The sequence below is a fragment of the Bidens hawaiensis genome, unplaced genomic scaffold (assembly GCF_021521415.1).
Source record: "Bidens hawaiensis isolate Kalapana, Puna unplaced genomic scaffold, B.hawaiensis_p1.1 tig00019321_1, whole genome shotgun sequence".
NCBI classification, from domain to species: domain Eukaryota; kingdom Viridiplantae; phylum Streptophyta; class Magnoliopsida; order Asterales; family Asteraceae; genus Bidens; species Bidens hawaiensis.
Genome location: NW_027492929.1, coordinates 52949 through 125037, shown reverse-complemented (window position 1 = coordinate 125037; position 72089 = coordinate 52949). Strand labels below are relative to the sequence as shown.

Genomic DNA, 72089 nt, shown 5'->3' with positions numbered 1-72089 from the left:
TGGATTAATGTTGTTTGGCTGTCTATAATTAGTAGAATTCATCGTTGTAGACTCCCTTTTACGCTCCACTGGTATTTGTGAAGATCGGTTGCCAGGAGTTAGTGGTGTGTGTGAAACGCCCGTGTTCTTTGGTGGAAGAGACGATTGAGTTCCAAGCGGGACTCGAAGGTCATGGGGTAGAACTCCGTCTGCATATAATAAAACATGCACTTAGTAAAATATTTTAAAACTATTAATTAGTAGGGTCTGAAGAAGATAAGATTAGAGTAAATATTTCTTCTACAGGTTCAATTTTAATGATACGTAAAATTAAGATTGCATGTATGAAAACGTATACTTACTTGAGGATAAGATGATTAAGAGGAATGAAATCAAGATCAAAACAACTACGTCCATTTTCTTTCTTATATCCCTCGATCTTGGAGCTCAAATGACTCAGATAGAATAAGGATACAATGAATATATAGTCCTAAGATATTATATTATTTTGTTTTATTTGAGTCTTTGCATAATTATAATCATCATCAGTCAAGGTCCATCACACCAGTCGTGGAGTAACAAGTACTCTGCAAGGGAATAGACGAGACTGGATTATTAATATGTACAAGCTAGAGTTGCACATCTTGGACTCATTAGACTACCCTCTTTTTAAATTTGTTTCTTTGTCCATATTAACACCATTTTAAAGCACAAAGATAATACATATTACATTACTTGACTCTTATAAAACCATGCTGGCGAGTTCACATTAAAATTCATGATAATACTAGTACATATTGTTAGGAACAAAGCGGCGATTCGGAAGCGGAACAACACACAAACGAGCACAAACGATATAAACATGCAGTACGGAAATATAAAAAAGTCACAAGAATTTTAACGTGGTTCGGCCCCAGTGGGGGCCCTACATCAACGGGCTGCAACTAGGGTTTCTCTTTATTAGCTCAGAACCAAAGATTACAATTACATGACATGATTATATATAGAGATGGACCTAGGGTTTTCTATCTTGGTGACTAAATAAACTAAATGGAACATTAATTAACTTAATAACCGGCCCACCATTAATCTTCTAACCAAAAGCCCAATGGCCAAGGACTTCACACCCAACAATCTCCCACTTGAAGGCCTTGTGATAAACTCCAGCCCGCCATTCAAGCAAATAATTAACCCAGTCATCCAGTAACTCGAGTAATCTTCAATAACAGAAGTCTTTCAAGCCTCTAGTTCCAATAACAAGCTAAAACCTCAACAACAAATATTCTCCAAGCCTCCAGTTTCCTAGGAACAAGCTAAGATTTCAACCAATCCACCTACTTGCAGCGGCCCTTGCATCAGTTTCCTTTCCTGAAAGGCCCATTGAAACTCCCAGGATCTTCAGTCCGGTCATAACAGGCCAAGTCATGACAAAACCTACCAATGAATCATCCTTAATCTCAACCGGCTCCCACTAATTCGCACCACCGGCTTCAAAGACTTCTAGAGGAAACATATCACTCTCCAAATTCAACAAGTACGCAGGAGAGATTTTACCATTTGGAATTCCGGTTTTCAAAACCCAACAGTGATTTGAAACTGTACCCAAAGCACGTCACGTGCTCCCGCTGTAACCAAACCCCTAACCTAGCTTAAACCTCTGAATACGCTCAGCTGACATCCTCGTGGCTCCATGGTTCACACTTGCAAAATGAATCCACTTAGCTCTACCTTATTCAGCGAGTGAAGACTTAACTACTCAAAAGTTGGTTCACTTCTTCTAGCAATACATATACATGTACCTACCCAAAGTCTTCAACAAATTCAACAACACTTCACTACAGTCGGTAACATGAAACGAGGCATACCTGAATCTTGAACCCAAGAGTTTCACTGCCTTTCACTAAGTTCCAATGCATCAAACCCCGACACATTCTCAGAAACAGAATTTCCTATTTTTGGACATCGACTCAAAAGAATGTCTAGACCTCCATGCAGTCCCACCAAGTCAACTATGCCCAAGCTCCCACTGTCCATGTTATCTCAAACCATGCCAAACCAACATTCATGAGGCGAACCCCCAATTGTACTTAATCGACAAATGTCTTCACCCAACACAAAGTCTCAAATCCCCTAAAAAATGTTGAACCACTGATTACCCCCGAATAAGTAATAACTTCAGATTTCCGTACGAACACGAAGTGACAATCACTATTCCAGATCAACTACCAAGAAAACGACTTTAACAACAATAGAGCTTTCATAGAAAGCAAGCGGTACCTAGGGTTATATGACCGCACACGCGATTAGTTAACGCAAACGCTAACCGAAAGATCATTCAAACGAGCAATAGTTAACATGACTTGCCAGAGAGCTCTTTTTTTCACTTATGTCATCATCAACACACAACATGAATACTTTAACTCCAGATGCATCCTCATACATGCTTGACAGAGCCTATCATACCACTAACCATGGCCTCCATGATACCGAAAGCAACGCTCCTCGTCAAACAAGAGTAATCACCTCCTTGCTTTCATTACCAAAATATTCCAACCCGCTGGTTCCATTTTCACATGTTTATCCCACATCAGTACCACGTCCAAGTTCTCTTGACAAACCAACCAACCGAAATCTAAATCGTTGAACACTCAGATCACAACCATCCTGTCTCCAGTTTTAACAATAACAAACAGGAAACATAGATCGAAGACAATGACAGAAACCTAAGTAGCACGAGAACGGGTACATGACTAGGATACGGGGACGTTACTTGTACGGGAAACGACAAAAATCAAAAATTCAAGATACGGGTACGGCTAGGGCACAACAAAAATAATATAAAAAAATACAAATATATTAAACAAAGTTCAAAATAGATTTATATTGATATAAAGTGCAAACTCCAAAAAAGACTATATCAACCATAGATAATTAATTATCAATAACAAATAAACAATTATATAAATTTTATCTATATATAATGTCAATTTTAAACATTTTATGTATAAAATTATAAGTTGAAGACCAAATGTATTTAAGTGTAGACAGAGAGGTTAAATGTTAAAATGCATAACCTAATTTAACATTTTTATGTAAAACTTAACAAGTTTGAAGGACTAAATACACAAAAGGAAAAGATCAAGGGGTTAAATGTTAAAAATAAACTTATTTAACCCTAACAAAAACTAACACAATATCAGCCGTCACTTCTTCTTCTTTCTTCTTCATGGGTTTTCCGGCGCCAAAATTCTTCACCGGAATATGCTATGTGGCCACTCCGCCATGCTATTGGCTGTAGAAACGTCTTGGAATCGTCTGTTGACCGTCCCCATTTAACGAGTTCGTTTAGGAAACGTTTCCGACGCGAAACCGTCCCCGGGACCGGTACCCTAACCTCCAAGCCGCCCCGTGCATCATAAATAGACACAACAATTGCACGAGCCTGAAATTAGCGGTTATTATACTGAACACTGTCAAAATAACTGATATGTTCCTATAATAACCGATAACTCAGAAACTGTACTATAAACAATTACCTCTAACTGATCTTCTGCAGACAAATATGATCCAACATGGTTGTTCTTCACAAAACACGGTTGATAAAAATAGTCTAAACCCGAACTCAGATAACAAAACCCTACTTAGCCCGCAACTCAAACTCGATCAATGGCGGCGAAGAAACACAGGACTTGGTGGCTAAAACGTAAAACCCCAACCCTAACATATGGCCACCCAATCAAATATTAACGGCACCACAAGGATTAATAAATCGATACTTACCTTCGATCAATCAAAACCCCAAACCCCGATCCAACAGCTAGACAATTGATCAAACACATTGTCCCAAAAATCTCGATCAAATAAAACAAAAAAGAAATAATGATTTGTGCTTACCTTCAAGCGTGAAACTCTAAATGCAAAATCCCTTTGCTGTATTATGACGCAAGCAACAAAGAAAAAAGAATTTTGCTTTCTTTCACGCACCAACCCCAAAGACAAAATCAGTTCCATAGATAATTTTTTTACAAGAGAGAAGAAAATCGGACGAGATAAACCAAACTGCAAACCGTTTATTAATGCAACAATCGTGTGTTCAACGAGGCTAAGCTCTTATACCACGTTTTAGGAATAAAGCGGCGAAGCGGAATAACACACAAACGAGCACAAACGGTATAAACGCAGTACGGAAAACACAAGAACTTTAACATGGTTGACCCCAGTGAGGGCCCTACATCCACGTGGTGCAACTAGAGTTTCTCTTTGAACCCTTAATTAACTTAATAACCGGCACACCATTTATCTTCTAATCAAAAGCTCTTAATTTCGTATTATATAATTGTTTTTATTAACCACCACTTCCTTATTTGGAGCGGTTTAGAAAACAGTTATTTAACAAATGTAGAACTTTATATGTGCAAATGCAGAATTTTGCTATCAAGAATTTCGTTACAAATGCAGAATATTCTAAAAAAAATATACAATATATAAAGATCTTTATATCAACAATATTTCTTCAACATGACATTTAGGTCTGACCAAACACCTTATCAAAAAATTATGGAAGAATAACAAGTCAAAGCATAAGTTCCAGTGGAAAAATAACAAGTCTGTCCGATCAATAGTAGGTATCTCCATTCTGTGTACACATTCTTTATGCTCTATTGGTAATTTTGACGTCATCAAGCTATTTTTGATAATCAATATCTACTTAAATAAATGAGAAATAAGAATATAGATTATGACGAGTTATGCGGTGTGAAGTACACGCTCGTTCATGATTGTTCTTGTATAATGCACCAATGATTTAACAGTGACGAAGCTTGGACTAAGACACCGGGGGGCGGACTCAAAATGTATACAAAAATTCACAAACAAAGTGGGCCGGACACAAATTTTCAACCGAAATCGGCTAAATTTACACTACGTATACAAAATTTCGGCCGAAAAGGCTAAATTTTACACTATGTATAAAAATCTTCGGCCGAAAACGGCAAAATATGCACTACGTATAAAAATTTCGGACGGAAACGGCTAAAATTTATACTAAGTATAAAAGATTTCGGCCGAAAACGAGTAAATTTACACTGCCGCGTAAAAAAGGGGGAGGGGAGGCGGGGTCACCCGGGCCCTAAGTAACCTTCGCCGCTGCCAATGAACCTTGAGTACTCAAAGGGGCAACACTAAATTAATTTGCATGGACACTAAAAGTTTCATGCAAAATAACCTTCAATAGTAACTAGAAATCTATAACAAGTTGCTACTAATTTATAGAAACAGAACTACTAAAGATTAGTGGCCATAGAGTTAAGTAAAGATCGGTAGCAACAAAATTGATGTTAATGGACAAGCCATCGACAGGAAGCAACATATTTACTAACGTTGGAGTTCCTTCTGATACTTTTCATTGTGACTGTTGTAGCCACAACTGAAGAAACACTGATCCAATCCCCTTAACGGGTTTTGGATCTAATGAGTCCACATGGTAGGATATAGACAACGACCAACTACGATATGAGCACAACCTCCAGAAGTCCAGTGACAGAAACCTGCAAAACAAGCACCTTGAGCTCGTTACGGGAAGGACAGGGGGGTGTGTGTTCCCGTAACCACCCTCCGGCGTGAGAATAAGTACGGTTCTAATGGAGAGAAAGTACTTAAGTAATTTTAGTAGATGGTGGGGGAGTGAATGAATACCTCATGCACATTGAGAGAGTATTTCTAGCCGAAGGATGTGGGAATATGATTGGGTCAGCTGTCCAATTCTAGAAGATGCTTTCGTAACCACCTGGACACGTGCCCTCATATGATAGGTTAAGCTATACGTTGCATGTGCATGAGTACAACAATCTGGATACGTGTTGCTTTATGATAGGACGAGTTAACCCTGGCCATGTGCACGGTTATAACAACCTGACCAGCTGTCATTTATTCATTGGTTGACGGGTCACGTATTCTTCAAGTAAGAATCTTGGTTATTCTTCTAGAAGGTAATTAGTTAATTACAACTGTCCTTTGGCATTGCCTTCCGGTCGTCCCAACGGGTGGATATGTTACCCTCCGGATGACTTTTGAGAGTGCCTGGATGATTCCGCGCATGGTAAGTTATGCGGGTGATCCATATGTCCCGCAGGTGCCACGTGAGGAGCTTCCCTCTGACCCGCGGGTAATGCTTAAGGGTATTTGGGTCTTTTTGATACTCTACCTCTATAAGAACTATTAACCACCAACTGAAACGGTGCGTTAGTTCAACCCCTATATAAAGGAATCATCTTATGTGATTTCATTATCGAATTTCATACCCCGATTTTCACATAATATGTTTTGTGTACTAGCGAAATACTTTAATCTTAAAAATGATTACATGATTTAGAAAGCAATACAAGTCTTACGAAATCCAGAACCTAATATATAGATTGGTCTGTATGTAGAAGATACATTCAGTAACATAGATAACTAGTTGTAGTGTATGATAATAATTGAACACGACATTCACTTTATAAAACATTATACTACTTTATCCGTGTGTACGCCCTATAATAGTAGAACACCGTGCGTTTAGTGGGGTGAACCTTAAGGCTTATGCGGAAGAAGTGATGACTTCCCTTGCCGGATATTGAGGTAATGGCATCGTTTTTTTCGGATGATCAGGAGATGGCTTCCCTATTCCAGAAATATAAAGCTTATACTTTGGTGGACGAGGTGATGGCTTTGGTTTCACCTGAACATAAATCTTATCCTTACTTGAGAATGAGATGATTAAGAGGAATGAAATCAAGATTAGAACCACCACATGCATCTTCTTTCTCATCCTTGTTTCACTTGGAAATGGTTGGAGGAGAGAATATAATATAATCAATATATATAGAAAGTTATGAAACATCTTACAAGAAATGATGCTCAAATTAATTATATCTTACCTTTTTTTTCTTTCTTTTACATTCATGAAAGGTAAGTCCTTGCTCAACTTCAAATATGGAGTGATACTCTTATTTGACTAAGACTTTGTGGCTTAAGATGATGACTTTGGACTAATGACGCTGATATGATAAATCCAGGTTTAGTGAAGGGGTTTTAGTTAACAAAAATTACCGTCACGTCACTGCTATGTAGGGGTGACAAATGTGACCCGTGTGTTGAATAGTTTGTATTAAAATGTATATAATGGGTCAAACTAAAAAAATTATGATTGAAACGGGCTGATATTTTTTGAAGTTTTTTTTAATAGAACGAAAAAAATGGAGAAAACATTTTAGTGTTTTTACTTTCTTAGTTTTTTATTTATATTTTAAGTTATAATTTTTTAATTATTATTTTGAATTTTTTAATGAGGGGGTTTTTGAAATCTCAACCCATTTTGATCCATTTTAAAAACCCCTTATTAAAAAATTCAAAAAAAAAAAATTAAAAAATCATAACTCGAAATATAAATCTAAAACTAAAATTAAAATACTAAAAATTTTTTCTCCGTTTTTCTCGTTCCATAAAAAAAAAATTCAAGAAATGTCAACCCGTTTTGACCCGTTCAATCATAAATTTTTTTAGTTTAACCCATTATATACATTTTAATACAACCCAATGCATCACATTTGTCACCCCTAATACTTGGTAGACAATGAGACATTCAAATGAGTGTGATGATTTTAACTAAATATTAAATAAAAGAAAAAAAATAAGAAATAAAAAGAAAATATGTGATTGGTTGCAAGTGGTCCCACCACCTTTGTATCTAACGCACGTTGCCTTGCTTGTCCCTAAGTCAATGGTTTCGTCCAGTTTTTAGCCAGTAATGGCATGTGACGTCCTACTCAATAATGGGTCGCGTTGACGACACTAGTAGTTAGTTTAGTTGTAGAGCTATGTGTTTACGGTTTACCAATTCCAACGCTCTAGAAGGTCACGTAAGTAATGTACGATAAGTCATTATTTTACAATAACTCACCCCTACAATTTTATATTACAATTATAGGTAGCCTTCAGTTATTCACACGCCCTTTGACATATTCAAATACCTACCATACAATATGTATGAGACCTCTACGACTCTTATGATGGGTGTATGGCAACATGGAAAAGGGTGATGACACGCAAAAAGGAAGTACAAATATAGGATCCCTTTATGTATTATTAGGTGGGTCAAAATTAAATAAGTGGGTGAACCGGGTATGCATAACCGTCATGATATGTTGGTGTAGTAAGGGTTATAGATACACATATATTGAAGTAAAACTCCATTATTAGTTGATTTAGAAAGTAGTGTTTATATCAAAATAGAAGGCAAACATGTAAAAAGTTGTGTCACTGACGCTTTTTGAATTGCAAAACTTAATCCTTTAAGAGCTGCACTGATAGATCTTGGAGCCATGACATTATTATGCATGACCTGTTGGACGGCTAATATTTCCACAGCTTCAGGCGAGAGAAACCAAAAATGTCAAACGTAAAAGATATAAATACATGTTGGTTGTTAAGACATGTCTTCTTATGATTAGCCACCTTGCATGTAACAACTTTTAAAGTAGCCTAGCTAACCGTGAAACCACTACTATTAATTCCCAAGCCCACACAGAGGGGAAACTCATGTTAGATCCACACACGCAACTTCCCCTCCCGTCCACCCAAAGACCAAAATGTTAGCCAATCGAAGATTTATTCTTGAGTCCAATGAGTCAGTCAAGAAATTCACAGGTGTTTTTTTTCTTAACAGAAATCCTAGCACGCTTGAATATGTCAAAGAACACATCACTAATCAAATCATGTTATTACTTGAACCTGGGAGCTCTCTACAATATACTGTGTGCTCTCCATAGGAGTCCAAACACGCCTTGCAACAAATAGGGCATATCTCATCAACTGCGAATAAGGAGTCATGAGGTGATACCTAAGGATAGTTCGGTACCTTATTAGTGACATATGTTGGTCTAACCTGTCTATAAGGATAACAAGAAAATCTTGAAAATATCGTTTTGGTAGACACTAAAAAATGACTTTTTGTCTACATGTGATCATGTCAAAGTGTGTTTTCATGTCATGGACAATTTTACTAAAAAGAACACTCTCCAATGCATGTAAGACTTTTTGTGTGTGTGTAGGGGGGGGGGGGGTGTAACAACTCGAGTTTTTCGAACTTATACTTTTACCCGACTCGGTTTAATGTTCGGGTTATTTTTGTTAAATAAATATAGTTAAATCAATTAATATTTAATTATTTATAATTATATCTTTAGTACTTTGACACATTTATCCCAAAACATAAGATTTATCTCCTTTTGTGCCGTATTCAAACTCTAGGGTCCAAACTGTAAATATAGTTATAACCCATTTTCACCAATCTGGGTACCCTTGGATCCAAACCCGAATCTATATACACTTCTCATGCCCGATTTGCTTAATCTATTGATTTGAACTTTGAATCGTTGATTGTTCGTTGTAGTTGATCTCGTGTTTATCTTAAATATCATATTTACGGCTTGAATAACATTATAAACGTGTTTAATATATTCAAATCGTTCATCGTTATCCCGTATTATCCAAACCGTAACCCTAAAATCTAAGTTCTATATAAACGAGCATAATATCGCAATTAAACTCACACCCTCCTTCCCTAAGCCATCGCCAACTATACCCCTATCTTCAATTATATTATCGTTGCTGTTTACTAGCTCGTCCGTAAGCATTTTTGGCCGACAACTGTTAGATCTCGTTCACTATCAATCAAAACGTGTTAAGGTAATTGTTATACATGATTATGATCGCGTTACAGTGAGGATCAAAAGCCCTAAGGCTAATTTGATTTACATAAACGGATTTGATCAATCAAATTGTTAGGGTTTATAATCAAAGTATGATTGAATCCATTTCGGTTTTTAACTAGTGGTTCCATAATCTATTTGCGCATAGCTGGTTAGTCCAGCTTGTTAAACCTTTGAGTTACATGAAAAATAAATTTCATAGTGTATGAAAATCAATCAGAAGTTGCTACTAATCGTCACAACAAAGTCATCGAAGTTTGATAGCAACAAATTTGCTACCGATGATGTTCCTACAGTACACTGCCAGCAATTATAACACCAAGTGTTAACCCAAACTGAAACACCGCATAGTTCAACCTCTATATAAAGAAATCATCGCGATGTTCATTGCTATCTTTTCCTATATTAAACTTGTATATCACGAAGTACTTTAATATAGAAATAAAATTCCATGATTCAGAAAGATATCTAAGTTTGATGAAAAACAAGAAACCTTCATGTTTGACGATTTAGTTACAACGGTAGAAACAATTGAATGAAGTTTAATCCATCCCCACACTTAGAGGTAGTAAAACATGGTCTATGTTTATTGCTTGACGGTTTATCCTAGGGGTGGTGGTTGCTGCAGTTGTATGCTAGAAAGTGGTGGCGGTGGTGTTGAAGAAGGTGGTGGTTGTTTAGCTATAACCGTTGGTGATGATTGGTGACGGTGGTTGTTCAGTTGGATCCGTTGGTGGTGCTGGTGATGATGGTGGTTGTTCAGTTGTAATCGTTATCGTATTTTTTTCTGGTATCTCAGAAGCTGAAGGGTGTTTCACCGATGTTACCCTTGTCATATTTACTAGTACCTTGGTAGGTGGTGGTGGTGGACTAATATTGCTTGGCCGTCTATAATTAGTAAAATTCATCGTTGTAGACACCCTTTTACGCACCCCTGTCATTTGTGTAGACCGGTTGCTAGGTGTTAGCTAGCTAGTGAACCACCCGTGTTCTTTGGTGGAAGAGACGATTGAGTTCCATGCAGGACTGAAGATAGAACTCCGTATGCATATAACAAAAGGTACATAGCAAAATATATTAAAAGTATTAGTAGGGTCTAAATAAGATAAGATGATAGTAAAATATTTCTTCCAAAGTTTCTAAAGTTTCAATTTTAATGTATTACGTAAAATTAAGATTTTATGTATGAAATAAGATGATTAAGAGGAATGAAGTCCATCTTCTTTCTGATCTCTCGATTTTGGAGATCAAATTACCAGGCGAGGATAAGAATATAATGAATATGTATTAAATGGTCTGAAGATATTATTTTATTTTATTTTATTTTATTCGAGTCTTAATTTGCACAATAATCTTTAGTGACCACCACACCAAGTGGTGGAGTAACAAGTACTCTGCGAGGACTTATTAGTGGTTAGACTACTCTCTTTTTAAATTTGTTTTTTTTGTCGTTTAAAATTGAGCAATTGAATTATGTTAGTATTATAGATGATGACATGATAATTGCTGATATGTGTTATAGCATTAAAGTTGTTAGATCCTGACTTCGGATGTGAATCTTATAGCTTCAAAAAACAATTATTAAAAAAAAAAAGATGTTGCCATAAATCTAGAATTTATTTATTTTTTCACAAAAATAGAACTAATTTATAGTTTATACAAATACAGAATTTTGCTATCAAGAATTTTGTTACAAATGCAAAATATTCTACAAAATTATTTCTTCAACATGGCATTCGGGTCTGACCAAACACCTTAATTATTAAAAAATTACGGAAGAATAACAAGTCAGAGCATAAGTTCCTGCAAAAAAATAACTAGTAAAAGAAGACTAGCACTTTGTTCTTGATTATCACCAACAGTATAATCGTTAATATTATTTGTTGTTCTTAGGGTGTTTTACCCTATTAATTTGTCATCTTCATCTTATAATTTATTTTTTGGTTTAATTATCGGAAATATTTGAAACTTTTGATTATATGTTGTAAGTAACCACCAACTGAAACGGTGCGTTAGTTCAATACCTATATAAAGGAATCATCTTATGTGATTTTATCATCTTTCATACTCCGATTTTCACATACTACAGTTTGTGTACAGTACTAGCAAAATACTTTAACACGAAAAGTGATTACACGATTTAGAAGGCAATCCAAGTCTTACGTACGAAATCCAGAACCTAACAAGCATGACTGGTCTGGTCTGTATATAGAAGATACATGCGGAAACATAGATAACTAGTTGTAGTGCATATGATAATGATACAAACAATCCAAGGTAAACAACACGACATTCACTTTATAAAACATTATGCAGCTTTATCCGTGCGTACACGCCAGGGTTGACCTCATACACTTTGGTGGAAGAGGTGAATGCTTCGGATTTGGTGCTCGCTCTTCTGCTGGTTTACTAGCGTATCTCATGGGGGGTGAGGTTGAACCACGCCCGTCTGTTAGAAAGAGAAAATTTTTTTTGTAAAAAACATGATCATATCAGAATACTTAACATAAACACTAATGACCATTACAGTACCACATGAAATTCCAAAATACTTAACACTTAACAAAATAACCAAACACTAATTACCACCACGTTCCATTCTCATGCATAAATAGAATTAAGATTAATATTAATTAATATTTATACTTACTTGAGAATGACATGATTAAAAGGAATGAAATCAAGATTAGAACCTCCACACGCATCTTCTTTCTCATCATTGTTTCGGTTAGAAATGGTTGAAGGAGAGAATATAATATGATCAATATATATTGAGTTATAATGAACATCTTCCAAGAAATGACACTCAAATTAATTATAATTTTTTTTCTTACATTTATGGAAGATAATTAAATGTAAAGATAAGTCTTTGTTCAACTTCAAATAAATGAAGTGATGACTTTGGTTAGCAAAAAGTATTATCATGACACTATGATATAGGTGAAAGGATGATCACTAACTAAGATCATGAATGTAATGGTTTTAACTAAACATTATAGAAAAAAGAAGGGGGAAAATAAGAAAATGATGATATTATAATTTGGAAACTAAACCAATTTGACTAACTTGTTTAGTTTGTGTTTGATTTATATGATAATGTTGTGGTTAAAGAAAAGATTCAAGATAGGGTTGTAAGCTGACCGAACCGAACCGGATGAGACCTTGTTCGTGTTCGTCCATTAAGCTTTTGTGGGACAAACATGGATCACGAAAACCCTACGGAATGAAAATTCGTGTTCGTGCCCGTCCATTAAGTAATTGAGTTTTTTCGTGTTCGTTTGTGTTCATTCATTAATATTGTAAACGACCAGTAATTGACAATCGAACACTAATGGACAAACAAACATCAATGGACACTAATGGAATTTAATGGACGAACAAACATAAACATATCAAAATACTTAACATAAACACTGATGACTGTTACACGTACCACATGAAATTCCAAAATACTTAACAGTTAACATAATATAACGTTTTGGTTTTCAAAATCCAAAATTTCTATTGTTTCACGTGAAATAAGTTTCATATTCTTCATTCTTAATGGAATTTCAACATACACAATACTATTAACGGACGTTACTGGATGTAATCAGACGTATGGTCACGAACACTATTCATGTTGGTCCGTTAAGCTTATCGGCCAAAAATTTTTTGTCCATGTCTGGTTCGCTTATTAAATGGACGAACATAAATGAACTTCCTACCGAAATGACAACTAAACATCCACCGGACGTCCGGTTCACTTACAACCCTAATTCAAGTCTAAGGAAAAACGTACAAGGATAGATAAAAAAAAGTAAGTGTTTGTTCAAGATAAGTGGAGCCCAATAAACATTGCAAGAGATCAAGAAAGTCTTAGAAGAATCAAGAGATCAACAAAGTCTTGGAAGAATCAAGAAAATGATGACAAACGTGAACTTGAAGACCCACATATTTCAATTCAAAAATTAGAGGGTGAGTCGGGTACAATAATTGAGGGGGTGATTGTTGGCTCAATGTTGTTTGGCCCAATCCAATAATTAAAAGGGTTATTAAATGGGTTACCTAATGACTAAGTTATGGTTATTAGGTATGTTGTTAGTTAAGTTAAAATTAACTTATAAATGTAAGATAATGGTAAATACTGGATTGATTCTTTCTTGATAATGCATTACAATATATAGAGACAGAATGCAAACTCTAGAGACCTAAGATGGGCCCGTGGGCTCACACTAATAATAGTTAATAATAATAATAATATAATTCAATAATAAATAGGGGCAATCGAGTTAATGTTTGTCTAAAGAAAAATTGAGTTAAGGTTTGAAATATTGTAATAAGTATTTTGAGATATATGATTTTCTGATTAATATTATCGAGAGTTATTCGTTTAGTTCATATCCGATTATCATCACTTGAGCTAGCGGCCTAAGCCAAGGCCCAATAGTGCCCTCAAGTTTTTAGCGCGTAATGGCGTGTGACGCCCTCCTTAAGATGATGTGACAATGGGTCATGTTCACAACACCGCTCACTAAATTGATAACAATATAAATAAGCGTGTAACGCCCTCCTAAAGATGATGTGACAATGGGTCATGTCCACAACACCAGTCACTAAATTGATAACAATATAAATAAGCGTGTGAAGCCCTCCTTAAGATGATGTGACAATGGGTCGTCCACAACACCAGTCACTAAATTGATAACAATGTAAATAAATACGAGTAGTTAGTTGTAGGCCTATGTGTTTACCAATTCCAATATCTAAAAGTCTTTGATTTCATAAATTAACTCGGTTTTGATATATTTTAATTATTTCAAAGTCTGTTCCAATAAATTCTTATGCAATAGGAAAAGCTCACTGATTACAAGCTTTTGTTTATTCCATTAATCCAGAATATACTAATAAGAACAAGATTACAGGCCCACTGATCAGTAATCATAAATTCATAATAGTTATAAGCGTCACTTCACTTCACTTCACTGCTACTAAGCCTTTTCCTTCTTATTTCTTTGATGTTGCTGAACTCTTCCCACCTGATGTCTACATAACCATTAAACCATGCCCAAAAATGAGATCACTTTTATTCATAATTTTAAAAAATTTAATATATGCTTTCATTTAACTTTATAACGTTTATTAATAATGATAATAATAATATATTTTGTTATTTAGTTGAGAATGAAGTAAAAGTAGATATTTCGGTAGATGCGAGGCTTAAAAAACTTTTACTTTAAAATCTCAATTTGATAAGAGGGACACGTGTAATCATAAACTATCTATCTATCTTTATTTATTATAGATATTATATAGTATAAAGTATAGATATAGATGTAGATTACCTTCTTCTTAGGCTCACGAGGTTGTGCGGGCTTTTTCGGAGCCACTTTTGAGGCGGAAGGTTTGGTGGCCGATGGCTTAGCCGCCGCTTCCTTAACAGGCTTCTCGAGCTTAATGGACGCCATTGATTATTTGAGATGTGATGGAAAGCTAGTTTTTAAGACTTTAGTGTTGGCTTTGATGTTTCACTTGCACATAGGTGGTTGTATTTATAGTTGGATTTAAGGAATGAAAATACTTACTAAACACTTTGCATTAGATTCCTATAAGATAGAAGATGTGACTTAAAATCCTACATTATTTTGATGCCCTTGTTAATAATAGAGCATATGATACCATACAATTATTTATTAATAGCATATATTGTTCCTCATTCCAGCAGCAATACCATTGATTGTAATAAGCAATGCATCTCTAAGTTTATGATTCTCAGTATCACTTCTCAACCTCTTCAAGTCTCAATCTGCAACATGTTGAGTGGATTAAGATACGGAAGCCGACTCTCGATCAACTTCCTTAAACTTTTGTTATTCTCGGACAGCTTGTCGTGTCCTGTGACAACCAACACGTATTTCTCGGTAGACGAAAGCTCTTTTCGAAGATCATCACCGAGACCTCTACGCGATTCATGAACCAGTGCTTGATCATAATGTTTAGCAATTGAGTTATCAGTTTTCCCCACCACCATTTCTATTAAGTCAATTGTAGATTGGAAAAATGGCCATTCTTTGTAAGCTGCTTTTAGTTCATTAACTTGTCCTTTGTCACAAACTCCTTTTAAACCAGCTCCGACTCCGAGCCATGTGGGGAGAATTAACCAGGTTTGGGTCCATGCGAATATCCACGGGATGGCTCGGAGGTCTCCGATGCCTACTGAGGATTTTCGTCTAGTTGGGCGGCTACCGATGTTAAGGTGTCCGAGTTCAGCTTGTGGGGTGGCTTCTTGGAAGTAAGTTATGAATTCGGGGTTATTGTAGACTGTGTTACGGTAACTTTGGCAGCTAAGATTTGAGATTTCTTCCATGAGGTTTCGCCAGTTTTGGTCACGTGGCGGTTTCGGGGGACGAAGGGTGGCTAGTAGGACAGCGGTTGTGTAGATTTAAAGTTGGCGAACGGCCATACCTGGTGACTCAAATTTGGCTTGCACCATTTCTCCTTGTTCGGTAGATCGAAGTGTGCCCTGTGTTCAAGCAAAGGATCAAAAATGACATTTGGTGGTAGAGATGCAGCAACATTACATTAATATCAGTAAGTAATTAAAACTTATTAAATAATTAATATAAGAGAAAATCACACAATAATCATTCTTGGGTGTGTTATATTTATAAATTACAATCATTTTCAGATGGCGTATCTACTTTTACTCATGTATCAGACTTTTCCAATTAATAATGACTTAAACCAACGCCATACTTGTATAGAATCACGTATGTATTATTATTATTCGCGTACAAAATGAAAAATATTTTGGTTTTGGTGAGTAAAAGTAGATACGCGATCTAAGAATTGTATAATTGATAACTATGTGTTAAATTGTTTTAATATGACCAAAAAGATGTAACTTGCTTATAAAAATGTTATTTTCATGATTTTCTCTTAATATAACACTGTGCAAACTTCAAAAGGTAGCATTTCATAAACTTCAATCAGGCTTCCGGGTTAAAAGGGCCTAGATATAGGCTTATTTGGGCCGCATCTAGCACAGGTCTTAGTCCACTATTTGGTAGAGTGGGCCTCAGGGCCCAAATAATGAAAGGAGGGGCCCACTTTTAGATGTATTGAGAGGCATACAGCAAATATAGACTGGCTCAAGAACATACCATGACAGAACCAGGTGGCTGGGACTGAATAGCAAGATGTGTAGGACCGCCACCACGGCCAATACTTCCACCACGCCCGTGGAAGAGAGTAACCTTGATACCATACTCTTTGCATGCAGCCACAACATCTTCTTGAGCTTTGTAAAGTTCCCATGCAGCCGTAAAACGCCCTGCATCTTTACCCGAGTCAGAGTATCCAACCATTACCTGCATACATTAGTCATTACTCATTAATGTTTTAAATTTAACTAATTTTCCCTTGCTTCCAAAAGAGCAATAACATACCTCTTGGTGTCCATTATGATTCTTTATAATGTGGTCCTTATACCAATCAATCGATAATAGTTCCCGTATCACTGCACCAGCTGATCTCAGATCTCTCACAGTTTCAAACAAAGGAACCACCCGTAACCTATTTAAGTGAATCATAATTTAATGTCAGAACATAATTATTATCACATATACACACATATATGTATTTATATAAAAAATACAAATGGCAGCCTTACGTTCCACCACGACATGGTTTTCCTTTTTCTCCTGCAACAGCAAGACGAGCATCTTTCTGCAAAAGCTCCACTGCAAGGACATCACTTGCCTATAATGTATAATTTATCAAGAAAATAACATGAAATTAGATAATAAGATATGTATAACTTAAAGATATATTAACATGTTTTTAATCAGTTATTGTGTATCATACATTTGAGGCCATGGAAATCACATACGCTCCTAAGGAGTCACTACCCAACTCAGCAGAGACACGGAAGGTGTCCAGAACTTCTTTAACTTCAGGAGAAACCTAATAGATCATTTCAAGAAAAAAACAATAATATAATAATAACAGTGATCATATCAGTAAAATATGGTGTCTCTTATTTGTTACCTCTATCGTTGATGGGACCAGAGGCCTCTTACTCTTTAGCTCTTTAGTTAGAAACTGTAGTCTCTTTTTTTCATCCCATTCACTATATGTTCCCATACCAAGATATTTGGTAATCGCATCAAGTGTATCTGAATGTCTGCCCGATTCCTGTTACGCGTCAGTTATAAATTATTAAATTGAATTGTGACGGTTTATTTATATATTATATATGAAACAAAACGAACCTGACGGAGGTCAAGTTTCATCAGTACCATCCCAAAGACCGAAACTCTTCTTATTAGATCAGCAAGTTGTCCGTCTGCTAGAATTCCTGACCCGCACAATTGCTGTGAGAGTTAAAGAGTTAGTTATGCATAAGTCTACCCTAAAAACAGATATACATTTGTCAGTGATCATGTATAGTGTATACTACCAAAGATTCATAGCACAACATGAGTGGTTGCAATAGCTGATCTGGCGTATCATAGTAATCACCAGGTTCCTGATCACAAGGTAGACCTTCTAGAAGCTGCTCTAACCGTCTACGAGTGTTCATAAGCTGGTATATATAATACGGAAATTTAGTGGCTAATTCTTGATATCTAAATATTTCATTTAAAAGTGTCTTTAATCATAAACGCGTCACTTAACATTACCTTATCTTTTACGTCCCCGAGGACAATTCTATAGGGAGAAATGGCAGATCTCTGAGGGATGCTTGGTTCAAGAAGCTTCTGGAAGCTGGAGTTACCGGCTTGTGAAGATCTTGGTGTAAGAGGTTGTTGAATAGTGACTTTATTAGATCCGTTTCTGTCTACATTTGCTTTAAAATTAACTTCTCTTGAACTTTGGGATGAATTAACCTGCTCATAGTGAAATATTGATGTTTTTCATCTCAAACATATAAAATGGGTCAAATAGAAAAAAACATCTAAATGGAGAAAGGGTCAAACAGGTTAAATGTGACTAAAAGCCTATATTTGATGCAAACAACCTTTTGAATAGTTTTCTGGAATGACTTAAATTACTATCGTAACAATGTTACACTAGTAACCATAATACATAATTTCTGTAACAGTTCCAAAAGATGGACTAAAAAAGTTTTTTACCTTGATTTTCAGGGGTTTGTACTTCCCAGGAACATCTAAGCGGGGATAATGAGATTGCACTTCATTGCATTCTATAAAAGCAGTAAAAAGGTATAAGTTTCTAATATAAATATACGACTATATTACTTCATAGTGTTAAATTAAATCAACTTATTGGCTAATGTTTTAACCTGTACAAGAGGGTGCATCAGCTTGAGCTGGAAGTTGTGTAGGTAGGCCATGAACATGATGGCTATGATGCTTTGATGTATTGTTCAATCTCATGTGCCAATCCTCTTCTGAATTTTCTAAAAAGTATATATAAGCTTAGTTTAATAACAAGAACTAACAAGAAAACAAATAAACCAGACCTTTATTAGTAATATCATGTGCCAAATGTGACAAGCTATTGCTACATTGGTTCATAGAAAGCTCAAATCTGAGGTTGTCAACTTCACGTGTGTAAAGATCAATCGCCATCCACCTTGATAAAAGAGATACATCTCTTGTTACCTGCACAATTAATATTAGATAAATGTTATAATAATATTATTACAGAAAATGAATTTGTTCACTTATAGAATCTGAAATGTCACCTTTGCAGTGACACTAGGATTTCCATCTCGATCACCACCCATCCAGGATCCAAATCTCATTGGTGTGCATGTTAAAGGAAGTGGTCTCCCGGTATGCTGGAAGTAAAAAAAATTTATATAATATTTATATAATAGAAGTCAGGAAAATATACCTTCTTTAGCGCATTGCTGAGACGGCGCAAGTAATGAGGTATGGCTTTCCAAAGGGACTGTTCAACATAATTTAATCCTGATTTTACATAAATAATAAGTAACTTTGTATCTTTAAAAGTATCCAAATATGAATTTAAATTATTTAACTTTAACGGATCTAGCTTCGTCTACTGGTGTAGGCTTGTGGCGTCTAAGTTCATCTGTCTGCCATATAGAAGTTATCTCTCTCACCTATAAAATTAAATATTGAAAATTATTTACAAAATGGCTTGGTAATTTTTGCTTCTACTCTACAGAATCTGCAAAAGAGCACCAAATCTTCTATTAGAGCATCTTGATCTTCCTGTGTAAGATCCTTGCGGTCATTAACTTCTAACAAATGCTGTAAAAATCAACAAATAAAAATCATATTACCTTTAAATAATAATGTAACCAAAACTTTATCTCAACAAATGATCAAACAACTTACAGAAATTCTAATGTGCTTATATTGAAGAGTATGCCTGTTGATCTGAGTAGGATGTGCAGTGAGGACTATCTCTACTGCCTATAAGGTAGTCATAAAGTTTATATAGAAAATACAAATACTCCAACTATCTATAACAAATGTTAAAAATTCAAAAATCATACCTGATTGCATACAGTGTCATAAAGCACATCTGGAGAAAGCCCACTTTGAATCAGGTTATTAAAAGTATCATCGCATGATTTTGAGGCCTGTGCCACATTCCTTGTCTTACAAGACCTGCAATAAAATATATATTTTGTCAGTTGAAAATTTGATTAAAGCTTTAATAATACCAATATTGAAGGATGGATTACCTGTGATGAGTTTCAGCAATACCCATTAAGCTAAGAAAATGACTAAAAGCTCTAGCAAGCATCAAGGGTTCCTCTAGTGTCAAGTTTGATAACTCAGAAGCCAGTTGCTTCTCTAAAACCTCTGCTGTACCCTCAATCCCAGCTGCTCTTATAAGACATGCACTCTACAATTAAATCACAAGTTTCCATCCAAATCAACTTTATGACCATTACTATTTTACATCGCAGATAGCAAAATAAAAGTACAATATCATAAATAAGAATTAGAACAGGGTTTTTAAAATCCGAATATAAATACAAGAATTGCCTTTCTTGTAAGACGCATATATTATAATTACCTGTGCATATTCTTGATCTTTAAAGTACAACTGTACAAGTACACATTTCTTTCCAAATTATAACATATATAAGTAGGAGAATCAGCTGTATTCAATGCTAGTCGTTAGATCAAATTGCAGAAAATACATTGTCACATAATTAAATTGCTCATCTACACAACTAGGATTGAACCGCAAAAGATTTTCTTAGTTTGTAATGAGTGTACTTGATTCTAAGTTTAAGTAATTTGCTACCTACTTTTTTTATTAATATTATCCCATAATGTTTATAGCTGACTTTCATGCAATCTTTTGACTTGTTCTGTTTAATTTGTACTCCCTGTTACTATGAATACAGGTCATGTATTATACTTTACTAATTAGTTTTTAATAGTTAAGTCAATACATTGAGATCATATTCATTCTTCTAATTTTCTTAACTTTCTATTAATCTATTCAACTGCTTTATTTAGATATAGTTTCATATAATTTTAGGAACTAGTATATGAAGCGACTATAAAATATCAATCCACACAATCAACAAGCTGAAATCTGCTACCGAAAACACATTCCGAGTTCTAACTTGTTAGACAGATAGATGTGTAATGCATAATTACCATTCTACAAACTTCTATAAGCATTCGCATACTTGTACTGTACAACTACCAGTCATGTTTCTCCAATCAACGAAAACACTAACAAAACAGCTCGATCAATCTACACTACACATCACATCAATTTCACGAATCAATGAAAATACTAACGAACTAACAATCAATATAAACCTAACATAAAAAAACAATCGAAGAGCAAACCGAACATGTAAGATGTATGTATAGTCGTGAACTATTGAGAGAGAGTACGTATTTAAATTTTGCCAAATTTCACTCTTCGATCAAACAATAACATGAATCTGATCAATCAAACGGCAATATTATCATCTCCTAATACAAATTACAGTTCAGTAAACCTCAAAACATCATAACATCTCGATCAATTCACGCTACACATCACATCAATTCCTTGAATCAACAAAGGCATTAACAATCACATAAAAACCTAACAGAAAACAACAACCGAACAGCAAACTAAACACGTAAGGTGTCTGTATAATCATATACTCACAAACTGCAAAATCATCATCTCCTAATACAAATTACAGCTCAATAAACATCAACATATCATAGCAGCTCGATCAATTCACGCCACACATCACATCAATTTCTCCAATCAACGAGCACAGTAACAAACTAACAGTCACATGAAAACCTAACAGAGAACAATAATCAAAGAGCAAACTCAGCATGTAAGGTATACATAAAATCGTATACTCATAAACTGCAAATATCATCTCCTAATACAAATTAGTGAATTACAGCTAAGTAAACATTAACATATAATAACAGCTCGATCAATTCACGCTTCACATCACATCAATTTCTCTAATCAACAAAAACAGTAACAAACTAACAATCACATGAAAACCTTAAGTTACGCATAGTCTTAAACTACCTGAGAGAGAATACGAGTTCAAATTTCATCAAATTTCACTCTCCGATTAACTAAACTGCAAAATTATCATCTCCTAATACATATTACAGCTCAATAAACATCAATTTACTCTACACATCATATCAATTTCTCTAATCACCGAAAACATAACAAACTAACAATTACATGAAAACCTAACAGAAAAAAATAATCTAACAGCAAACTAAACAATAATCTAAATAATCTAAAACAAATTATAGCTCAGTAAACATCAACATATCATAACAGCTCGATCGATTCATGCTACACATCACATCAATTCCTCTAATCACCGAAAACAGTAACGTCAATCACATCACATGGGCGAGATTACGAGTTCATGTTAGATACGTACAGTCGTATACTACCTAAGCGAGAGTACGAGTTCAAATTTCGTCAAATTTCACTCTCCGGGTAAACAATAACACGTTTCCGATCAATCAAACTGCAAAATCACTAATCATCATCACCTAATACAAATTACAGCTCAATAAACATCAATATATGCTACACATCATATCCAGGGGCGGACCCACATAGTTCCCATCGGGGTCTCGGGACACCAATGTTTTTTAAAAATTACTTAGACGATATGGAACCCATACTATTAAGATTGAACTAGTCTAGTGGAAAGTCCCTTGTTTTTTCTTTGGGAGGTTGCAGGTTCAAGCCTCACCATACCCAGTTTTTTTAATATCCTAGTCAATATTAGTTATTTACTTAGGGTATTTGTGTTTTTTCTTTAGTTTATCCCATGTAACCATTATAACCATGCAACATATATAATGAAAACATGGGTTTTACATATTCTTAAATTATTTATCTTGTGTATGTATATTATACTTAATAATTTATTTGTGTAAGAGTTAGTTTTTCATGTCTTGGTTATTTACGTAAGACCATATATATATAGCTTACGCTTATGTTTTTCGGGCATGAATAAAAATGAATTAAAAGTGTATGTTCTATCTAGTTTCTAATCTATATTCTTTCTACTTACTCGTTTTCAATGACACCATATTTTCGTGTTTTATTATGTTCCTCGTCTCGACCCAACCCAAATAACGACCGACCCGGAAATTTTGTAAACCGAAAAAATTGGGACCCCATTGACAAAAAATCCTGGGTCCGCCACTGAAGAGGTAGGTCCCAGCAGAGCCCAGTTGGACCCGCAAGACTCACCTTAAACAGGGACGTCTGCGCAGAGACCAACTGGATCCGCAGGACCAACCATGCTCAGAGACGTGACGTCCTTACGCGCAGTACGCAAGCTGGTCCCGCAGGAAATGCCTCCCAATGGTGAAGGACTCCGCCTGTCCCCGCAGCCTCGGATACAAGCCATCAGGGAAGGCCACCCGCGCAGCAAGGCTACACGCACAAGGTACTTAGCTCTCAATCACTCAGTGTCACCTGAAGGAACGAGCGAAGCCGGGAACCATCCCGCACAAGGGCGGGAGGGGGAATACTCCCGCCCAAATAAGCCAGTCCGTACGATACAGGAAGATCTTCTGTACTGTACCTGACGAGGTATGGGAAAAAGATCTGACTAAAGATACGACAGCTTATTGACCACAGTATGGCGAGCAGCATGCTCCTGTACTGTGTCACTATTAGCCGCTGCCTACTCACCAACTACTGCCATACCACGTGCGTAACCGGCAGTTGGTGGAAAAGGAATAGTAACAGCAGGCCTGGTCACTATCAGCCGCTGCCTACCCACCAACTACCAGCAGGGCACGTGCGTAGGCCACTGTTGGTGGAACAGGAACACTGTTGCAGCCGGCCACACCTCCTTGGAAACCTACCTTCGGCTATAAATACCCCAAATGGTATGATCATCTAATATCATCTTGTATCAGATATACATTTGATATTTACTCTAGCAATCTCTTAATATACTTTTATATTTAAAGAGCAATCTAGTCTGATTCTCACGCCGGAGGGTGGTCACAAGGAGGAACCCCCCTTCTCAGTGACGAGCTCACGGTGTCTGTTTTGCAGGTTATCAGAAGAACCATCTTCCAAGGGTCTAACCCCTCGTGGGAAACATCATCCTAACCCCCAGATTACCAGTAATCTAACCGGGGTCCGGTTAGTGTTTCTTCATTGGCGCCATCCGTGCATAAAGCTAGAACTTTATTTTTCTTCAGTTTTTTCAAACTTCTAAGATGGTTAGAGAAATTCCGGTAACCACAACCCCAGCTACTGGGGGGAATACCGGCAACACAGTTTTTACAAACACTACCCCGGTTACCCAAGCCGGGGCAAGTGAAGTAAATTTTACGAACACTACCCCAGTTACTCAAGCTGGGGCAAGTGCAGTAAATGATCGCCTACTGGGATTCACTGATACCCAGGTTGAGAAACGAAGACTCCCCCACCAGACTCTCGATGAAGTTAAGGCATGGGCGGAGGCACGACAAAAGGAATTCCAGGCTGAGTTGGACGAACGCTTGCGTTCCGTACAACAGGCCGACGAATTCGAATACTGGGAGGATGACTCGGAGGAATCCGACTCCGACGCGAACCCTCGCCATAGGGCAAAAGGGAAGCGTAAGGAAACGGAATCCCAACCAAAAAGGCATTTTGGACAAGCCTTCAAACCAAAAAGCACAGGTGGAAGTCCACGAGACTTCTCCAAAACGTTCAGACCAAACGTTGCAAATGCGGGAACGTCCAAATTTGCAAGGGACATTGCGGAAGCAATCGCCCCAAAGAGTGCCAAACAAATGCCTAACATAGGCACATATGACGGTATATCTGATCCAGACGATCATTTGAACAGGTTCATAGCGGGGGCAACCGTCAGCAATTTGACGGAACCCACGTGGTGTTACATGTTCCAAATGACGCTGGTTGGGGCTGCTAGAGCTTGGTTCGATCGTCTACCGGTCAACCACATCTACGATTGGGCAGACTTCCAACAGAAGTTTAGCCAAAACTTCAGCCAACAACGGAAGTATACCGAGGAGCAATGGACAATCCTCAAATGCATACGGGAAGAGGATGAATCTCTGCCAAACTTCATCACTCGCTTCAACTCAAAGAAGCTAAGTTTGGGCAATATCAGCGAAGATCTTGTTCGCGCTGCCTTCATCCAGGGCGCACATGACCCAGAGCTTATCCGCACCCTAACGGGTAAAGATGGCATGCCATCCACATGGGATGCCATCATGACAGCAGCAAAACGCTATGCGGAAACGAAGAAGCAACTGGGTAGAGATCTCCCACAGAGCACAAATCTCTACACTCAGAAGACGAGAGAAGACAACGTCCTCACCGCCCGACTAAATAAAAAGCGGAAGCTAGGTATTTGGCAGTCAAGGGTAAACTTTGACACCTCATCCGGCTTGCAACATAGATTGGGCGGAAGGAATAATGGACAGCCGCACCGGAACTCCAGATGGACGCCACTCACTAAAAGCGTCACTGAGATATTCGCCACGGAAGAGCTCCCGTGGCCAAAGCCTCCAATAATCCGACATCGTCACGATGCTGATCGGAGCAAATACTGTGACTTTCACAAGACAAAAGGCCACAACACTGAAGAATGCATAGACGTAAAAGACATGGTCGAAGCATTTGTCAGAGATGGGACGCTCGCGCACCTCGTGGCGCAATAAAGGCTGAGCAGGCGGGTGCGTGTAGGACCCCAGCTGGGGAAAACACGAATAAAAATTCCAGCTTCAATGTCGAGACTACATGCTGCGTAAAGAACGAGATCCCGAACCTGGTGCGTATCGGCTCGATGGCACTCCCATCCCAACAACATGGAAGGGAGCTCATTCACACAGTTTGCATGTAAATCAATTCCAATTTGTAAAGAAAAGGCCAAGAGCCACTTCTAATGGAAATGATTCTCTTTAGAACATCGAAGCTGATGATTTTACTTTTTTGAACACTAATGACGACATTCACATTACGTGAAGTCGTTGCGTGGGAAGGCGGTCCTACCCGCACAAACCCAGTAACAGAGAAAAACCTTCACGCAGGACAGTTGAAGGTAAAATGTTCAGCACCCAAAAATGAAAGTGCCGGTCTATCCGCACGAATCATAATGAGGAAACTGAACAAAAACCTATCAACAACCGCGCGTCGAACGGTTAAACTATGCAACACCGGTGACGGCATTTACATTATGTGAAGTCGTTGCGTGGGAAGGCGGTCCTACCCGCACAAACCCAATAACGTGACAAACCTTCACGCGGGCCAGTTGAAGGGGAAGAGTTCAATTATCCCATTAAATGAAATTGCCGGTCTATCCGCATGAATCATGAAAGGAAACTGCACTAACCTATTGGCAACCGCGCGTCGAAAAGTTCAAAAGTTTTGCTCTCAGAAGGATGAGGATAACCTACACGCAGGTCAGATGAAGGTTAAAGTTTAGCCATCCTACTAAGTGCAAGTGACGGTTCTACCCGCACAATCACGAAAGAGGAAGCAAAACTTCACACCTAAAATCTACCACGTTCAAAGGTTAACTTATCCTCAAGAATGAGAAAAAACTACACGCATGTCAGATGAAGGTTAAAGTTTAGCCATCCTACTAAGTGCAAGTGACGGTTCTACCCGCACAATCACGAAAGGAAGCGAAACTTTAACCCTTATCAACCACGTTCACAGGTTAACTTATTCTAAATACTTGGAAAATTGCTAATCTAAACTAAGTATGCAAGTCATAAGTTTATAAAGCAAGGAACCCAAAGAAGGAAATAACAATCTTATACGCAAAAAGATTTATATTTCACAATGATATATTACAAGAATAGCCGGGTAACTACCTGCCTAAAAGAATAAATCTATACAAAGCTATCCTAGCAGTGGGAAGGGATCTTCAGGATCAAGCTTCAGGGCCGCTTCCACTTGGACCCGCTCCGTCCGAGGAACGGGGTGGTTCGAGGAAAGCCTTGAGGACAGCTAACCCATCATCAGCAGCAGCTACTTCGTTCACCTTCTTCACCACTGGATGCGGGAAGGCGGCGTATTGGTTCACTGTTTGGTCATAAACAGCTTCGGTATCCACATCGAATAAAGGGAAGTTGGAAGGCGGGAAGCCTCTCTCAACGAACCCTAGACCAAGCAGGAAGCCGGCCTTTTCCCCATCCTCGTGAGAAGCGTTGAGGGCTGCGCTCATAGCATCGTCGTAAGAGGTCTCTGAAAAGACCCGACACACAACCTACAAAGAAAAATATACAAGTCTTAGAACCTTTTTATTTTATAAAGGAAAGCGTGAAGACAAAGCTAAACGTACCTGAGGCAACGCTTCTCGAAGAAGCCATTGGAGGGTAGCTTGAGCTTCTTTGCAGGCGCGTTCGGCTTCGCTTTTGTTAAGGTTGGCAAGTAGCACTTCCTTTGCGGCAGCCTCTTCGACGCCCTTAAGCTTCCGCTCGGTGTGGTCAAGTACCCCCCTCTGGTCCAGGATTTCCTGGAGTTTCTTGGCATCTTCCATCGCCAAGGCATCATGAGCACGTTGGAGAGCCTCCAATTTGGCCTTGAGCTCCTCATTCTCCACGCGTAAGGGCTCAGCAACGGCTTCAGCCTTGGTGGCCCTCTCGGTTGCGTTCCTTGCAGTCTCCTTAGCCAGCCGAAGCTGTTCATTAACAGCTTGGGCAGCCTTGGAGCGGGCCTCGAGTCGCGCTTGAACCTCAACCTCGAGGGCCTTGAAGGCCTTCTCTTTGTCTGCGGCAGCTGCGGCCAGCTGTCGGTTCTCCTCCCGGAGAGCCCGCGTTTCAGATACTTCCTTGGCGCGAGCTGCTTTCAACTTGTCGTTTTCACGACAAAGCAGCTCGACGCGTGGCTGCATCCGGGCCAGGAGAACCCGAAGCTCATTGGATAGCCTACCCTCCTGGTAGCTAACCATGGCTTCCCCCAAAGCACCATGAGGAGCAGCGTGGCGAGCCCAGTCCACGCACTCCACAGGGGTGCGAAGGGTTGTTCCTCGGCGGATGTTCCATCGTGGAACATACACTTCATTGGAATCCGAGACTGCAAAAGAAACAAAAGCAGCTAGGAAAAGATGATAAAAAATATAAGGGCCAAAACAACCCTACGCACCTGTAGGGTCAATGGCAGGCCGATAGCCGCCAAACCCATCACCTGAACCTAAAGGAAATCCGTCCAAAAGGTCAGGCAGATGGGAAGGTGACAAAGATTGGCGTAAAGCCCCGCGTGTACCTGATGGTCCGGCCGTCGTTGCCGGTGGCGGGGGCATTGTAGCAGCCGTCGTGGTCGCCGCCGTGATCGCCGCCGTGGTTGCCGTCGCGGAATCCGCGGCAAACGTAACCGCCGGCTCGGTGAAGGATGCTGTAAAAATTGCACTCACCGCCGGCGGTGACGTCATCTCGACTGGAACAGTCGGCTCAAAGGAGTGAGCAACTGAACCAGTGGATACAGGCGCAGAAGCCGCCTGGGTCGTCGCCTCAGGAAGGCTGACCGAGCCTACCATAATTGGCGGGGAGGTACTCCTCTGCGCTCCACCCTGGAATGCGTCAACATCCACGCCTGCGTAAAAAAGAAAGTGTTAAATTTATGAAGTGATAAATCTACAGAAAAATTATGATTGTACTTACGGGTTTTCTTGAGCTTGAACGTATGGACGGGCGGGGAGGAACCCGATGGAGCCGGCCTCTTGGTACCGGTCACCGTCGTCGTCGCTGGTTCTCCGGAGGTAACAGCCGTAGCCTCCGGAGCAGTAGTCTTCTCACCACCGGGGTTCCCCGCCACCGATTGACTATCTGACTCGGAGTCAGATAGAACCACCGGATCAGCTGTGGAGGCCTTCTCCTTCCCTTTCCCGCCGGCAGCCTTCTTCCGCACCAACGGAGGAGCATCTGAGGATTCCTCAGAAGAAGACAGGTCAGGAATTCCAGCAGCAGGTACAGCATTGAGGGAGTAAGGGAAGAATATCGCCTTACCTGGCCGCCGGTGGCTCAGGATCTCGTGGCCCAGCGGATAGACCTCCACAAACTGATCCGCCGTTTGTTCCAGGATGGGCAACTCGCCCTCGTCTTAGGCACGAGTACCCATCCGCGCGGGACCGCCAGCTTCCCGCGGATACAGGAGCGACTCCAAATTGTTCCCCTCTGAAAGAAGAAACAGGTTAGAAGAAATTATGAGTCAAAACAAAAAGAAATGGAGCATACCGTAAGGGACAGAGTTCGAACCGTATTCGAGGACGATTGGGATCTTCCGCGCATCAGCCTCCTTCCACACCCGGCTCATCCCGAGTATGACCATCCCGGACTCCGCAAACCGGTAAACCGGAGAGTGGACCCGGGATATCTTCGAAAACCATTCCGCCTCCTGATAGTTGACGGCGTGAAGGCTCGGAATAGCTTGGCCATTTTTGAACTTCATGGCAAGGGGGATGGCGCGGGCAGAAATGTAGAAGAATTCCTGCTTCCACGCGCGAAGACTGCGCTCGGTGTCGCAAATCTTCAAACCCTTGATACGGGTTGTCAATGAATACCACCCCTGGATGCACCTCCAGGTATAGAAGGTCATCAGGCGGTCCACATGGGGCTCGATGCCCAAAATCCGGCACACCCACTCGAAGTGCCGGATCTTGGCAATCGCCATCGGATGAAGCTCAGTCAAATGAACACCGTGCCTCTCAAGGACACGGTAAACAAACTTTGTCAATGGGAATCTAAGATTCTCATAGATAAAGAATGCAGCATAAACCCCGATCTTGCCTCGGGGGGCATCGTACACGGTCTGATGAGATTCAGGAAACTCAGGCTCGAGATGATCGAGCATGAACTTCCTGACAATATACCGGTACTGATCGCCGGGCAGAGCACACTGGCACTCGCCAGCAGTACTCCGGTCGTCAGCTACAGCCTCAGCTTCATGAGAAGACATCTTGCAGAAAGAAGAAAACGATTTCGGGAAAATGCTACCCTGAACAAGAGAGTATTTGCCAGAAATCGCTAAGAGGAAGAGATGAAGAGTGAAAAGTGTAGATTACAAAGAGCCCTTTTCCCTTTATATAGTAATCGCAATTAATGCGGTGAATTTAATGCGGAAGAGAGAGAAACCGAGGGTGCAATGAAACTGTGACGCGTGGCAAAAAGCAAGCTAGCAACAGCTGTCACAAGTACGTGTGCCAGTAATTTCGCGGCTACGCGCTTGACAAATCGCGCCCACGCGCCTGAAAAGTGGACTGGAATGACCATGTGCTGTCACGTCACCATAACTTCCTGCACGTCCTGACACAGTCAGAAGAAACTGTCGCACGACGTTTCAGAGGTTTGGACTGTTCTTATCCTTCCACCAACTCTTCGAATTTCATAATTCAAAAAGATTCAAAATTTAGCGGGAAATTACCCCTTAACTTGGCAACCAAGTAACCGTAAGACGGATGCGGGTAGAGTGTTAAGGTAAAACCCTTCACATACTTAGCACCCGCAGGGAATTGACGCCAGGAATGCCTTGGAAGTAAAGTAACCATAAGACGAGTGCGGGTACAGTGTTAAGGCAAAACCCTTCACATACCTAGCGCTCCGCAGGGAATTGAAACCAAGAAGGATCTGGGCAATGCTTGCGGAAACGGAAATAACAGCCCCGCATAGCGGGACCGTTGACAACTATATTGTTCGAAACTCCAAGATGGAACTGGTAGTTGTAACATAATTGATCACTATGCTCAGAACTACCAAAACCTCATGGAGAATCTGCACAAGTGGGACTCAACGCTCCTGACTTGCGAGGAGGTTACAGACCTACCCGCATCATACCCAAGGATCAAGCAGAAAAGTCGGGAATTTCTGCAAGTGACACTAGGACTTCCGCGGGAAGAATCCCCATGGAAAACCTTAAAACACCCCTTTTCAAAACCCTTTGCTTTAGTCCAAAAGTTCACCTCACCTTATTAAACACTCATGAGAAGAACATTGGACTGGGGGGACTTGAAGAGGTAGGTCCCAGCAGAGCCCAGTTGGACCCGCAAGACTCACCTTAAACAGGGACGTCTGCGCAGAGACCAACTGGATCCGCAGGACCAACCATGCTCAGAGACGTGACGTCCTTACGCGCAGTACGCAAGCTGGTCCCGCAGGAAATGCCTCCCAATGGTGAAGGACTCCGCCTGTCCCCGCAGCCTCGGTTACAAGCCATCAGGGAAGGCCACCCGCGCAGCAAGGCTACACGCACAAGGTACTTAGCTCTCAATCACTCAGTGTCACCTGAAGGAACGAGCGAAGCCGGGAACCATCCCGCACAAGGGCGGGAGGGGGAATACTCCCGCCCAAATAAGCCAGTCCGTACGATACAGGAAGATCTTCTGTACTGTACCTGACGAGGTATGGGAAAAAGATCTGACTAAAGATACGACAGCTTATTGACCACAGTATGGCGAGCAGCATGCTCCTGTACTGTGTCACTATTAGCCGCTGCCTACTCACCAACTACTGCCATACCACGTGCGTAACCGGCAGTTGGTGGAAAAGGAATAGTAACAGCAGGCCTGGTCACTATCAGCCGCTGCCTACCCACCAACTACCAGCAGGGCACGTGCGTAGGCCACTGTTGGTGGAACAGGAACACTGTTGCAGCCGGCCACACCTCCTTGGAAACCTACCTTCGGCTATAAATACCCCAAATGGTATGATCATCTAATATCATCTTGTATCAGATATACATTTGATATTTACTCTAGCAATCTCTTAATATACTTTTATATTTAAAGAGCAATCTAGTCTGATTCTCACGCCGGAGGGTGGTCACAAGGAGGAACCCCCCCTTCTCAGTGACGAGCTCACGGTGTCTGTTTTGCAGGTTATCAGAAGAACCATCTTCCAAGGGTCTAACCCCTCGTGGGAAACATCATCCTAACCCCCAGATTACCAGTAATCTAACCGGGGTCCGGTTAGTGTTTCTTCAGCCACTGATCATATCAGTTTCTCTAACCACATGAAAACCTAACGGAAAACAACAATCTAACAGCAAACTAAACACGTATAGCACGTATAACACTACCTGAGAGAGAGTACGAGTTCAAGTAAGATACATACAGTCGTATACTACCTAAGCGAGAGTACGAGTTCAAATATTGTCAAATTTCACTCTCTGATCAAACAATAACACGTTTCCGATCAATCAAACTGCAAAATCACTAATCATCATCACCTAATACAAATCACAGCTCAATAAACATCAACTTACGCTACACATCATATCAATTTCTCTAAGCACATGAAAACCTAACGGAGAACCACAATCTAACAGAAAACTAAACACGTACAGCGCGTATAACATATCGTACACTCATAAAACCACTACCTGAGAGAGAGTACGAGTCGCTCAATCTTCTCCGTAATAAACGGACCGACTTCTCGTTGAAGAACGTCGTGAAGAAGACTAAACAGAAGTCCGAGATCATCGTCATAAGTCTGAAACGAAATCTCCTCCGCTATATCGTCCGTCATCTTCTCCGTTAAAATAACCGTTAACGGCGATTGAACTGAATGTGTAGTAGTGTGATCACAGTGTGGTGGTTGGTTTTGATATTTGAAGGATATAACAATGTGTGACAGGTGTCACGGGATTAACGGAGGATGGTGGGACCCGTGGGGCTGGTGAGGTGAATCACCTGATTTGCTGGTCTTTTATTCTGTGGTGTGATTATTATATTATTTGAATTTCCGTTCATTTTTTCTTTGGAAGGTCCGTTGATTACAAAATGCAATTATGCTTCCGTATATTTCTAGATTTTAGTATGTTTTCTTTTGTCCTTTTTAACCAGTGATTTATCGTGCTCTGACTCTCGTTATTTTACTGTGATCAGGCTATGTTGTTTTAACTAAACTCACGCTAGTTTTACAGTTTGGCTTTAATGTTTCCCCAGGAAAACATACTGTCAACTGCCACTTGATAATTGTTGTACCACCACACAAAAAAAATTCTATGGTGTAACACATTATGAGACTAAATCCTGGGTGGGCTCAGGATTTTAACTGACAACCTTGCATAAGGCCTAGCTCAAATTTTTTATTGTCATAATCTATCAAAAGTGAGACAAGTGAGGATTAAACTTGGGTTTCCACTAAAAAACACCATACCATAAGTGATGGATAGATTGTGTCTAAAAAGATTCATTTGCTTAATGATTATTTTCTTTTTTTTAATGGCCATTTGCTTATGGATTGATTGAGGGATTAAGTTGAATTGATTAAAGGACATAACACTAATGGACATTATGGAAGACATTAAAGTGTTAAACCATTAGTATACTTATGGATTAAAAATAGGTATTCGGTTAAAGCTCTATAAATTGAAAGATTGATTTAAGTTTTATTTTTAATTTGTTGTTTGTTTTTTGTCTAGTTTCTTGTTAGTTCGTCTTTTTTAATGAAAGTTGTAGTTTGAAAAAAAGATAAAAAAAACTAATGGGCATTATAGAGGTGGATAAAGCCCACAAATCATTCTCCGGGCATGGTGAAGCGTTGTAAGGGCATCCGTGTTTCTACAATAAATCTCATGTAATCATATGTGTGATGTGTCTTAAAATGTAATGATTGAAGGGGTGTAATCTTTTAGACATGCTTTTAACTAAAAAAATGTGATAATAATATAAAGGAAAATGATTCTTAAGAGCACTGCTATTATGGATAGCCTAATATATTTATATTTCATTTGAACAAGGTAAATAAGGGAAAGAAAATTGGATGACGATGATGATTTCATGAATAATTGAATATAGAATGAATGAACGAATGAATGAATGGTTGGTTATGTCATCTTTTGTTTGTGTTATTGGAATTGTCGCTTAAAAATTTTCATGGTTTGTTTCTTTTCAAGAAAATGGAGTTTAACCATGTAATAAATTAGACCTATTAATTTATGTAATAAACTAGTTATATGTACAATCATACACGTTTTCAATTATGTCACTAACAAAGTCTTTTTATCTCAAACACTAACTTGTTTAATTTCATGTCGTATCAACACGTTATATCGTGTTATTAATGCCAACTCTATGATCGATGCCAATATACAACACTTGCTATACATTTCACACGTCTACCTTCAAGGTTGTGAGACTTTTGTGTGTTAAATTGAGTCGATACATTACTAAATGACAAAAAAAAAGTTTAAGATGACAATCCAATATATATTGATTTCGTATGTAAATTATGTGACCTTCTAAGTTCTAACCATAACTAGAAGCATGGTTGTAAAATTATCGACTAGGCGTTGATTAATCTGATTAATCCTAACAAATTTTGATTAATCATAATTAATAGTTAGTCCTTATCTCACCGTCCGACCAACACGTAGCGATTACTACAACACCGACCAGAACGATATTAATCAAAGTTTATGGCGGTTATTGTAATTTCACCAAAGTTGAGAGTGTACCAAACCTTTCAGTTTCCCACCAAAGTCAAAATTAGCTTTGAAACTCAGTCAACTGAAAACAACACATCGAACACAATGTCACCGGCGCCTGTAATCGGAGTGGCAGTGTTTCTGATCAACGGCAACACGGTGCTTCTCGGTCGCCGCCGGTCATCAGTCGGCCACAACACTTATGCACTGCCCGGCGGCCACCTTGAGTTCGGTCAGTCATCTCTTAAGTTAGGGTTTACTGTAATTACCTCTATTATTATTATTATTATAAAATAATAAAATATGATTAGAGCTTGTGCATTGGTGGTAATGACAAAAGAGTCAATCACTTCATGTGATACTTCATTTGTCTACCACCAGTCATTTAGATATTTTAGTGCCAGTGTAAAGAGCCGAGCCGCTCGTGAGCTACTAGAGCTCGGATTGGTAAAAAAGTCAAAACGAGCCGAGAATAAAACTCATTTAGTTATCGTGCCCGAGCTTGAGCCTTGTATGAGAAGATTTTTTAGGGTCGTCGAGCCTTAACAAGTCTGATATATAATTTTTAAGTTTTTTAACTTTTTGGACCTCTGTGTATTAATTTCACACTGTGCAGCTGAGCTTGAGCCGAGCTTTAGCTCGTTTAAGGTACTGCACACGTGATCAAGCTGAGCTGAGGCTCGCTTTTAAGGTACTGCACAGGGCTCAAGCGGAGCTTAGGCTCGTTTAAGGTTTTTCTTGAAATTATATAGAACTAATTAAAAATGTATATAAACTAATTAAAAATATAATAAACGAGCCAAATTCGAGCTTGTAAAAATGGCTCACAAAGTCACAAGCCGAGCTCAAGCTCTCGTAAGTTAAAACGAGCTTGTAAAAATGGCTCACAAGCCGAGCTCAAGATCTCGTAAGACAAAACGAGCTGAATTCGAGCTTGTAAACTTGACTCGCAAAGTCACAAGCCGAGCTCAATTCGAGCTTGTAAAAATGGCTCACAAGCCGAGCTCAAGATCTCGTAAGACAAAACGAGCTCAATTCGAGCTTGTAAAAATGGCTCACAAGCCGAGCTCAATTCGAGCTTGTAAAAATGGCTCACAAGCCGAGCTCAAGCTCTCGTAAGACAAAACGAGCTCAATTCGAGCTTGCAAACTTGACTCGCAAGCCGAGCTCAAGATCTCGTAAGACAAAACGAGCTCAATTCGAGCTTGTAAAAATGGCTCACAAGCCGAGCTCAATGCGAGCTTGTAAAAATGGCTCACAAGCCGAGCTCAAGCTCTCGTAAGACAAAACGAGCTGAATTCGAGCTTGTAAACTTGAGTCGCAAGCCGAGCTCAAGCTCTCGTAAGTTAAAACGAGCCTAGTCAAGTCTGGGCTTGGCTCAGCTCGTTTACATAATTTTTTGATATGCTGATAATTTAAATCAGTTAATAAAATGAAATAACAAAAAAACGCGTGTTTCTTTGTTTTAAAGGTGAAAGCTTTGAGGAATGTGCAGCACGAGAGGTGAAAGAGGAAACCGGGCTAGACATCAAGGACATACAGTTTGTAACAGTAACAAATAATGTATTTTCAGAAGGTGCAAAACCACTACATCTTGTTGCTGTTTTCATGCGTGCATCTTTAACTGATCCTGACCAGGTCCCTCAAAACGTTGAGCCTGATAAGTGTTACGGTTGGGATTGGTATGACTGGAAAAACTTGCCCGAACCGTTGTTTGGACCTTTGGAGACTATGGTGAAAAATGGGTTCAGTCCATTCCCTGCTTAATTAAATTGATTAGGATAGTTATTCTCAAGGTTCACTTGCTATGGTTGGTTTCATGGATTTGTGTTACTTGTTTCAGTTGAAGTAATATTGTTTTAGCAGAGCCGCAGAGGTCTCAGGTTCGAATATCATTTCACTGGATTCTCGCTAGTAACTCTAAAAGCCATCTACATATAACCACTATTGGTTTCGGTTTTAATTATAGAGTAAAATGATTATTATTTACTAAATGTTGTGTTTGATTTAGATATATCAATCAGGTATAGGTGCACAAACCGGGTATTTTCAGGAACCGGAACCGGGTATGGTCAACAAAAGTCAAAAGCGGGTCCGGGTAGGAACCAGTTCCGGGTATAGTCGGGTATTTGATCGGTTCCATCGGGTTTCGGGTAGGGTAGGGTCGGGTATTGGTGGAACCGGTTTCACCAGGTCCGGCTCGGTTCTAGGGGAAACCCAAAGCCCGGTCTGTACCCACGGGTAGGGTCAGGTCCGGGTAGGAACCGCCGGGTCGGGTCCGGAACAGGGTTTTTTTTTGCACCTCTAAAGTCATGTATGGATATGGATTATGTTCTATCAGACCATTTGTTTTTTTTACCCAACTTCATTAATCTAAAGATGTAGATTCAAAAGCATTCAAATCAATCAACATCACATTCAATTATAGTGTTTGCCTATGTTAGGCTTTGAATTATTGTTAGGCTGAGGGGTGTGGGGCTTCAGCGGGGGCGCGAGAGCCCATTTGCTCGCGCCCCGGGGCGCGAGCACCACACCACCGAGGCGCGAGAGGGGCGCGAGAGGGGCGCGAGCACGGGAACCAAGGCGGGCGCAAGGCCGGTAGCGGGAGGAAAATGGCGTAAAGGTTGGTTGGGAATGCGTGAAGGAGCCGTTGGGATGAATAAAAGAGCCGTTGGGCTCTTTAATTTTATTAAAAAAAAATCTGTTTTTCCTATATATAAATCTAAACCAATTACCACACCCAAAATCACATAAAACAATTACCACAACTTCAAAAAAAACCCAAAATAAACCCATCTTCCAAACCTTTTTTTTAAAACATGGCTGGAAATTGGTACCCAAACCTAGATTCAGGCTATAGTTACGACGATTTATGGTCGTCACCAGACCAATCGATGTTTTTTTCAATAAATTCTTATGCAATAGGAAAAGCTCACTGATTACAAGCTTTTGTTTATTCCATTAATCTCGATCAAATAAAACAAAAAAGAAATAATGATTTGTGCTTACCTTCAAGCGTGAAACTCTAAATGCAAAATCCCTTTGCTGTATTATGACGCAAGCAACAAAGAAAAAAGAATTTTGCTTTCTTTCACGCACCAACCCCAAAGACAAAATCAGTTCCATAGATAATTTTTTTACAAGAGAGAAGAAAATCGGACGAGATAAACCAAACTGCAAACCGTTTATTAATGCAACAATCGTGTGTTCAACGAGCCTAAGCTCTTATACCACTTTTTAGGAATAAAGCGGCGAAGCGGAAGCGGAATAACACACAAACGAGCACAAACGGTATAAACGCAGTACGGAAAACACAAGAACTTTAACATGGTTGACCCCAGTGAGGGCCCTACATCCACGTGGTGCAACTAGAGTTTCTCTTTGAACCCTTAATTAACTTAATAACCGGCACACCATTTATCTTCTAATCAAAAGCTCTTAATTTCGTATTATATAATTGTTTTTATTAACCACCACTTCCTTATTTGGTAATTATTTAATTACAACTGTCCTTTGGCATTGCCTTCCGGTCGTCCCAACGGGTGGATATGTTACCCTGCGGATGACTTTTGAGAGTGCCTGGATGATTCCGCGCATGGTAAGTTATGCGGGTGATCCATATGTCCCGCGGGTGCCACATGAGGAGCTTCCCTCTGACCCGCGGGTAATGCTTAAGGGTATTTGGGTCTTTTTGATACTCTACCTCTATAAGAACTATTAACCACCAACTGAAACGGTGCGTTAGTTCAACCCCTATATAAAGGAATCATCTTATGTGATTTCATTATCGAATTTCATACTCCGATTTTCACATAATATGTTTTGTGTACTAGCGAAATACTTTAATCTTAAAAATGATTACATGATTTAGAAAGCAATACAAGTCTTACGAAATCCAGAACCTAATATATAGATTGGTCTGTATGTAGAGATACATGCAGTAACATAGATAACTAGTTGTAGTGTATGATAATAATTGAACACGACATTCACTTTATAAAACATTATACTACTTTATCCGTGTGTACGCCCTATAATAGTAGAACACCGTGCGTTTAGTGGGGTGAACCTTAAGGCTTATGCGGAAGAAGTGATGACTTCCCTTGCCGGATATTGAGGTAATGGCATCGTTTTTTTCGGATGATCAGGAGATGGCTTCCCTATTCCAGAAATATAAAGCTTATACTTTGGTGGACGAGGTGATGGCTTTGGTTTCACCTGAACATAAATCTTATCCTTACTTGAGAATGAGATGATTAAGAGGAATGAAATCAAGATTAGAACCACCACATGCATCTTCTTTCTCATCCTTGTTTCACTTGGAAATGGTTGGAGGAGAGAATATAATATAATCAATATATATAGAAAGTTATGAAACATCTTACAAGAAATGATGCTCAAATTAATTATATCTTACCTTTTTTTTCTTTCTTTTACATTCATGAAAGGTAAGTCCTTGCTCAACTTCAAATATGGAGTGATACTCTTATTTGACTAAGACTTTGTGGCTTAAGATGATGACTTTGGACTAATGACGCTGATATGATAAATCCAGGTTTAGTGAAGGGGTTTTAGTTAACAAAAATTACCGTCACGTCACTGCTATGTAGGGGTGACAAATGTGACCCGTGTGTTGAATAGTTTGTATTAAAATGTATATAATGGGTCAAACTAAAAAAAGTATGATTGAAACGGGCTGATATTTTTTGAAGTTTTTTTTAATAGAACGAAAAAAATGGAGAAAACATTTTAGTGTTTTTACTTTCTTAGTTTTTTATTTATATTTTAAGTTATAATATTTTAATTATTATTTTGAATTTTTTAATGAGGGGGTTTTTGAAATCTCAACCCATTTTGATCCATTTTAAAAACCCCTTATTAAAAAATTCAAAAAAAAAAATTAAAAAATCATAACTCGAAATATAAATCTAAAACTAAAATTAAAATACTAAAAATTTTTTCTCCGTTTTTCTCGTTCCATAAAAAAAAAATTCAAGAAATGTCAACCCGTTTTGACCCGTTCAATCATAAATTTTTTTAGTTTAACCCATTATATACATTTTAATACAACCCAATGCATCACATTTGTCACCCCTAATACTTGGTAGACAATGAGACATTCAAATGAGTGTGATGATTTTAACTAAATATTAAATAAAAGAAAAAAAATAAGAAATAAAAAGAAAATATGTGATTGGTTGCAAGTGGTCCCACCACCTTTGTATCTAACGCACGTTGCCTTGCTTGTCCCTAAGTCAATGGTTTCGTCCAGTTTTTAGCCAGTAATGGCATGTGACGTCCTACTCAATAATGGGTCGCGTTGACGACACTAGTAGTTAGTTTAGTTGTAGAGCTATGTGTTTACGGTTTACCAATTCCAACGCTCTAGAAGGTTACGTAAGTAATGTACGATAAGTCATTATTTTACAATAACTCACCCCTACAATTTTATATTACAATTATAGGTAGCCTTCAGTTATTCACACGCCCTTTGACATATTCAAATACCTACCATACAATATGTATGAGACCTCTACGACTCTTATGATGGGTGTATGGCAACATGGAAAAGGGTGATGACACGCAAAAAGGAAGTACAAATATAGGATCCCTTTATGTATTATTAGGTGGGTCAAAATTAAATAAGTGGGTGAACCGGGTATGCATAACCGTCATGATATGTTGGTGTAGTAAGGGTTATAGATACACATATATTGAAGTAAAACTCCATTATTAGTTGATTTAGAAAGTAGTGTTTATATCAAAATAGAAGGCAAACATGTAAAAAGTTGTGTCACTGACGCTTTTTGAATTGCAAAACTTAATCCTTTAAGAGCTGCACTGATAGATCTTGGAGCCATGACATTATTATGCATGACCTGTTGGACGGCTAATATTTCCACAGCTTCAGGCGAGAGAAACCAAAAATGTCAAACGTAAAAGATATAAATACATGTTGGTTGTTAAGACATGTCTTCTTATGATTAGCCACCTTGCATGTAACAACTTTTAAAGTAGCCTAGCTAACCGTGAAACCACTACTATTAATTCCCAAGCCCACACAGAGGGGAAACTCATGTTAGATCCACACACGCAACTTCCCCTCCCGTCCACCCAAAGACCAAAATGTTAGCCAATCGAAGATTTATTCTTGAGTCCAATGAGTCAGTCAAGAAATTCACAGGTGTTTTTTTTCTTAACAGAAATCCTAGCACGCTTGAATATGTCAAAGAACACATCACTAATCAAATCATGTTATTACTTGAACCTGGGAGCTCTCTACAATATACTGTGTGCTCTCCATAGGAGTCCAAACACGCCTTGCAACAAATAGGGCATATCTCATCAACTGCGAATAAGGAGTCATGAGGTGATACCTAAGGATAGTTCGGTACCTTATTAGTGACATATGTTGGTCTAACCTGTCTATAAGGATAACAAGAAAATCTTGAAAATATCGTTTTGGTAGACACTAAAAAATGACTTTTTGTCTACATGTGATCATGTCAAAGTGTGTTTTCATGTCATGGACAATTTTACTAAAAAGAACACTCTCCAATGCATGTAAGACTTTTTGTGTGTGTGTGTGGGGGGGGGGGGGTGTAACAACTCGAGTTTTTCGAACTTATACTTTTACCCGACTCGGTTTAATGTTCGGGTTATTTTTGTTAAATAAATATAGTTAAATCAATTAATATTTAATTATTTATAATTATATCTTTAGTACTTTGACACATTTATCCCAAAACATAAGATTTATCTCCTTTTGTGCCGTATTCAAACTCTAGGGTCCAAACTGTAAATATAGTTATAACCCATTTTCACCAATCTGGGTACCCTTGGATCCAAACCCGAATCTATATACACTTCTCATGCCCGATTTGCTTAATCTATTGATTTGAACTTTGAATCGTTGATTGTTCGTTGTAGTTGATCTCGTGTTTATCTTAAATATCATATTTACGGCTTGAATAACATTATAAACGTGTTTAATATATTCAAATCGTTCATCGTTATCCCGTATTATCCAAACCGTAACCCTAAAATCTAAGTTCTATATAAACGAGCATAATATCGCAATTAAACTCACACCCTCCTTCCCTAAGCCATCGCCAACTATACCCCTATCTTCAATTATATTATCGTTGCTGTTTACTAGCTCGTCCGTAAGCATTTTTGGCCGACAACTGTTAGATCTCGTTCACTATCAATCAAAACGTGTTAAGGTAATTGTTATACATGATTATGATCGCGTTACAGTGAGGATCAAAAGCCCTAAGGCTAATTTGATTTACATAAACGGATTTGATCAATCAAATTGTTAGGGTTTATAATCAAAGTATGATTGAATCCATTTCGGTTTTTAACTAGTGGTTCCATAATCTATTTGCGCATAGCTGGTTAGTCCAGCTTGTTAAACCTTTGAGTTACATGAAAAATAAATTTCATAGTGTATGAAAATCAATCAGAAGTTGCTACTAATCGTCACAACAAAGTCATCGAAGTTTGATAGCAACAAATTTGCTACCGATGATGTTCCTACAGTACACTGCCAGCAATTATAACACCAAGTGTTAACCCAAACTGAAACACCGCATAGTTCAACCTCTATATAAAGAAATCATCGCGATGTTCATTGCTATCTTTTCCTATATTAAACTTGTATATCACGAAGTACTTTAATATAGAAATAAAATTCCATGATTCAGAAAGATATCTAAGTTTGATGAAAAACAAGAAACCTTCATGTTTGACGATTTAGTTACAACGGTAGAAACAATTGAATGAAGTTTAATCCATCCCCACACTTAGAGGTAGTAAAACATGGTCTATGTTTATTGCTTGACGGTTTATCCTAGGGGTGGTGGTTGCTGCAGTTGTATGCTAGAAAGTGGTGGCGGTGGTGTTGAAGAAGGTGGTGGTTGTTTAGCTATAACCGTTGGTGATGATTGGTGACGGTGGTTGTTCAGTTGGATCCGTTGGTGGTGCTGGTGATGATGGTGGTTGTTCAGTTGTAATCGTTATCGTATTTTTTTCTGGTATCTCAGAAGCTGAAGGGTGTTTCACCGATGTTACCCTTGTCATATTTACTAGTACCTTGGTAGGTGGTGGTGGTGGACTAATATTGCTTGGCCGTCTATAATTAGTAAAATTCATCGTTGTAGACACCCTTTTACGCACCCCTGTCATTTGTGTAGACCGGTTGCTAGGTGTTAGCTAGCTAGTGAACCACCCGTGTTCTTTGGTGGAAGAGACGATTGAGTTCCATGCAGGACTGAAGATAGAACTCCGTATGCATATAACAAAAGGTACATAGCAAAATATATTAAAAGTATTAGTAGGGTCTAAATAAGATAAGATGATAGTAAAATATTTCTTCCAAAGTTTCTAAAGTTTCAATTTTAATGTATTACGTAAAATTAAGATTTTATGTATGAAATAAGATGATTAAGAGGAATGAAGTCCATCTTCTTTCTGATCTCTCGATTTTGGAGATCAAATTACCAGGCGAGGATAAGAATATAATGAATATGTATTAAATGGTCTGAAGATATTATTTTATTTTATTTTATTCGAGTCTTAATTTGCACAATAATCTTTAGTGACCACCACACCAAGTGGTGGAGTAACAAGTACTCTGCGAGGACTTATTAGTGGTTAGACTACTCTCTTTTTAAATTTGTTTTTTTTGTCGTTTAAAATTGAGCAATTGAATTATGTTAGTATTATAGATGATGACATGATAATTGCTGATATGTGTTATAGCATTAAAGTTGTTAGATCCTGACTTCGGATGTGAATCTTATAGCTTCAAAAAACAATTATTAAAAAAAAAAAGATGTTGCCATAAATCTAGAATTTATTTATTTTTTCACAAAAATAGAACTAATTTATAGTTTATACAAATACAGAATTTTGCTATCAAGAATTTTGTTACAAATGCAAAATATTCTACAAAATTATTTCTTCAACATGGCATTCGGGTCTGACCAAACACCTTAATTATTAAAAAATTACGGAAGAATAACAAGTCAGAGCATAAGTTCCTGCAAAAAAATAACTAGTAAAAGAAGACTAGCACTTTGTTCTTGATTATCACCAACAGTATAATCGTTAATATTATTTGTTGTTCTTAGGGTGTTTTACCCTATTAATTTGTCATCTTCATCTTATAATTTATTTTTTGGTTTAATTATCGGAAATATTTGAAACTTTTGATTATATGTTGTAAGTAACCACCAACTGAAACGGTGCGTTAGTTCAATACCTATATAAAGGAATCATCTTATGTGATTTTATCATCTTTCATACTCCGATTTTCACATACTACAGTTTGTGTACAGTACTAGCAAAATACTTTAACACGAAAAGTGATTACACGATTTAGAAGGCAATCCAAGTCTTACGTACGAAATCCAGAACCTAACAAGCATGACTGGTCTGGTCTGTATATAGAAGATACATGCGGAAACATAGATAACTAGTTGTAGTGCATATGATAATGATACAAACAATCCAAGGTAAACAACACGACATTCACTTTATAAAACATTATGCAGCTTTATCCGTGCGTACACGCCAGGGTTGACCTCATACACTTTGGTGGAAGAGGTGAATGCTTCGGATTTGGTGCTCGCTCTTCTGCTGGTTTACTAGCGTATCTCATGGGGGGTGAGGTTGAACCACGCCCGTCTGTTAGAAAGAGAAAATTTTTTTTGTAAAAAACATGATCATATCAGAATACTTAACATAAACACTAATGACCATTACAGTACCACATGAAATTCCAAAATACTTAACACTTAACAAAATAACCAAACACTAATTACCACCACGTTCCATTCTCATGCATAAATAGAATTAAGATTAATATTAATTAATATTTATACTTACTTGAGAATGACATGATTAAAAGGAATGAAATCAAGATTAGAACCTCCACACGCATCTTCTTTCTCATCATTGTTTCGGTTAGAAATGGTTGAAGGAGAGAATATAATATGATCAATATATATTGAGTTATAATGAACATCTTCCAAGAAATGACACTCAAATTAATTATAATTTTTTTTCTTACATTTATGGAAGATAATTAAATGTAAAGATAAGTCTTTGTTCAACTTCAAATAAATGAAGTGATGACTTTGGTTAGCAAAAAGTATTATCATGACACTATGATATAGGTGAAAGGATGATCACTAACTAAGATCATGAATGTAATGGTTTTAACTAAACATTATAGAAAAAAGAAGGGGGAAAATAAGAAAATGATGATATTATAATTTGGAAACTAAACCAATTTGACTAACTTGTTTAGTTTGTGTTTGATTTATATGATAATGTTGTGGTTAAAGAAAAGATTCAAGATAGGGTTGTAAGCTGACCGAACCGAACCGGATGAGACCTTGTTCGTGTTCGTCCATTAAGCTTTTGTGGGACAAACATGGATCACGAAAACCCTACGGAATGAAAATTCGTGTTCGTGCCCGTCCATTAAGTAATTGAGTTTTTTCGTGTTCGTTTGTGTTCATTCATTAATATTGTAAACGACCAGTAATTGACAATCGAACACTAATGGACAAACAAACATCAATGGACACTAATGGAATTTAATGGACGAACAAACATAAACATATCAAAATACTTAACATAAACACTGATGACTGTTACACGTACCACATGAAATTCCAAAATACTTAACAGTTAACATAATATAACGTTTTGGTTTTCAAAATCCAAAATTTCTATTGTTTCACGTGAAATAAGTTTCATATTCTTCATTCTTAATGGAATTTCAACATACACAATACTATTAACGGACGTTACTGGATGTAATCAGACGTATGGTCACGAACACTATTCATGTTGGTCCGTTAAGCTTATCGGCCAAAAATTTTTTGTCCATGTCTGGTTCGCTTATTAAATGGACGAACATAAATGAACTTCCTACCGAAATGACAACTAAACATCCACCGGACGTCCGGTTCACTTACAACCCTAATTCAAGTCTAAGGAAAAACGTACAAGGATAGATAAAAAAAAGTAAGTGTTTGTTCAAGATAAGTGGAGCCCAATAAACATTGCAAGAGATCAAGAAAGTCTTAGAAGAATCAAGAGATCAACAAAGTCTTGGAAGAATCAAGAAAATGATGACAAACGTGAACTTGAAGACCCACATATTTCAATTCAAAAATTAGAGGGTGAGTCGGGTACAATAATTGAGGGGGTGATTGTTGGCTCAATGTTGTTTGGCCCAATCCAATAATTAAAAGGGTTATTAAATGGGTTACCTAATGACTAAGTTATGGTTATTAGGTATGTTGTTAGTTAAGTTAAAATTAACTTATAAATGTAAGATAATGGTAAATACTGGATTGATTCTTTCTTGATAATGCATTACAATATATAGAGACAGAATGCAAACTCTAGAGACCTAAGATGGGCCCGTGGGCTCACACTAATAATAGTTAATAATAATAATAATATAATTCAATAATAAATAGGGGCAATCGAGTTAATGTTTGTCTAAAGAAAAATTGAGTTAAGGTTTGAAATATTGTAATAAGTATTTTGAGATATATGATTTTCTGATTAATATTATCGAGAGTTATTCGTTTAGTTCATATCCGATTATCATCACTTGAGCTAGCGGCCTAAGCCAAGGCCCAATAGTGCCCTCAAGTTTTTAGCGCGTAATGGCGTGTGACGCCCTCCTTAAGATGATGTGACAATGGGTCATGTTCACAACACCGCTCACTAAATTGATAACAATATAAATAAGCGTGTAACGCCCTCCTAAAGATGATGTGACAATGGGTCATGTCCACAACACCAGTCACTAAATTGATAACAATATAAATAAGCGTGTGAAGCCCTCCTTAAGATGATGTGACAATGGGTCGTCCACAACACCAGTCACTAAATTGATAACAATGTAAATAAATACGAGTAGTTAGTTGTAGGCCTATGTGTTTACCAATTCCAATATCTAAAAGTCTTTGATTTCATAAATTAACTCGGTTTTGATATATTTTAATTATTTCAAAGTCTGTTCCAATAAATTCTTATGCAATAGGAAAAGCTCACTGATTACAAGCTTTTGTTTATTCCATTAATCCAGAATATACTAATAAGAACAAGATTACAGGCCCACTGATCAGTAATCATAAATTCATAATAGTTATAAGCGTCACTTCACTTCACTTCACTGCTACTAAGCCTTTTCCTTCTTATTTCTTTGATGTTGCTGAACTCTTCCCACCTGATGTCTACATAACCATTAAACCATGCCCAAAAATGAGATCACTTTTATTCATAATTTTAAAAAATTTAATATATGCTTTCATTTAACTTTATAACGTTTATTAATAATGATAATAATAATATATTTTGTTATTTAGTTGAGAATGAAGTAAAAGTAGATATTTCGGTAGATGCGAGGCTTAAAAAACTTTTACTTTAAAATCTCAATTTGATAAGAGGGACACGTGTAATCATAAACTATCTATCTATCTTTATTTATTATAGATATTATATAGTATAAAGTATAGATATAGATGTAGATTACCTTCTTCTTAGGCTCACGAGGTTGTGCGGGCTTTTTCGGAGCCACTTTTGAGGCGGAAGGTTTGGTGGCCGATGGCTTAGCCGCCGCTTCCTTAACAGGCTTCTCGAGCTTAATGGACGCCATTGATTATTTGAGATGTGATGGAAAGCTAGTTTTTAAGACTTTAGTGTTGGCTTTGATGTTTCACTTGCACATAGGTGGTTGTATTTATAGTTGGATTTAAGGAATGAAAATACTTACTAAACACTTTGCATTAGATTCCTATAAGATAGAAGATGTGACTTAAAATCCTACATTATTTTGATGCCCTTGTTAATAATAGAGCATATGATACCATACAATTATTTATTAATAGCATATATTGTTCCTCATTCCAGCAGCAATACCATTGATTGTAATAAGCAATGCATCTCTAAGTTTATGATTCTCAGTATCACTTCTCAACCTCTTCAAGTCTCAATCTGCAACATGTTACGGAAGCCGACTCTCGATCAACTTCCTTAAAACTTTTGTTATTCTCGGACAGCTTGTCGTGTCCTGTGACAACCAACACGTATTTCTCGGTAGACGAAAGCTCTTTTCGAAGATCATCACCGAGACCTCTACGCGATTCATGAACCAGTGCTTGATCATAATGTTTAGCAATTGAGTTATCAGTTTTCCCCACCACCATTTCTATTAAGTCAATTGTAGATTGGAAAAATGGCCATTCTTTGTAAGCTGCTTTTAGTTCATTAACTTGTCCTTTGTCACAAACTCCTTTTAAACCAGCTCCGACTCCGAGCCATGTGGGGAGAATTAACCAGGTTTGGGTCCATGCGAATATCCACGGGATGGCTCGGAGGTCTCCGATGCCTACTGAGGATTTTCGTCTAGTTGGGCGGCTACCGATGTTAAGGTGTCCGAGTTCAGCTTGTGGGGTGGCTTCTTGGAAGTAAGTTATGAATTCGGGGTTATTGTAGACTGTGTTACGGTAACTTTGGCAGCTAAGATTTGAGATTTCTTCCATGAGGTTTCGCCAGTTTTGGTCACGTGGCGGTTTCGGGGGACGAAGGGTGGCTAGTAGGACAGCGGTTGTGTAGATTTAAAGTTGGCGAACGGCCATACCTGGTGACTCAAATTTGGCTTGCACCATTTCTCCTTGTTCGGTAGATCGAAGTGTGCCCTGTGTTCAAGCAAAGGATCAAAAATGACATTTGGTGGTAGAGATGCAGCAACATTACATTAATATCAGTAAGTAATTAAAACTTATTAAATAATTAATATAAGAGAAAATCACACAATAATCATTCTTGGGTGTGTTATATTTATAAATTACAATCATTTTCAGATGGCGTATCTACTTTTACTCATGTATCAGACTTTTCCAATTAATAATGACTTAAACCAACGCCATACTTGTATAGAATCACGTATGTATTATTATTATTCGCGTACAAAATGAAAAATATTTTGGTTTTGGTGAGTAAAAGTAGATACGCGATCTAAGAATTGTATAATTGATAACTATGTGTTAAATTGTTTTAATATGACCAAAAAGATGTAACTTGCTTATAAAAATGTTATTTTCATGATTTTCTCTTAATATAACACTGTGCAAACTTCAAAAGGTAGCATTTCATAAACTTCAATCAGGCTTCCGGGTTAAAAGGGCCTAGATATAGGCTTATTTGGGCCGCATCTAGCACAGGTCTTAGTCCACTATTTGGTAGAGTGGGCCTCAGGGCCCAAATAATGAAAGGAGGGGCCCACTTTTAGATGTATTGAGAGGCATACAGCAAATATAGACTGGCTCAAGAACATACCATGACAGAACCAGGTGGCTGGGACTGAATAGCAAGATGTGTAGGACCGCCACCACGGCCAATACTTCCACCACGCCCGTGGAAGAGAGTAACCTTGATACCATACTCTTTGCATGCAGCCACAACATCTTCTTGAGCTTTGTAAAGTTCCCATGCAGCCGTAAAACGCCCTGCATCTTTACCCGAGTCAGAGTATCCAACCATTACCTGCATACATTAGTCATTACTCATTAATGTTTTAAATTTAACTAATTTTCCCTTGCTTCCAAAAGAGCAATAACATACCTCTTGGTGTCCATTATGATTCTTTATAATGTGGTCCTTATACCAATCAATCGATAATAGTTCCCGTATCACTGCACCAGCTGATCTCAGATCTCTCACAGTTTCAAACAAAGGAACCACCCGTAACCTATTTAAGTGAATCATAATTTAATGTCAGAACATAATTATTATCACATATACACACATATATGTATTTATATAAAAAATACAAATGGCAGCCTTACGTTCCACCACGACATGGTTTTCCTTTTTCTCCTGCAACAGCAAGACGAGCATCTTTCTGCAAAAGCTCCACTGCAAGGACATCACTTGCCTATAATGTATAATTTATCAAGAAAATAACATGAAATTAGATAATAAGATATGTATAACTTAAAGATATATTAACATGTTTTTAATCAGTTATTGTGTATCATACATTTGAGGCCATGGAAATCACATACGCTCCTAAGGAGTCACTACCCAACTCAGCAGAGACACGGAAGGTGTCCAGAACTTCTTTAACTTCAGGAGAAACCTAATAGATCATTTCAAGAAAAAAACAATAATATAATAATAACAGTGATCATATCAGTAAAATATGGTGTCTCTTATTTGTTACCTCTATCGTTGATGGGACCAGAGGCCTCTTACTCTTTAGCTCTTTAGTTAGAAACTGTAGTCTCTTTTTTTCATCCCATTCACTATATGTTCCCATACCAAGATATTTGGTAATCGCATCAAGTGTATCTGAATGTCTGCCCGATTCCTGTTACGCGTCAGTTATAAATTATTAAATTGAATTGTGACGGTTTATTTATATATTATATATGAAACAAAACGAACCTGACGGAGGTCAAGTTTCATCAGTACCATCCCAAAGACCGAAACTCTTCTTATTAGATCAGCAAGTTGTCCGTCTGCTAGAATTCCTGACCCGCACAATTGCTGTGAGAGTTAAAGAGTTAGTTATGCATAAGTCTACCCTAAAAACAGATATACATTTGTCAGTGATCATGTATAGTGTATACTACCAAAGATTCATAGCACAACATGAGTGGTTGCAATAGCTGATCTGGCGTATCATAGTAATCACCAGGTTCCTGATCACAAGGTAGACCTTCTAGAAGCTGCTCTAACCGTCTACGAGTGTTCATAAGCTGGTATATATAATACGGAAATTTAGTGGCTAATTCTTGATATCTAAATATTTCATTTAAAAGTGTCTTTAATCATAAACGCGTCACTTAACATTACCTTATCTTTTACGTCCCCGAGGACAATTCTATAGGGAGAAATGGCAGATCTCTGAGGGATGCTTGGTTCAAGAAGCTTCTGGAAGCTGGAGTTACCGGCTTGTGAAGATCTTGGTGTAAGAGGTTGTTGAATAGTGACTTTATTAGATCCGTTTCTGTCTACATTTGCTTTAAAATTAACTTCTCTTGAACTTTGGGATGAATTAACCTGCTCATAGTGAAATATTGATGTTTTTCATCTCAAACATATAAAATGGGTCAAATAGAAAAAAACATCTAAATGGAGAAAGGGTCAAACAGGTTAAATGTGACTAAAAGCCTATATTTGATGCAAACAACCTTTTGAATAGTTTTCTGGAATGACTTAAATTACTATCGTAACAATGTTACACTAGTAACCATAATACATAATTTCTGTAACAGTTCCAAAAGATGGACTAAAAAAGTTTTTTACCTTGATTTTCAGGGGTTTGTACTTCCCAGGAACATCTAAGCGGGGATAATGAGATTGCACTTCATTGCATTCTATAAAAGCAGTAAAAAGGTATAAGTTTCTAATATAAATATACGACTATATTACTTCATAGTGTTAAATTAAATCAACTTATTGGCTAATGTTTTAACCTGTACAAGAGGGTGCATCAGCTTGAGCTGGAAGTTGTGTAGGTAGGCCATGAACATGATGGCTATGATGCTTTGATGTATTGTTCAATCTCATGTGCCAATCCTCTTCTGAATTTTCTAAAAAGTATATATAAGCTTAGTTTAATAACAAGAACTAACAAGAAAACAAATAAACCAGACCTTTATTAGTAATATCATGTGCCAAATGTGACAAGCTATTGCTACATTGGTTCATAGAAAGCTCAAATCTGAGGTTGTCAACTTCACGTGTGTAAAGATCAATCGCCATCCACCTTGATAAAAGAGATACATCTCTTGTTACCTGCACAATTAATATTAGATAAATGTTATAATAATATTATTACAGAAAATGAATTTGTTCACTTATAGAATCTGAAATGTCACCTTTGCAGTGACACTAGGATTTCCATCTCGATCACCACCCATCCAGGATCCAAATCTCATTGGTGTGCATGTTAAAGGAAGTGGTCTCCCGGTATGCTGGAAGTAAAAAAAATTTATATAATATTTATATAATAGAAGTCAGGAAAATATACCTTCTTTAGCGCATTGCTGAGACGGCGCAAGTAATGAGGTATGGCTTTCCAAAGGGACTGTTCAACATAATTTAATCCTGATTTTACATAAATAATAAGTAACTTTGTATCTTTAAAAGTATCCAAATATGAATTTAAATTATTTAACTTTAACGGATCTAGCTTCGTCTACTGGTGTAGGCTTGTGGCGTCTAAGTTCATCTGTCTGCCATATAGAAGTTATCTCTCTCACCTATAAAATTAAATATTGAAAATTATTTACAAAATGGCTTGGTAATTTTTGCTTCTACTCTACAGAATCTGCAAAAGAGCACCAAATCTTCTATTAGAGCATCTTGATCTTCCTGTGTAAGATCCTTGCGGTCATTAACTTCTAACAAATGCTGTAAAAATCAACAAATAAAAATCATATTACCTTTAAATAATAATGTAACCAAAACTTTATCTCAACAAATGATCAAACAACTTACAGAAATTCTAATGTGCTTATATTGAAGAGTATGCCTGTTGATCTGAGTAGGATGTGCAGTGAGGACTATCTCTACTGCCTATAAGGTAGTCATAAAGTTTATATAGAAAATACAAATACTCCAACTATCTATAACAAATGTTAAAAATTCAAAAATCATACCTGATTGCATACAGTGTCATAAAGCACATCTGGAGAAAGCCCACTTTGAATCAGGTTATTAAAAGTATCATCGCATGATTTTGAGGCCTGTGCCACATTCCTTGTCTTACAAGACCTGCAATAAAATATATATTTTGTCAGTTGAAAATTTGATTAAAGCTTTAATAATACCAATATTGAAGGATGGATTACCTGTGATGAGTTTCAGCAATACCCATTAAGCTAAGAAAATGACTAAAAGCTCTAGCAAGCATCAAGGGTTCCTCTAGTGTCAAGTTTGATAACTCAGAAGCCAGTTGCTTCTCTAAAACCTCTGCTGTACCCTCAATCCCAGCTGCTCTTATAAGACATGCACTCTACAATTAAATCACAAGTTTCCATCCAAATCAACTTTATGACCATTACTATTTTACATCGCAGATAGCAAAATAAAAGTACAATATCATAAATAAGAATTAGAACAGGGTTTTTAAAATCCGAATATAAATACAAGAATTGCCTTTCTTGTAAGACGCATATATTATAATTACCTGTGCATATTCTTGATCTTTAAAGTACAACTGTACAAGTACACATTTCTTTCCAAATTATAACATATATAAGTAGGAGAATCAGCTGTATTCAATGCTAGTCGTTAGATCAAATTGCAGAAAATACATTGTCACATAATTAAATTGCTCATCTACACAACTAGGATTGAACCGCAAAAGATTTTCTTAGTTTGTAATGAGTGTACTTGATTCTAAGTTTAAGTAATTTGCTACCTACTTTTTTTATTAATATTATCCCATAATGTTTATAGCTGACTTTCATGCAATCTTTTGACTTGTTCTGTTTAATTTGTACTCCCTGTTACTATGAATACAGGTCATGTATTATACTTTACTAATTAGTTTTTAATAGTTAAGTCAATACATTGAGATCATATTCATTCTTCTAATTTTCTTAACTTTCTATTAATCTATTCAACTGCTTTATTTAGATATAGTTTCATATAATTTTAGGAACTAGTATATGAAGCGACTATAAAATATCAATCCACACAATCAACAAGCTGAAATCTGCTACCGAAAACACATTCCGAGTTCTAACTTGTTAGACAGATAGATGTGTAATGCATAATTACCATTCTACAAACTTCTATAAGCATTCGCATACTTGTACTGTACAACTACCAGTCATGTTTCTCCAATCAACGAAAACACTAACAAAACAGCTCGATCAATCTACACTACACATCACATCAATTTCACGAATCAATGAAAATACTAACGAACTAACAATCAATATAAACCTAACATAAAAAAACAATCGAAGAGCAAACCGAACATGTAAGATGTATGTATAGTCGTGAACTATTGAGAGAGAGTACGTATTTAAATTTTGCCAAATTTCACTCTTCGATCAAACAATAACATGAATCTGATCAATCAAACGGCAATATTATCATCTCCTAATACAAATTACAGTTCAGTAAACCTCAAAACATCATAACATCTCGATCAATTCACGCTACACATCACATCAATTCCTTGAATCAACAAAGGCATTAACAATCACATAAAAACCTAACAGAAAACAACAACCGAACAGCAAACTAAACACGTAAGGTGTCTGTATAATCATATACTCACAAACTGCAAAATCATCATCTCCTAATACAAATTACAGCTCAATAAACATCAACATATCATAGCAGCTCGATCAATTCACGCCACACATCACATCAATTTCTCCAATCAACGAGCACAGTAACAAACTAACAGTCACATGAAAACCTAACAGAGAACAATAATCAAAGAGCAAACTCAGCATGTAAGGTATACATAAAATCGTATACTCATAAACTGCAAATATCATCTCCTAATACAAATTAGTGAATTACAGCTAAGTAAACATTAACATATAATAACAGCTCGATCAATTCACGCTTCACATCACATCAATTTCTCTAATCAACAAAAACAGTAACAAACTAACAATCACATGAAAACCTTAAGTTACGCATAGTCTTAAACTACCTGAGAGAGAATACGAGTTCAAATTTCATCAAATTTCACTCTCCGATTAACTAAACTGCAAAATTATCATCTCCTAATACATATTACAGCTCAATAAACATCAATTTACTCTACACATCATATCAATTTCTCTAATCACCGAAAACATAACAAACTAACAATTACATGAAAACCTAACAGAAAAAAATAATCTAACAGCAAACTAAACAATAATCTAAATAATCTAAAACAAATTATAGCTCAGTAAACATCAACATATCATAACAGCTCGATCGATTCATGCTACACATCACATCAATTCCTCTAATCACCGAAAACAGTAACGTCAATCACATCACATGGGCGAGATTACGAGTTCATGTTAGATACGTACGGTCGTATACTACCTAAGCGAGAGTACGAGTTCAAATTTCGTCAAATTTCACTCTCCGGGTAAACAATAACACGTTTCCGATCAATCAAACTGCAAAATCACTAATCATCATCACCTAATACAAATTACAGCTCAATAAACATCAATATATGCTACACATCATATCCAGGGGCGGACCCACATAGTTCCCATCGGGGTCTCGGGACACCAATGTTATTTAAAAATTACTTAGACGATATGGAACCCATACTATTAAGATTGAACTAGTCTAGTGGAAAGTCCCTTGTTTTTTCTTTGGGAGGTTGCAGGTTCAAGCCTCACCATACCCAGTTTTTTTAATATCCTAGTCAATATTAGTTATTTACTTAGGGTATTTGTGTTTTTTCTTTAGTTTATCCCATGTAACCATTATAACCATGCAACATATATAATGAAAACATGGGTTTTACATATTCTTAAATTATTTATCTTGTGTATGTATATTATACTTAATAATTTATTTGTGTAAGAGTTAGTTTTTCATGTCTTGGTTATTTACGTAAGACCATATATATATAGCTTACGCTTATGTTTTTCGGGCATGAATAAAAATGAATTAAAAGTGTATGTTCTATCTAGTTTCTAATCTATATTCTTTCTACTTACTCGTTTTCAATGACACCATATTTTCGTGTTTTATTATGTTCCTCGTCTCGACCCAACCCAAATAACGACCGACCCGGAAATTTTGTAAACCGAAAAAATTGGGACCCCATTGACAAAAAATCCTGGGTCCGCCACTGAAGAGGTAGGTCCCAGCAGAGCCCAGTTGGACCCGCAAGACTCACCTTAAACAGGGACGTCTGCGCAGAGACCAACTGGATCCGCAGGACCAACCATGCTCAGAGACGTGACGTCCTTACGCGCAGTACGCAAGCTGGTCCCGCAGGAAATGCCTCCCAATGGTGAAGGACTCCGCCTGTCCCCGCAGCCTCGGATACAAGCCATCAGGGAAGGCCACCCGCGCAGCAAGGCTACACGCACAAGGTACTTAGCTCTCAATCACTCAGTGTCACCTGAAGGAACGAGCGAAGCCGGGAACCATCCCGCACAAGGGCGGGAGGGGGAATACTCCCGCCCAAATAAGCCAGTCCGTACGATACAGGAAGATCTTCTGTACTGTACCTGACGAGGTATGGGAAAAAGATCTGACTAAAGATACGACAGCTTATTGACCACAGTATGGCGAGCAGCATGCTCCTGTACTGTGTCACTATTAGCCGCTGCCTACTCACCAACTACTGCCATACCACGTGCGTAACCGGCAGTTGGTGGAAAAGGAATAGTAACAGCAGGCCTGGTCACTATCAGCCGCTGCCTACCCACCAACTACCAGCAGGGCACGTGCGTAGGCCACTGTTGGTGGAACAGGAACACTGTTGCAGCCGGCCACACCTCCTTGGAAACCTACCTTCGGCTATAAATACCCCAAATGGTATGATCATCTAATATCATCTTGTATCAGATATACATTTGATATTTACTCTAGCAATCTCTTAATATACTTTTATATTTAAAGAGCAATCTAGTCTGATTCTCACGCCGGAGGGTGGTCACAAGGAGGAACCCCCCTTCTCAGTGACGAGCTCACGGTGTCTGTTTTGCAGGTTATCAGAAGAACCATCTTCCAAGGGTCTAACCCCTCGTGGGAAACATCATCCTAACCCCCAGATTACCAGTAATCTAACCGGGGTCCGGTTAGTGTTTCTTCATTGGCGCCATCCGTGCATAAAGCTAGAACTTTATTTTTCTTCAGTTTTTTCAAACTTCTAAGATGGTTAGAGAAATTCCGGTAACCACAACCCCAGCTACTGGGGGGAATACCGGCAACACAGTTTTTACAAACACTACCCCGGTTACCCAAGCCGGGGCAAGTGAAGTAAATTTTACGAACACTACCCCAGTTACTCAAGCTGGGGCAAGTGCAGTAAATGATCGCCTACTGGGATTCACTGATACCCAGGTTGAGAAACGAAGACTCCCCCACCAGACTCTCGATGAAGTTAAGGCATGGGCGGAGGCACGACAAAAGGAATTCCAGGCTGAGTTGGACGAACGCTTGCGTTCCGTACAACAGGCCGACGAATTCGAATACTGGGAGGATGACTCGGAGGAATCCGACTCCGACGCGAACCCTCGCCATAGGGCAAAAGGGAAGCGTAAGGAAACGGAATCCCAACCAAAAAGGCATTTTGGACAAGCCTTCAAACCAAAAAGCACAGGTGGAAGTCCATGAGACTTCTCCAAAACGTTCAGACCAAACGTTGCAAATGCGGGAACGTCCAAATTTGCAAGGGACATTGCGGAAGCAATCGCCCCAAAGAGTGCCAAACAAATGCCTAACATAGGCACATATGACGGTATATCTGATCCAGACGATCATTTGAACAGGTTCATAGCGGGGGCAACCGTCAGCAATTTGACGGAACCCACGTGGTGTTACATGTTCCAAATGACGCTGGTTGGGGCTGCTAGAGCTTGGTTCGATCGTCTACCGGTCAACCACATCTACGATTGGGCAGACTTCCAACAGAAGTTTAGCCAAAACTTCAGCCAACAACGGAAGTATACCGAGGAGCAATGGACAATCCTCAAATGCATACGGGAAGAGGATGAATCTCTGCCAAACTTCATCACTCGCTTCAACTCAAAGAAGCTAAGTTTGGGCAATATCAGCGAAGATCTTGTTCGCGCTGCCTTCATCCAGGGCGCACATGACCCAGAGCTTATCCGCACCCTAACGGGTAAAGATGGCATGCCATCCACATGGGATGCCATCATGACAGCAGCAAAACGCTATGCGGAAACGAAGAAGCAACTGGGTAGAGATCTCCCACAGAGCACAAATCTCTACACTCAGAAGACGAGAGAAGACAACGTCCTCACCGCCCGACTAAATAAAAAGCGGAAGCTAGGTATTTGGCAGTCAAGGGTAAACTTTGACACCTCATCCGGCTTGCAACATAGATTGGGCGGAAGGAATAATGGACAGCCGCACCGGAACTCCAGATGGACGCCACTCACTAAAAGCGTCACTGAGATATTCGCCACGGAAGAGCTCCCGTGGCCAAAGCCTCCAATAATCCGACATCGTCACGATGCTGATCGGAGCAAATACTGTGACTTTCACAAGACAAAAGGCCACAACACTGAAGAATGCATAGACGTAAAAGACATGGTCGAAGCATTTGTCAGAGATGGGACGCTCGCGCACCTCGTGGCGCAATAAAGGCTGAGCAGGCGGGTGCGTGTAGGACCCCAGCTGGGGAAAACACGAATAAAAATTCCAGCTTCAATGTCGAGACTACATGCTGCGTAAAGAACGAGATCCCGAACCTGGTGCGTATCGGCTCGATGGCACTCCCATCCCAACAACATGGAAGGGAGCTCATTCACACAGTTTGCATGTAAATCAATTCCAATTTGTAAAGAAAAGGCCAAGAGCCACTTCTAATGGAAATGATTCTCTTTAGAACATCGAAGCTGATGATTTTACTTTTTTGAACACTAATGACGACATTCACATTACGTGAAGTCGTTGCGTGGGAAGGCGGTCCTACCCGCACAAACCCAGTAACAGAGAAAAACCTTCACGCAGGACAGTTGAAGGTAAAATGTTCAGCACCCAAAAATGAAAGTGCCGGTCTATCCGCACGAATCATAATGAGGAAACTGAACAAAGACCTATCAACAACCGCGCGTCGAACGGTTAAACTATGCAACACCGGTGACGGCATTTACATTATGTGAAGTCGTTGCGTGGGAAGGCGGTCCTACCCGCACAAACCCAATAACGTGACAAACCTTCACGCGGGCCAGTTGAAGGGGAAGAGTTCAATTATCCCATTAAATGAAATTGCCGGTCTATCATCATGAATCATGAAAGGAAACTGCACTAACCTATTGGCAACCGCGCGTCGAAAAGTTCAAAAGTTTTGCTCTCAGAAGGATGAGGATAACCTACACGCAGGTCAGATGAAGGTTAAAGTTTAGCCATCCTACTAAGTGCAAGTGACGGTTCTACCCGCACAATCACGAAAGAGGAAGCAAAACTTCACACCTAAAATCTACCACGTTCAAAGGTTAACTTATCCTCAAGAATGAGAAAAAACTACACGCATGTCAGATGAAGGTTAAAGTTTAGCCATCCTACTAAGTGCAAGTGACGGTTCTACCCGCACAATCACGAAAGGAAGCGAAACTTTAACCCTTATCAACCACGTTCACAGGTTAACTTATTCTAAATACTTGGAAAATTGCTAATCTAAACTAAGTATGCAAGTCATAAGTTTATAAAGCAAGGAACCCAAAGAAGGAAATAACAATCTTATACGCAAAAAGATTTATATTTCACAATGATATATTACAAGAATAGCCGGGTAACTACCTGCCTAAAAGAATAAATCTATACAAAGCTATCCTAGCAGTGGGAAGGGATCTTCAGGATCAAGCTTCAGGGCCGCTTCCACTTGGACCCGCTCCGTCCGAGGAACGGGGTGGTTCGAGGAAAGCCTTGAGGACAGCTAACCCATCATCAGCAGCAGCTACTTCGTTCACCTTCTTCACCACTGGATGCGGGAAGGCGGCGTATTGGTTCACTGTTTGGTCATAAACAGCTTCGGTATCCACATCGAATAAAGGGAAGTTGGAAGGCGGGAAGCCTCTCTCAACGAACCCTAGACCAAGCAGGAAGCCGGCCTTTTCCCCATCCTCGTGAGAAGCGTTGAGGGCTGCGCTCATAGCATCGTCGTAAGAGGTCTCTGAAAAGACCCGACACACAACCTACAAAGAAAAATATACAAGTCTTAGAACCTTTTTATTTTATAAAGGAAAGCGTGAAGACAAAGCTAAACGTACCTGAGGCAACGCTTCTCGAAGAAGCCATTGGAGGGTAGCTTGAGCTTCTTTGCAGGCGCGTTCGGCTTCGCTTTTGTTAAGGTTGGCAAGTAGCACTTCCTTTGCGGCAGCCTCTTCGACGCCCTTAAGCTTCCGCTCGGTGTGGTCAAGTACCCCCCTCTGGTCCAGGATTTCCTGGAGTTTCTTGGCATCTTCCATCGCCAAGGCATCATGAGCACGTTGGAGAGCCTCCAATTTGGCCTTGAGCTCCTCATTCTCCACGCGTAAGGGCTCAGCAACGGCTTCAGCCTTGGTGGCCCTCTCGGTTGCGTTCCTTGCAGTCTCCTTAGCCAGCCGAAGCTGTTCATTAACAGCTTGGGCAGCCTTGGAGCGGGCCTCGAGTCGCGCTTGAACCTCAACCTCGAGGGCCTTGAAGGCCTTCTCTTTGTCTGCGGCAGCTGCGGCCAGCTGTCGGTTCTCCTCCCGGAGAGCCCGCGTTTCAGATACTTCCTTGGCGCGAGCTGCTTTCAACTTGTCGTTTTCACGACAAAGCAGCTCGACGCGTGGCTGCATCCGGGCCAGGAGAACCCGAAGCACATTGGATAGCCTACCCTCCTGGTAGCTAACCATGGCTTCCCCCAAAGCACCATGAGGAGCAGCGTGGCGAGCCCAGTCCACGCACTCCACAGGGGTGCGAAGGGTTGTTCCTCGGCGGATGTTCCATCGTGGAACATACACTTCATTGGAATCCGAGACTGCAAAAGAAACAAAAGCAGCTAGGAAAAGATGATAAAAAATATAAGGGCCAAAACAACCCTACGCACCTGTAGGGTCAATGGCAGGCCGATAGCCGCCAAACCCATCACCTGAACCTAAAGGAAATCCGTCCAAAAGGTCAGGCAGATGGGAAGGTGACAAAGATTGGCGTAAAGCCCCGCGTGTACCTGATGGTCCGGCCGTCGTTGCCGGTGGCGGGGGCATTGTAGCAGCCGTCGTGGTCGCCGCCGTGATCGCCGCCGTGGTTGCCGTCGCGGAATCCGCGGCAAACGTAACCGCCGGCTCGGTGAAGGATGCTGTAAAAATTGCACTCACCGCCGGCGGTGACGTCATCTCGACTGGAACAGTCGGCTCAAAGGAGTGAGCAACTGAACCAGTGGATACAGGCGCAGAAGCCGCCTGGGTCGTCGCCTCAGGAAGGCTGACCGAGCCTACCATAATTGGCGGGGAGGTACTCCTCTGCGCTCCACCCTGGAATGCGTCAACATCCACGCCTGCGTAAAAAAGAAAGTGTTAAATTTATGAAGTGATAAATCTACAGAAAAATTATGATTGTACTTACGGGTTTTCTTGAGCTTGAACGTATGGACGGGCGGGGAGGAACCCGATGGAGCCGGCCTCTTGGTACCGGTCACCGTCGTCGTCGCTGGTTCTCCGGAGGTAACAGCCGTAGCCTCCGGAGCAGTAGTCTTCTCACCACCGGGGTTCCCCGCCACCGATTGACTATCTGACTCGGAGTCAGATAGAACCACCGGATCAGCTGTGGAGGCCTTCTCCTTCCCTTTCCCGCCGGCAGCCTTCTTCCGCACCAACGGAGGAGCATCTGAGGATTCCTCAGAAGAAGACAGGTCAGGAATTCCAGCAGCAGGTACAGCATTGAGGGAGTAAGGGAAGAATATCGCCTTACCTGGCCGCCGGTGGCTCAGGATCTCGTGGCCCAGCGGATAGACCTCCACAAACTGATCCGCCGTTTGTTCCAGGATGGGCAACTCGCCCTCGTCTTAGGCACGAGTACCCATCCGCGCGGGACCGCCAGCTTCCCGCGGATACAGGAGCGACTCCAAATTGTTCCCCTCTGAAAGAAGAAACAGGTTAGAAGAAATTATGAGTCAAAACAAAAAGAAATGGAGCATACCGTAAGGGACAGAGTTCGAACCGTATTCGAGGACGATTGGGATCTTCCGCGCATCAGCCTCCTTCCACACCCGGCTCATCCCGAGTATGACCATCCCGGACTCCGCAAACCGGTAAACCGGAGAGTGGACCCGGGATATCTTCGAAAACCATTCCGCCTCCTGATAGTTGACGGCGTGAAGGCTCGGAATAGCTTGGCCATTTTTGAACTTCATGGCAAGGGGGATGGCGCGGGCAGAAATGTAGAAGAATTCCTGCTTCCACGCGCGAAGACTGCGCTCGGTGTCGCAAATCTTCAAACCCTTGATACGGGTTGTCAATGAATACCACCCCTGGATGCACCTCCAGGTATAGAAGGTCATCAGGCGGTCCACATGGGGCTCGATGCCCAAAATCCGGCACACCCACTCGAAGTGCCGGATCTTGGCAATCGCCATCGGATGAAGCTCAGTCAAATGAACACCGTGCCTCTCAAGGACACGGTAAACAAACTTTGTCAATGGGAATCTAAGATTCTCATAGATAAAGAATGCAGCATAAACCCCGATCTTGCCTCGGGGGGCATCGTACACGGTCTGATGAGATTCAGGAAACTCAGGCTCGAGATGATCGAGCATGAACTTCCTGACAATATACCGGTACTGATCGCCGGGCAGAGCACACTGGCACTCGCCAGCAGTACTCCGGTCGTCAGCTACAGCCTCAGCTTCATGAGAAGACATCTTGCAGAAAGAAGAAAACGATTTCGGGAAAATGCTACCCTGAACAAGAGAGTATTTGCCAGAAATCGCTAAGAGGAAGAGATGAAGAGTGAAAAGTGTGGATTACAAAGAGCCCTTTTCCCTTTATATAGTAATCGCAATTAATGCGGTGAATTTAATGCGGAAGAGAGAGAAACCGAGGGTGCAATGAAACTGTGACGCGTGGCAAAAAGCAAGCTAGCAACAGCTGTCACAAGTACGTGTGCCAGTAATTTCGCGGCTACGCGCTTGACAAATCGCGCCCACGCGCCTGAAAAGTGGACTGGAATGACCATGTGCTGTCACGTCACCATAACTTCCTGCACGTCCTGACACAGTCAGAAGAAACTGTCGCACGACGTTTCAGAGGTTTGGACTGTTCTTATCCTTCCACCAACTCTTCGAATTTCATAATTCAAAAAGATTCAAAATTTAGCGGGAAATTACCCCTTAACTTGGCAACCAAGTAACCGTAAGACGGATGCGGGTAGAGTGTTAAGGTAAAACCCTTCACATACTTAGCACCCGCAGGGAATTGACGCCAGGAATGCCTTGGAAGTAAAGTAACCATAAGACGAGTGCGGGTACAGTGTTAAGGCAAAACCCTTCACATACCTAGCGCTCCGCAGGGAATTGAAACCAAGAAGGATCTGGGCAATGCTTGCGGAAACGGAAATAACAGCCCCGCATAGCGGGACCGTTGACAACTATATTGTTCGAAACTCCAAGATGGAACTGGTAGTTGTAACATAATTGATCACTATGCTCAGAACTACCAAAACCTCATGGAGAATCTGCACAAGTGGGACTCAACGCTCCTGACTTGCGAGGAGGTTACAGACCTACCCGCATCATACCCAAGGATCAAGCAGAAAAGTCGGGAATTTCTGCAAGTGACACTAGGACTTCCGCGGGAAGAATCCCCATGGAAAACCTTAAAACACCCCTTTTCAAAACCCTTTGCTTTAGTCCAAAAGTTCACCTCACCTTATTAAACACTCATGAGAAGAACATTGGACTGGGGGGACTTGAAGAGGTAGGTCCCAGCAGAGCCCAGTTGGACCCGCAAGACTCACCTTAAACAGGGACGTCTGCGCAGAGACCAACTGGATCCGCAGGACCAACCATGCTCAGAGACGTGACGTCCTTACGCGCAGTACGCAAGCTGGTCCCGCAGGAAATGCCTCCCAATGGTGAAGGACTCCGCCTGTCCCCGCAGCCTCGGTTACAAGCCATCAGGGAAGGCCACCCGCGCAGCAAGGCTACACGCACAAGGTACTTAGCTCTCAATCACTCAGTGTCACCTGAAGGAACGAGCGAAGCCGGGAACCATCCCGCACAAGGGCGGGAGGGGGAATACTCCCGCCCAAATAAGCCAGTCCGTACGATACAGGAAGATCTTCTGTACTGTACCTGACGAGGTATGGGAAAAAGATCTGACTAAAGATACGACAGCTTATTGACCACAGTATGGCGAGCAGCATGCTCCTGTACTGTGTCACTATTAGCCGCTGCCTACTCACCAACTACTGCCATACCACGTGCGTAACCGGCAGTTGGTGGAAAAGGAATAGTAACAGCAGGCCTGGTCACTATCAGCCGCTGCCTACCCACCAACTACCAGCAGGGCACGTGCGTAGGCCACTGTTGGTGGAACAGGAACACTGTTGCAGCCGGCCACACCTCCTTGGAAACCTACCTTCGGCTATAAATACCCCAAATGGTATGATCATCTAATATCATCTTGTATCAGATATACATTTGATATTTACTCTAGCAATCTCTTAATATACTTTTATATTTAAAGAGCAATCTAGTCTGATTCTCACGCCGGAGGGTGGTCACAAGGAGGAACCCCCCCTTCTCAGTGACGAGCTCACGGTGTCTGTTTTGCAGGTTATCAGAAGAACCATCTTCCAAGGGTCTAACCCCTCGTGGGAAACATCATCCTAACCCCCAGATTACCAGTAATCTAACCGGGGTCCGGTTAGTGTTTCTTCAGCCACTGATCATATCAGTTTCTCTAACCACATGAAAACCTAACGGAAAACAACAATCTAACAGCAAACTAAACACGTATAGCACGTATAACACTACCTGAGAGAGAGTACGAGTTCAAGTAAGATACATACAGTCGTATACTACCTAAGCGAGAGTACGAGTTCAAATATTGTCAAATTTCACTCTCTGATCAAACAATAACACGTTTCCGATCAATCAAACTGCAAAATCACTAATCATCATCACCTAATACAAATCACAGCTCAATAAACATCAACTTACGCTACACATCATATCAATTTCTCTAAGCACATGAAAACCTAACGGAGAACCACAATCTAACAGAAAACTAAACACGTACAGCGCGTATAACATATCGTACACTCATAAAACCACTACCTGAGAGAGAGTACGAGTCGCTCAATCTTCTCCGTAATAAACGGACCGACTTCTCGTTGAAGAACGTCGTGAAGAAGACTAAACAGAAGTCCGAGATCATCTTCATAAGTCTGAAACGAAATCTCCTCCGCTATATCGTCCGTTATGTCCGTCATCTTCTCCGTTAAAATAACCGTTAACGGCGATTGAACTGAATGTGTAGTAGTGTGATCACAGTGTGGTGGTTGGTTTTGATATTTGAAGGATATGACAATGTGTGACAGGTGTCACGGGATTAACGGAGGATGGTGGGACCCGTGGGGCTGGTGAGGTGAATCACCTGATTTGCTGGTCTTTTATTCTGTGGTGTGATTATTATATTATTTGAATTTCCGTTCATTTTTTCTTTGGAAGGTCCGTTGATTACAAAATGCAATTATGCTTCCGTATATTTCTAGATTTTAGTATGTTTTCTTTTGTCCTTTTTAACCACTGATTTATCGTGCTCCGACTCGTTATTTTACTGTGATCAGACTATGTTGTTTTAACTAAACTCACGCTAGTTTTACAGTTTGGCTTTAATGTTTCTCCAGGAAAACATACTGTCAACTGCCACTTGATAATTGTTGTACCACCACACAAAAAAAATTCTCTGGTGTAACACATTATGAGACTAAATCCTGGGTGGGCTCAGGATTTTAACTGACAACCTTGCATAAGGCCTAGCTCAAATTTTTTATTGTCTTAATCTATCAAAAATGAGACAAGTGAGGATTAAACTTGGGTTTCCATTAAAAAACACCAGACTATAATGGATAGATTGTGTCTAAAAAGATTCATTTGCTTAATGATTATTTTCTTTTTTTTAATGGCCATTTGCTTATGGATTGATTGAGGGATTAAGTTGAATTGATTAAAGGACATAACACTAATGGACATTATGGAAGACATTAAAGTGTTAAACCATTAGTATACTTATGGATTAAAAATAGGTATTCGGTTAAAGCTCTATAAATTGAAAGATTGATTTAAGTTTTATTTTTAATTTGTTGTTTGTTTTTTGTCTAGTTTCTTGTTAGTTCGTCTTTTTTAATGAAAGTTGTAGTTTGAAAAAAAGATAAAAAAAACTAATGGGCATTAAGAGGTGGATAAAGCCCACAAATCATTCTCCGGGCATGGTGAAGCGTTGTAAGGGCATCCGTGTTTCTACAATAAATCTCATGTAATCATATGTGTGATGTGTCTTAAAATGTAATGATTGAAGGGGTGTAATCTTTTAGACATGCTTTTAACTAAAAAAATGTGATAATAATATAAAGGAAAATGATTCTTAAGAGCACTGCTATTATGGATAGCCTAATATATTTATATTTCATTTGAACAAGGTAAATAAGGGAAAGAAAATTGGATGACGATGATGATTTCATGAATAATTGAATATAGAATGAATGAACGAATGAATGAATGGTTGGTTATGTCATCTTTTGTTTGTGTTATTGGAATTGTCGCTTAAAAATTTTCATGGTTTGTTTCTTTTCAAGAAAATGGAGTTTAACCATGTAATAAATTAGACCTATTAATTTATGTAATAAACTAGTTATATGTAGAATCATACACGTTTTTAATTATGTCACTAACAAAGTCTTTTTATCTCAAACACTAACTTGTTTAATTTCATGTCGTATCAACACGTTATGTCATGTTATTAATGCCAACTCTATGATCGATGCCAATATACAACACTTGCTATACATTTCACACGTCTACCTTCAAGGTTGTGAGACTTTTGTGTGTTAAATTGAGTCGATACATTACTAAATGACAAAAAAAAAAGTTTAAGATGACAATCCAATATATATTGATTTCATATGTAAATTATGTGACCTTCTAAGTTCTAACCATAACTAGAAGCATGGTTGTAAAATTATCGACTAGGCGTTGATTAATCTGATTAATCCTAACAAATTTTGATTAATCATAATTAATAGTTAGTCCTTATCTCACCGTCCGACCAACACGTAGCGATTACTACAACACCGACCAGAACGATATTAATCAAAGTTTATGGCGGTTATTGTAATTTCACCAAAGTTGAGAGTGTACCAAACCTTTCAGTTTCCCACCAAAGTCAAAATTAGCTTTGAAACTCAGTCAACTGAAAACAACACATCGAACACAATGTCACCGGCGCCTGTAATCGGAGTGGCAGTGTTTCTAATCAACGGCAACACGGTGCTTCTCGGTCGCCGCCGGTCATCAGTCGGCCACAACACTTATGCACTGCCCGGCGGCCACCTTGAGTTCGGTCAGTCATCTCTTAAGTTAGGGTTTACTGTAATTACCTCTATTATTATTATTATTATTATTATTATTATAAAATAATAAAATATGATTAGAGCTTGTGCATTGGTGGTAATGACAAAAGAGTCAATCACTTCATGTGATACTTCATTTGTCTACCACCAGTCATTTAGATATTTTAGTGCCAGTGTAAAGAGCCTAGCCGCTCGTGAGCTACTAGAGCTCGGATTGGTAAAAAAGTCGAAACGAGCCGAGAATAAAACTCATTTAGTTATCGTGCCCGAGCTTGAGCCTTGTATGAGAAGATTTTTTAGGGTCGTCGAGCCTTAACAAGTCTGATATATAATTTTTAAGTTTTTTAACTTTTTGGACCTCTGTGTATTAATTTCACACTGTGCAGCTGAGCTTGAGCCGAGCTTTAGCTCGTTTAAGGTACTGCACACGTGATCAAGCTGAGCTGAGGCTCGCTTTTAAGGTACTGCACAGGGCTCAAGCGGAGCTTAGGCTCGTTTAAGGTTTTTCTTGAAATTATATAGAACTAATTAAAAATGTATATAAACTAATTAAAAATATAATAAACGAGCCAAATTCGAGCTTGTAAAAATGGCTCACAAAGTCACAAGCTGAGCTCAAGCTCTCGTAAGTTAAAACGAGCTTGTAAAAATGGCTCACAAGCCGAGCTCAAGATCTCGTAAGACAAAACGAGCTGAATTCGAGCTTGTAAACTTGACTCGCAAAGTCACAAGCCGAGCTCAATTCGAGTTTGTAAAAATGGCTCACAAGCCGAGCTCAAGATCTCGTAAGACAAAACGAGCTCAATTCGAGCTTGTAAAAATGGCTCACAAGCCGAGCTCAATTCGAGCTTGTAAAAATGGCTCACAAGCCGAGCTCAAGCTCTCGTAAGACAAAACGAGCTCAATTCGAGCTTGTAAACTTGACTCGCAAGCCGAGCTCAAGATCTCGTAAGACAAAACGAGCTCAATTCGAGCTTGTAAAAATGGCTCACAAGCCGAGCTCAATGCGAGCTTGTAAAAATGGCTCACAAGCCGAGCTCAAGCTCTCGTAAGACAAAACGAGCTGAATTCGAGCTTGTAAACTTGAGTCGCAAGCCGAGCTCAAGCTCTCGTAAGTCAAAACTAGCCTAGTCAAGTCTGGGCTTGGCTCAGCTCGTTTACATAATTTTTTGATATGCTGATAATTTAAATCAGTTAATAAAATGAAATAACAAAAAAACGCGTGTTTCTTTGTTTTAAAGGTGAAAGCTTTGAGGAATGTGCAGCACGAGAGGTGAAAGAGGAAACCGGGCTAGACATCAAGGACATACAGTTTGTAACAGTAACAAATAATGTATTTTCAGAAGGTGCAAAACCACTACATCTTGTTGCTGTTTTCATGCGTGCATCTTTAACTGATCCTGACCAGGTCCCTCAAAACGTTGAGCCTGATAAGTGTTACGGTTGGGATTGGTATGACTGGAAAAACTTGCCCGAACCGTTGTTTGGACCTTTGGAGACTATGGTGAAAAATGGGTTCAGTCCATTCCCTGCTTAATTAAATTGATTAGGATAGTTATTCTCAAGGTTCACTTGCTATGGTTGGTTTCATGGATTTGTGTTACTTGTTTCAGTTGAAGTAATATTGTTTTAGCAGAGCCGCAGAGGTCTCAGGTTCGAATATCATTTCACTGGATTCTCGCTAGTAACTCTAAAAGCCATCTACATATAACCACTATTGGTTTCGGTTTTAATTATAGAGTAAAATGATTATTATTTACTAAATGTTGTGTTTGATTTAGATATATCAATCAGGTATAGGTGCACAAACCGGGTATTTTCAGGAACCGGAACCGGGTATGGTCAACAAAAGTCAAAAGCGGGTCCGGGTAGGAACCAGTTCCGGGTATAGTCGGGTATTTGATCGGTTCCATCGGGTTTCGGGTAGGGTAGGGTCGGGTATTGGTGGAACCGGTTCCACCAGGTCCGGCTCGGTTCCAGGGGAAACCCAAAGCCCGGTCTGTACCCACGGGTAGGGTCAGGTCCGGGTAGGAACCGCCGGGTCGGGTCCGGAACAGGGTTTTTTTTTGCACCTCTAAAGTCATGTATGGATATGGATTATGTTCTATCAGACCATTTGTTTTTTTTACCCAACTTCATTAATCTAAAGATGTAGATTCAAAAGCATTCAAATCAATCAACATCACATTCAATTATAGTGTTTGCCTATGTTAGGCTTTGAATTATTGTTATGGTTTTGGTATGTTGCAACTGACGTGTTTAGTATAATTATATTATTTTTACTTTGATAACAATGATGTAAGAATATAAATTAAAATGCAGTTATAAGCAACTAAAATCACCCATCGATTATTGACACGCGACATTAAGTAAATAAATTTGCGGATAGGGTGTGAACTTGGACACCACGACATGATTTAGTATAAAACATTTTGGTTGCTTTTAGAGCGAACATGTGTAGCTTAATGAATCGTGTTATGATCAATCTAGTGGAGTAGCGGGTTTGTTTGTTAAACATGCTTAAATTTTTAATTATTTTTCTACAAGAATGAGGTGTATGACGTAAAGCGCAATGCTGGGTTATTTTATGATAAATTTCAAAAGTTAAATGAGAAATTGGCATAACACTTTATTAGTTAAGCGTGATTGTTTTCTTAAGATTTGTTTAAATTGTAAGTTTAAAGTGTTAATATACTAAAAAAATATCTAAGATAAAAAAAAATATGATTTAAACAGATCAAGTGTTTGTTAACCCACGAATATCCTTGTCGTGTTTTGGCTTATGTGTGACGCTTTCTGTGCATATGCAGAACAATTTTTAAAATAGTGTCGTGTTCAAATTTACGTGGAATTAGACTCATTGACATGCCATTAAACGTGCAGAAAAGAATACAAAAAATAAACATCGAATTTTGCGTGAACTCATAGAGGTGAAGCATATGAGCCGATATGTAATGTCAATCGGTTTTTACCTCAAAAGTAAAACCGATTTGTTGAAACCAATCTTGGTTTCAAACTGAACTGGTAGTTCGATATCGGTTTTAGAACTTTTTTTGTTAAAACCGGTTAATACTAAATTAAAGCGGTTAAACATCGGTTTTAAACCGAACAATTTAAAGCCAGTTATAAATGGAACCAATACTTTTTCGTTGTAAACTTGTTTTAAAACCAAACCGTTTTATTAAAAACCTGTTTTGAACATCTTTGATTGAAAAGTCTAAAACCAAACAAGTTTGAGCCCGAACCCAATTTGGGCACCTCTACCGGGTGGTGAGCAAACCTTACTCATTAACCAATAACCTAACCTCCATTCAACCGAATTAACCGAGATTAACTGACGTCTATGGTTATGGTTAATGGCGCCGCCTCAATACACATAACCGAACATTAACCGAATTGAAAATAATTAAAATAGGCCTACATTGAGACGAGTATATGTATACAATATATATGTATAGGTTGGTAACCAAAATTAACCGAAACCAACCCATAACCAAACTTCACAATTGATTAATTGAAACCGAAGTTCGAAGCTAGCATTTATGACTATGATTAAAAAAAAATAACCAATAACCGAAACGCAACTTGCACACCTCTAACTTTACCAGCGCGTGCAAGACGGGTTGGGTTTCCAATCCCGTATGCTTCGGAATCCAGTCCAAATGGTTTGTGTATATTCCCTCAGATCTCGTCTCCTATTTCAATTCTCGTCGGCGGGTTACTTTGTCTCCGTCGCTAAATGTAAATTATTATTTCCGTTAGGTTGAGATTTTTTGTAAATACTAATACTTTACTATATTAAATAAAAGGATTCAATTACAATAGAGAGGTGGATAAGCAGACAACAAGTTGCGCCACCACCCCCTTTTGAATGACAAACCCGATCTTACTGAAAACAAAGTTATAGTTCTTTGGCATCGATAAGTTATTGTGCACGACCCGTTGAACTCTTTTAACCCGATGAGATTTATACATTAACACAATCTTTATCATGACACTTGATTAGATTAGTAACATCATTCAAAAGCCTATGTGTTGATTGTATCATGCAGTTGTATTATGTTAGAGAGAAATTTATGAAAGGGTCTTTTTATAAATCATCAAACACCGCCACTACACCAGCGTATCTGTCACATCGTTCATACGACCCATATGATGCCAAATTAACTCTGCATACTAGAACCATCTTTCACATAATACAGGGTGTACAAGAATTTGACACATAATATGGATTGTGTGATAAGACAAAAATGGTCATACTGGCCGTATGATATTGTTATGTGGGGATGAGCAAAAACGGTACCGGTACCGATACCGAAATCGGTACCGATTTGGTACCGTCGGTACCGAATCGGTACCAAAATTTTAAGTTTCGGGATGGGTACGGTACCGGTATTTCTCGATTTTTTACCCTCGGTACCGGTACTATCCCGGTACGTCCCGGTACCGGTACCGAACCGAATATTTCGGTACCGGTACCAAGAATTTCCGATTTTCGGGATCGGTACGGGTCGGTACCGGTACCATCACATGCTCATCCATATTGTTATGTCACATCATTCATACGACCCATATGATGCCAAATTAACTCTGCATACTAGAACAAACTGACACATAATATAGGGTGTACTAGAACCTGACACGTAATATGGGTTGTATGATAAGACAAAAAAATGGTCTTGTTAGCCGTATGATATTGTTAGTAGTCACATTAGGTTTTTATTTGTCAGTCAAAAACATTATACGTTCCCATTCGTCCAAAAGGCCGTATGATATTGTTAGTAGTCACATCATGCTTTTATTTGCCAGTAAAAAACATTGTACGCATGTATGATATTGTTAGTAGTCACATCAGGCTTTTATTTGTCAGATAAAAACATTGTACGCCCCTTGTTCGTCCGTCAATTTTTATACGTAGTGTAAATTTACCCGTTTTTGTCCAAAAAATTAACCTCCTTCCCCATCGTTTTCGTCTAAACTACGTCACTTATTATACATGCCATATGATTGGCCACTTTAACATGAACAACTGTGTACATATGAACAAAAATATTTATGTTGAAGGTATTGATGAGCATGATAAGTTAACTTGGGTTTTAAATGTTTTATCAACTTCTTTGTGTTATGAAATGTTCGTGACGGTAAAGATCAAACCTTTTTGTTTTAACGAAAACTCAAGACCAAGTAAACTGGATTTGA

At 39.1% G+C, this 72089-nt stretch overlaps 2 protein-coding genes, 3 long non-coding RNA genes and 2 pseudogenes across 6 annotated transcripts; 2 read left to right on the top strand and 5 right to left on the bottom strand.

The window, feature by feature from the left end:
• Nucleotides 1–14571: 14571 nt before the first annotated feature.
• LOC143558080 (uncharacterized) lies at nt 14572–15354 on the bottom strand. Its single transcript, XR_013139669.1, has 2 exons — nt 15053–15354; nt 14572–14753 (listed from the first exon to the last, which is right to left on the bottom strand). It is a non-coding gene; the product is annotated as an uncharacterized LOC143558080 (long non-coding RNA).
• Nucleotides 15355–15400: 46 nt separating this feature from the next.
• LOC143558090 (phosphoenolpyruvate carboxylase 4-like) lies at nt 15401–33374 on the bottom strand (annotated as a pseudogene). The gene is made up of 21 exons (XR_013139671.1): nt 33302–33374; nt 32523–32703; nt 20395–20558; nt 20203–20317; nt 20042–20119; nt 19886–19954; nt 19726–19803; nt 19572–19673; nt 19420–19515; nt 19195–19336; nt 19015–19131; nt 18845–18915; nt 18392–18598; nt 18169–18294; nt 17981–18082; nt 17757–17903; nt 17574–17672; nt 17380–17468; nt 17156–17282; nt 16871–17077; nt 15401–16230 (listed from the first exon to the last, which is right to left on the bottom strand). The product of XR_013139671.1 is annotated as a phosphoenolpyruvate carboxylase 4-like (transcript).
• Nucleotides 33375–34625: 1251 nt separating this feature from the next.
• On the top strand, nt 34626–36580 carry LOC143558079 (nudix hydrolase 1-like). Its single transcript, XM_077046998.1, has 2 exons — nt 34626–34803; nt 36043–36580. The coding sequence occupies exons 1-2, from the start codon at nt 34677–34679 to the stop codon at nt 36336–36338; spliced, it is 423 nt and encodes a 140-aa protein (XP_076903113.1). The 5' UTR covers nt 34626–34676; the 3' UTR covers nt 36339–36580.
• Nucleotides 36581–38284: 1704 nt separating this feature from the next.
• Nucleotides 38285–44146, bottom strand: LOC143558078 (uncharacterized). Its single transcript, XR_013139668.1, has 2 exons — nt 43936–44146; nt 38285–38418 (listed from the first exon to the last, which is right to left on the bottom strand). It is a non-coding gene; the product is annotated as an uncharacterized LOC143558078 (long non-coding RNA).
• Nucleotides 44147–46658: 2512 nt separating this feature from the next.
• Nucleotides 46659–47441, bottom strand: LOC143558077 (uncharacterized). Its single transcript, XR_013139667.1, has 2 exons — nt 47140–47441; nt 46659–46840 (listed from the first exon to the last, which is right to left on the bottom strand). It is a non-coding gene; the product is annotated as an uncharacterized LOC143558077 (long non-coding RNA).
• Nucleotides 47442–47487: 46 nt separating this feature from the next.
• On the bottom strand, nt 47488–64942 carry LOC143558089 (phosphoenolpyruvate carboxylase 4-like; annotated as a pseudogene).
• Nucleotides 64943–66747: 1805 nt separating this feature from the next.
• Nucleotides 66748–68669, top strand: LOC143558076 (nudix hydrolase 1-like). Its single transcript, XM_077046996.1, has 2 exons — nt 66748–66880; nt 68132–68669. The coding sequence occupies exons 1-2, from the start codon at nt 66754–66756 to the stop codon at nt 68425–68427; spliced, it is 423 nt and encodes a 140-aa protein (XP_076903111.1). The 5' UTR covers nt 66748–66753; the 3' UTR covers nt 68428–68669.
• The last annotated feature ends 3420 nt before the right edge of the window (nt 68670–72089 follow it).

Bases quoted from the DNA above. Each gene is read 5' to 3' on its own strand.
- LOC143558079 (XM_077046998.1), top strand. From the start codon at position 34,677: ATGTCACCGGCGCCTGTAATCGGAGTGGCAGTGTTTCTGATCAACGGC. The intron at 34,804-36,042 runs GTCAGTCATCTC...TTTGTTTTAAAG, and splicing joins CGGCGGCCACCTTGAGTTCG to GTGAAAGCTTTGAGGAATGT.
- LOC143558076 (XM_077046996.1), top strand. From the start codon at position 66,754: ATGTCACCGGCGCCTGTAATCGGAGTGGCAGTGTTTCTAATCAACGGC. The intron at 66,881-68,131 runs GTCAGTCATCTC...TTTGTTTTAAAG, and splicing joins CGGCGGCCACCTTGAGTTCG to GTGAAAGCTTTGAGGAATGT.